Source organism: Scleropages formosus, chromosome 1, assembly GCF_900964775.1.
Source record: "Scleropages formosus chromosome 1, fSclFor1.1, whole genome shotgun sequence".
Lineage (NCBI taxonomy): Eukaryota > Metazoa > Chordata > Actinopteri > Osteoglossiformes > Osteoglossidae > Scleropages > Scleropages formosus.
In genome coordinates, this window is record NC_041806.1 from 22,714,833 (window position 1) to 22,786,921 (window position 72,089).

General features: G+C 43.2%; 1 protein-coding gene and 1 long non-coding RNA gene across 2 annotated transcripts; both read left to right on the forward strand.

Annotated features, from left to right (window-relative positions):
* Nucleotides 1-525: 525 nt before the first annotated feature.
* Nucleotides 526-30,484, forward strand: gucy1b2 (guanylate cyclase 1, soluble, beta 2). The gene is made up of 20 exons (XM_029251561.1): nucleotides 526-570; nucleotides 1,025-1,098; nucleotides 1,712-1,806; nucleotides 3,231-3,391; nucleotides 3,655-3,754; nucleotides 4,036-4,232; nucleotides 4,501-4,612; nucleotides 5,466-5,569; nucleotides 5,764-5,980; nucleotides 6,331-6,651; nucleotides 6,989-7,137; nucleotides 7,490-7,636; nucleotides 7,848-8,002; nucleotides 10,256-10,443; nucleotides 28,229-28,406; nucleotides 29,097-29,229; nucleotides 29,373-29,593; nucleotides 29,721-29,971; nucleotides 30,053-30,105; nucleotides 30,374-30,484. The coding sequence occupies exons 1-20, from the start codon at nucleotides 526-528 to the stop codon at nucleotides 30,482-30,484; spliced, it is 3,012 nt and encodes a 1,003-aa protein (XP_029107394.1).
* A 16,465-nt stretch (nucleotides 30,485-46,949) lies between these two features.
* Nucleotides 46,950-50,449, forward strand: LOC108933190 (uncharacterized). Its single transcript, XR_001966047.1, has 3 exons — nucleotides 46,950-47,034; nucleotides 49,969-50,069; nucleotides 50,339-50,449. It is a non-coding gene; the product is annotated as an uncharacterized LOC108933190 (long non-coding RNA).
* The last annotated feature ends 21,640 nt before the right edge of the window (nucleotides 50,450-72,089 follow it).

The following is a 72,089-nucleotide window of genomic DNA, read 5'->3' on the forward strand; positions in this document are numbered from 1 at the left end:
TCCAGCCGTATAGGGTGATTAATCGCTGTAAGTTGCTTACAAGAAAAAAAGTGTCCATTAAATGAATGAATGTGAATTCTTGCCTATTATTTTGCAATATTCACCACAAGGTGGCACGAGAACTCATTTCATGTCTCCTGGCAGTTACATTTGTCCTAGATGCTGAGGGTGTCAGTCAGAACTTCCTCCACACCACGACAGATCATAAAACATACTGACCCTCTGTGTGTTTTTGAATGGCAACTGCAGTTGATTTCAACGGTTTCTCCCAGACAGCGTGACTGAGGGCATTGGGTCTGGGCCTCGAGTCTCGATGAGGTCACATCCTCCAGGGACACTACATATCGCAATGTAAATTTCAAGCGTCAAATGGTATTAATCATTTTCCTTCGTTGGGATGAGTGAAGAACAGGCTGATGGGGTGGGAGAACCTCGTGTTGAGAGCTCTCGGTAGAGCGGATTGGGGAAACACACCTCGCAAAGCTTCTGTCCACAGGAGGAGAGATGAGAAGTTTCCTCCCCTGAATGGGGGAGGCTGGGCAGGTGGGCGTGGGCATGGGCGTGGAGCAGGTAAAGGGCACTGATCAGCTGGGGGCCAGTGCGCCATCACCGGTCCGGAGGGCAGTGTGAGAGAAACATACACATCTGCAAACATGGTAAGCATACCCCCCCCTTCTCCCTTCACACACGTTCAGAGTAGCATGGAAGCAACCATGTCAGGTTTTTTTTTTTTTTAAATTTTGAGTTACCAAGAATGATAAGTTCCTCTCTTTTCTAGTCTTACTGTGTTTAAGAAATAACTTGCAAATGCCGTGAGTGAAACTCAGAGGGATCTGAGGATTATTAAATAAGTACGGCGACCGTGTGTATATAACTCATTATCAGTTTTTTATTTTCATTCAATTCAATATAATTAAATTAGTGCTTATACTGTTTTCATGCATTTCTTAACGTAATCACACCTTGTTTTCTCTTCCTCTTTGGTTGTCGCGGTTTTGCACTATGTCCTGTTTTGCCTTTACAGTATGGATTCATAAATACATGCCTGAAGTCTCTTGTGATTGACAAGTTTGGTGAAGAGACATGGGACAAATTGAGGTAAGGGATGTTCTATGGACTCCCACAGTGTTTGTTATTCTAGTGCCATCCCAATTATAATTGACTGTATAATAAAAACATTTTGGTTTAAAATGAAAAATTCTGGCTCATAGAAGGATACCCATATTCCTTTGTGTTTAGAGCAATAGTGCAGTCATTTATTTTTCACTTTATATTTTAGTAAGCAAACACATACGTTTTGCCAGGCCCTGATTGTTAATGACAGTCATAATTAAGGCAAATGTAATTCTGGTTAATTCAGAAAAGTACGAAAAAAACAAAGTACGGAGCACATGACAGTATAGCGGTTCGAGCTGCCACCATCCACTTGAGGGACCCAGGCTTGAACCCTAACGCCTGTCGCAGTACCCTCGAGCAAGGTGCTTTACCATGAGTTGTTGTTTTTTTAAAAAAAAAAGGATACTAAGCTATATAAATGGGTTTCATTCTAAGTACCTCAGTGCTGTAAATTGCTTGGGAGAAAAGTGTTGATTAAATTCTAATAATGAAGCAATTTTGAAATGTTGCAAAGTCTCAAACGCGTCAAAAATGCCCTTTTAAAAACGATGAATGTTTGCAGCATAATTCCTATCGTAATTTCTCATCTCTTCAGGATGCTGGCAGGGGTACAGGACACATTCATGACCTATGAGATCTATGATGATACCCTCACTGTACGGCTAGTGCAGGAAGCCTGTAAAATGCTTGGTGAGTGGTGCCACAAGAGTCCAGCTCTACTCCGCTGTCAACAGCAAACTAGCAAAAGACAGACAGAACAATATGCCTCATGGTGAGGGAACAGAAATATACTGAGTCAAGCTGGGGGCAGAGCCCAGGTGTAGTATGGATGAGCCAGGGGCTGAGCTTGAATTGCTTCAGCAAACATGTTCAGCTTTGTGTGTGTGTGTGTGTGTATCTATAGATAAAACTGAGCACAAGCATCAGCTCAGCAAACAATTGATAGTGAATAATAATAATAATAATAATAATAATAATACTAAAAAAAAGAAGAAGAAGAAGAATTGTGGGGGTCAGCTACAGGTCCAAGGCCGTGACTTAGCAGCTCTGACAGTTCAGCTCTGGAGTCGAAAAAATTTCAAGTTACAAGCGAATATTTAGTGGTAAAGAAGGCATTGCTTTAAAACGGCACCTCTGCATACATTTTGTTTATGTGTGTGTGTTGTTTGTGGCCTGGAAGCAGCGGTGAAAACACTTGATCAAGACACAGGAGGGACTCTGAGGAAGCAGGTGCTAACAATGTCCCCAGCGATGTACCCAAATCCCCGTGACACCCCTTAAGGGAAACATTGCACTCACCCTTTGGCTACTGCCGACCCCTCCAGATGCCCAGTACCACCAGCGGGACATACACCTCGGGGACCTTCAACCTCTCCAGGGACCTGTTGCTCCATAACTGACCAATGTTTTAATTAATTTTGTAGCAGAACGTGTCCATCGGTCTATGCAATGTAGGTGCTGGACCACTCTCGGAAATTAGGTTAGGGCACCGGGGGGCCTGGTGGTTAGAGTTCCCACCTTGCATTTGAACGATCCACATTCAAACCCCTGCAAACACCCTGCAATTGTACCCTTGAACGTGGTACTCACCCTAAAAGCAGCTGAAGAACTCGGGGGGCAGCTGACTGCATATTTGTTACAGCTACTGCCTTCTGAGCCAAAGGTTGCAGGTTTGAGTCTCCAGTTGTAGCACCCTTGAGCAAGGTACTTACCCTAAATTGCTCTAGTAAAATTACCCAGCTGTATACATGGGTAAATAATTGTAACCTTACATTGTAAGTTGCCTTGGAGAAACACATCAGCTAAATCAATAAACGTAAAGCACTTCAGTAAATATTACCCTGCTATACAAATAGGTAAATGACTGCAAGTAGCTCAACGCTGAAGTTAAATTTGGAGAAAAGTGTCAGCTGAATAAATAAATGTTGATTGAAAAGTTGTATGAGTATGCATGTTTTTGTGCGTATTGTGTACACTTGTGAGAGCTGCTGTACAACATGTAATATTCATGTAGTTGCACACATGGGAAGTACTTCTGCAGCAAAGTTGGCATGGGGATATGGTGGAGACGGTATTCATGTGATTGTCCCGGCTCTACACCCACACTCATCCAGACGTGTCCTCTGAGGTGGTCCTCAAGCTGTTTGGCGAGTACTTCTTCAGCTTCTGTAAAATGTCCGGGTACGACACCATGTTGCGGACACTGGGGGGTAACTTGGTGGAGTTCATTGAGAACCTGGATGCCCTCCACAGCTACCTTGCCCTGTCCTACCAGGTAAGAAGTAAATACATTCATTTTCAGCTCCTTACGGATGGATGGATGGATGGATGGATCAGTCTCAGAACGAATAATGAAGCTTTAAATATAACTACCGTACATTTAAAAATTTAATTTGTGTACCACACATCCACAAGGCTTCAAAAGAAAAATATTCTTCAGAATATTTTTACCCCATCAAATATTGAATAATGACATTGAGTGTAGACGTACTGTGCGTAAAGCATTTCCAGTTTTGCTGCTACTAAAGTATTTTTTAGGAAATGAATGCACCTTCTTTTCGTGTGGAGAAGACAGAGGACGGGAAAATGTTACTACATTATTACTCTGACCGGAAGGGGCTCTGTCATATTGTACCAGGTGAGGAACCAGACATCAAGCCATTCGGTTCAACTCTGATGGAACCAGAACTAGTATGAGTACTACCGTAGTATCAGCTCTTGTGATCTCAGACACTGCGCAGTGTGTTGGGCTTATGGCATCACAACAATCTGTAATACCACTGTTCAAGAGAGGAGCAGACACTAGACTGGTATAGTGCTGCCAAAATAAATGTTTCATTTTTATTTTACAGCAGGAACTGCTGAGGAATTTCTCATATATTTCGTAGTTTCCATGGTGACATATTCTCCAATCTGCAGGCATTATAGAAGCAGTAGCCAAAGACTTCTTCAACAGCGAGGTGCACATGACCATTCTTGACCAGTCAGAGGAGGACGAGCGAATGGGGAAGAGGGAGCATGTGGTTTTCCTGGTTGTGGAGAAGACCAGTACCTTCAAGAAGAAAGCTCAACAGATGGGGGGCGCTAACTCTGCTGCTCAAGAGCAGGACAGAAAGGTTGGGAGTGGCCTGTTGACCACCGTGTAGCACATCAAATCACAGTATGGCCTATGCAATGCTCTTACATTACCAGGCAGAATGCGTTACCCCAGAGTATACATCTGAAGCTTTGGAGGTGTTTCTCTGAAGGATTCAGATGTTTTCCAGAAGCTCATTTCACACAGAGTGGAAAGGCTTGTTAATCAACCACAAAGCAGCCTAGTCAATCACTACTCTGCAGGGGAAAAGTCTTCAGAGAGTTTTCTTGATTTTCTGATTCTGCCAGCAACGGGATGAGACTTTCCTGAAAATGAAGACCCGGTATACCAACCTGCCGCTGTGTCCCAGGAAAAGGGCACCGTGGGAAATCGTGAGGAGCATCGTCAAATTTGGGAGAGGTCTGTCTGTTCAAAATACAGGTGGCTTTTGGAGACGGCATTGATCTGACAACTGCACCTAAAAAAGACTTGCCAGAGCACCACCAGTAGGTATCATAGTGACACAGCTGTTATGATGGCAAATTGAACTCAGTTCAGTTCATTTTTGTCAAGCGCTCTTCTCACACAGTTATACAGAGCACTGCACAAAGGATCAAAGACATAATACAAAGAAAAAGGAGCCTATACATTAAATGACTCCAATTACTATATTAGTTATTAAAGCTGAAATTGAATAACCTTTTTGTATACAGTATACTCTATCAAGTGGCTCACAAAGAGTGGGACTGCATCACCATGTAGCTCCTATGTCCTTGCACATAACAGAGGAGGAAGCATTTCATTACTTCGAAGGCCTCTGGCTTTGCAAGTCTACACTACTCTTGTCATGACAACACACTGTAAGTGGTCCTAGCTGCTACTGCTGGGGTAAATATCATTTATTTTGCAGAGCAGCTAATGGGGAAGGGCAATTTACATTTATTCAAGATACATGGGACAAGATGTTACACCCCATGCATATATTACAACTGCTGTACACAAGGACCCGGTCCAACCAACCTCACCATTAAGCCACAGAGATCAACATCCAACATTGCTAAGATACATCTCTATGACTCGAGATCAAGAAGCTTAACTTCCATCCCTAACCAACACAACCACATATCCACAGCTCTGCATACAAATGGTGAAAGTGATGTTCGGTCTTTGTCACTGCTTTCATCTTTCTGGGAAAATCCCCTCGCACCCTTTCCTTTGCTACTAAGAACGACCATTAAGAGAGAAATAGACCCATTCTCAATTTTTTCACCAGGGAGTCTGATAAATTCTTTCACCCCAAGCTACCCGCCGAAGCTGTGGATTGAGGAGCAGACGTTCTGCAACGCGTTCCCCTTCCACATCGTCTTTGACGAGAACGTAAGACGAGCACATATTGCTGTTGAACGTTGCACAGAGAGGAGCTCAGTTAGTCACAAACCTGTTGTCCCACATGTGAAGTGTGAGTTGTCGCTTAGAAATAAAAAGTATAAATAAAACCTTTCTATTGAATTTTTCATGGGTTCACACAGTATGTGTTAAAGGAATAATCCTTGGTTTACTGTGGTGCTCAGCTCAAGGTGAAGCAGACTGGGGTGAACATCCAGAAGTTTGTCCCTGGACTCCAGACTATGAACATCAGACTGGATGAGTACTTCAGCATCACTCACCCACAGGTTCCCTTCAGCATTGAGAGCATTCGAAAGTTTATCAACAGCCAGTTTGTCCTGAAGGCGCGGTGTGAGATGCTGCCGAAATCGGCCCAGCAGCAGTCCGTACTCAAGCTCCGAGGTATGTCCCTTCATCAGAACCGCACCTCTACATCTACGCCTAACCACAGATGTTCTGTGCTGTATGACTCAGCTCAGGTTCTTGGTGTTGCACTGTAGGCCCGTGTAACTGTGACAGCCGTCACCTGATGGGTGGTACTCAATCGCAGTGTGTCTGTTCCAACGTGTTGTGGAAAGTAACCATTCTCAGCAGTTAACTGTGTGAGCATCTTTAACTAATCAGGCACATTCCTTGTCCTCTAAAAGAGGCAAATGATCACGTTCAGTTAATCAGGCACCTAACCATCGTCAACCAACCAACCAACCGTTAGTCGGGTGAGCCTAACTGACATGACGAGGGTTTGATCTCAGGTCAGATGGTGTGGATGGCATCGCTGGGCTGCATGCTGTACCTGTGCTCGCCAAAGCTGCGCAGCTTGCAGGAGCTCGAGGAGCGAGGCCTGCACATCGCCGACATTGCGCAGCACGACACCACGCGTGACCTCATCCTGCTCAACCAGCAGCGGTTGGCTGAGATCGAGCTCTCCAACCAGCTGGAACGGAAGAAGGAGGAGCTGCGCATCCTCTCTCACCACCTGGAGGTGGAGAAGAAGAAGACCGAGACATTACTATATGCCATGCTGCCTCGCCACGTGGCCAACCTGCTCAAGGAGGGCAAGAAAGTGGAAGCCGGTATGTGCCCCTTGCAGGACCAAAATGACTCTGTTGTTGGTTCCTAATACCCAGTAGGGTGTGTGTACACATCTTACAGTATTACTCTATACTTATTCATAAATCAGTGCTTTTTAATAGCTAACAGGGGCTCATCAGCAGGGCCCAAACTGTACTTCGTAGCTGCAAGATTTTGCTCCTATTTCCCCTTTCCTGCGTGCTACCCATTTCCTTAAAATGTCTCCCTAATATGCTTACATATCACTATTAGGTCTATTATCATTATGTTGCAGCAAAATGTTAGTAGTCTACAATCAGTGAATAAGGCTGTTATGGACCCCCCCCCCCCCCCCTCCAGGAGAGTTTAAGGTGTGTACGATTCTGTTCAGCGACGTTGTGACCTTCACCAATATCTGCGCCGCATGTGAACCTATCCAGATAGTGAACATGCTCAACTCCATGTACTCCAAATTTGATCGGCTGACCAACATCCACGATGTGTACAAGGTGAGAGGGATAAAGAGCGAGGAGTGCAGATTTCAGAGTGGATTTCCTCCCCCTACATGGCCCATAGGAAGGGGCAGGACTTAACAGAGGAAAAAAGATGGAGCTAGGATGATAGCAACAAGCCCATGTGCAGTTTTACTGAAGAAAATGTGTTTTTACACATTCTCCTCACTGGTTCATGTCCTTAGATCTCAAAAATTACAAGAAAATGTAAACCAACATCAGATTTCCAAAGTCTGGGCTAACCTTGTGACTGAGTCTCACTGAAGGCTGAAAGATGGATTATGATTAAGGATTTAAAATGCTCTTCAGCCCAGTAAGGCACATCATCTTAAACATATTTCTGCTCCAGGTGGAAACCATTGGGGATGCCTACATGGTGGTGGGCGGGGTTCCTGTTCCAACTGAAACCCATGCAGAGCGCGTGGCAAACTTTGCCTTGGGCATGCGCATCGCTGCCAGAGAGGTGACTAATCCCATCACCGGAAAGCCAATCCAGGTAATACAGCTGGTTAAGAGTCCAGTCATGCATCGCAATGTTTGCCATTTACAAAGAAGGAGTGCCGTTTAAAGCAAAAACAAGCTCGTTCTTATAACAGTGCCAACTACCAGAACTTCATAAAATGTCAATGGAGACATTTAACTTTTAAATTGTTTAATAGCCTGAAGACAGAAATGTGGAGCAGCTATCACGCTGTTGTGTCTCCTAGATCCGGGTGGGTCTTCACACTGGTCCCATTTTGGCCGGGGTGGTTGGGGAGAAGATGCCGCGGTACTGCCTCTTTGGGGACACAGTCAACACTGCATCACGAATGGAGAGCCATGGCATCCCTGACCACATTCACCTCAGCCCCACCACACAGAGGTACCCTCAAGCACATTGCTAACACCTGCTCTTGTCACTACCTCAGCACTGATTTGAACTCTTCCATGCAATCATGGTTGCTTATTTCTGAATTAAGTACTCTGTGTACTCATCAGGGGCTCTGCAGGGAAGTGTTGAAGTCTTTGTGTTCTTTGAAATATTCTTTAAGGTGGATGAGTCAGAACTTCCAGGTGTGCTTAAAGCACAGGTATATCAGCACAGCATTCTGCCTCAAGTCCCCTTCTGGTTTACGATGTCCCGATATCAACAGTCGTGACCTTCAGGAGGAGGATAAGCTGTTACATCTGCAGGTGGCTTGATGTTCCTCGAAGTTTGAGAAGCACTGCCTCCTATGGGCAGGCTGACAAGCAAAACTTACCCTTACGTCGCTCAGATGAGGAGTTTAGCGCAACGTGGACATGGAAAGTGCTGCTATACAGGAACTGGAGCGATCCTGTGGTTGCTGGAACAGGCATCGCGCTAAAGACTAGAAGGAAGTGGAGAGCACTGGATGCAGCAGGGTATGCAGAGTCCCAGTTTCTTTTCACCTCGGTGGTGGGCACATTGGCTTCTGGAAGAACAGGTTCCATGAAGGCAATATGGCAAGTTCCAGGAGAAAGAGAGGTGCGAGCTCATACAGGAGCAGGTGCACGCAGTCATGAAGAACAGATGACTAGGATGGAAGGGATGCAACAGGGATCTTTGATGGTATAGGAACAAGCACTTGAATGTAGGACCTTGTGGGGTGAGTTTTGGAGAACAGAACTCCACTGTATTCTTGATCGAAGCAGTTTACAACATGCTGCCTAAAGCATCCAACTTGCGCAGCCATGAAAACTAACTCGGAGTCAGTTATGCCCATTATGTTTCAAAGAGAATCATTGGAACATGTAGTCAGAGCAATGAATGAGGGTCACTATCGCTGGCACCACAGTGAAAGAAGAGCACACAGTAGGACCTGTCAGTTGGTAAGGCAGGTGATAACATTTGTTGAGGAAGTTAAACAAGCAGAATGGGCATACAGTGCAGGTTCGGCGCTCCTGGTGACAGCAGTTGGTGGTTGACTTCAGTGGGTAACTAAAGTTTCCAGCTGCCCTCAGAGACACCTCTTAGGTCACACATTGTGTTGTTCTTGGAAGCTTCATCTTGTTGGAGCTTGAGTTCTTTAGAAGAGATAGAAGAGTCTAACAAAAGAAAGATGGCAAGGTATGAGGAACTTGTGGAGTAGTGCTACTGCAAAGACTGGGCTGGGGGCAAGATGTGTACTCATCAGGGACTCTGGACGGAAGTGTTGAAGGCCTACAATATGTTGGGTATCACAGGTAGCCAGAGCAAAAAACGCATGAGAGCTGTTACTGAGGCTGCGGAGAGGGTACCCAAAACACCCCATGACCCCAGTTTACATCACTTATAATCTTTCCTAGTGCCTCACAAGATGTGATATAAATTTGAGAAGAACTGGTTAGATTTTTTGAAAACTTTGATTCAATCGCTGTATTCATGTTGGCGAGTAGTTGCTTGTATGAAAAATGATTATGTAATATAGTGTCTGCATTTACAATGCCATAAAACCCATCTTCTGAGAGAGCATTTGCATCCCCACACAGACACACAAAAAAAGACTACAGATTCCCCATATACCACAATTATTTCAATATACAGGTTAATCGCAGAGACTTCAGTTCTCCACCACTACTGAACAGCTAGTGAACACTGTACTATCAGTGAAAATAAAAAAAGGTACATAATCATTGCAGATCTTCATCACCTCTTTTCTTGTGTATCAGCATGATTCTGTGTGTAGACACACAGGTGAGTGTGAGGGGCTGTGCAGCTTGAGTCTATTGTTTTATTAAGATCACACTAACACCTACAGGCTTTGACTGCGGTACTCAATCAGCAGAGATTACCTTCTACCCTTAATCCACAGTGTGGTTACTATAGGTGCTGCAAACACACAATCAATACACAACGCAAACACTCAGAGACCAGAAGTGAGCTCTAAACACTGTAGAGGTTACATTAACGTGGTTTCACACACCGTTCCGTTTGGATGTGCATTACGCCAATTTTGGTAGGTAAACACACATTTGCTTTGCTAAAAAGAGACATTTTGCAGAACAGATAACTGAAGGAAATGGAATTTTAAAAAAATGTGTAGGAAATGTAACACACATGACTTGGAAATTCATAAGTTGAGGAAGCAGTGCATGAATGTTTGCATGTTTTTATCAACTATCTTCCTAAATTTAGTGCACTTAAGGGCAAAAGCTTTGAAGTCATAGAAAGGGGAGAGATCCAAGTGAAGGGGAAAGGCATGATGACAACCTACTTCCTACTGAAGAACCTGCACCTCTCTGAGGAAGAAATAATGGGCAAGAAGACAGAGGAACTTTGCGTGTACAATGACAGCCAGCAGGAGACTCAAGAGTCCAGACCAGGTTTGAATGAACAAACAGGGTCTACTCCGCTGTTCTGTCTGGCCGGACATGTTACACATTCACGTGAAGCACCTGCCTCTCTGTCTTCGTCTTCCCGTTTGATGGACACAGGCTCAAAGAAATCCATCAGCCAGAGAAAGGAAGAAGGTTCGAGAAAGGAGAGAAGCCCAGCAGCAACGCCTTCCCTGGAGGATAATCTCACCGAGGAGGTCCTGCATTCAAGATTCTGCCAGCTGCTATAGGTTAAGCTTCAGTTCCACTTGTGAAAGCAGCTGGTTGGCAGTGGCTGTTGCGTTGCGTATACTGTCAGTAGTTGTCACTCACAGCTGGTGAAGATGGGTACATTATAGGTTTGGGCTTGTTTTAAAAATCCCAATATATTTCTGCAGTGTGTTTGTTTTTCCTCACATGCAAATGGACTTCAGTCTTATCTTTTACACTCACAATAATAAGCTCTACTTGACCGTCTCCCCTCTGCATGGCGAGATGTCACCTAAAAGAATGCTGGTGTCACAAAGATGGTGATGGGAAGTGTCAAGGTGTTGTAAGTTCACTCAGAGCGCTGATGTCAACCAGCTGACTCCCATTTTGTTGCAGAAAAAGAGTGGCTTCATATGCACCTTCTGACAGGGAGATCCTGTTGCTGGTGGACAGCTGGGCCCCGGGGACCTGCTCACAACGCTATCCTGAACACCCAGGTGGCCGGAGAGCATTTATATGGTAATCAGGCAATAAGAGCTGCTCATGTGCACCAACAGGCGTGTGTCACATGTCCACAGGTCAAGCAACAAAACCTTTTGGCAGTCAGTTGAAACACACCTTGGCTTCTTTAAGTACCTGCATGGATTTGAATATAAAAAACAAAGATTGGTGAATATGAAGCTAGAAGCAAAGATTATTCATTGGCCAGTCTTAGAAACCTGAAATGGGATATTTTCCACCGATTGTCTGCTGTTTTATTGTCTTATGTCAGCTTTTCCATTTTTATGCAAAGTTTCTGAGGTTTGCTTTTGAAAAAAAAGTTATTCAGTCTTCCATCAGTTGCACATTCAAAGGCATTCCGAATTTAAATAATAATCAACCATTTTTGTAATAAATACCTGAGCTCAAACTTTAGCCTATAAAGATGTTTACTTTAAAGATTCGTCAAGTCCTGTATTCATTTATGGCAAAAATAAAATTCTTTGTTTCTGGACCTTTTGTTTCTCAACCATTTGGATGCAACCTGCAGTGATTTCCACATCTGAAATGCACATTTAGTGCAGATACTTACACCGATGGTAATTTCCGTTGTGAGGTGACCAAATACATACCAGTTGATGCAGGTAGATGAGTTTTATGCATTAGCTAATCCAGCAGGCAAAGTAAAATGATATTTGGATAAATAAAAAGTTTAACGTTAGAAAAGCACTTTTTAGGGTATTTATATTATCTATTTATTTTACTTGGACATCATTAAAAAAAACTTAAGCATGCACATGTATATTTGACAATTGTGTTTAACAATGTTTTAGTTTTTGTAGCAATTGTGATTATATACTACTTACGCCTTGTGTTTTTTTTTCCTTTTGTCCTTACGATTTATGTCATAGGCTGCTGAGAGGATTCACAGAGTAAGAATTTCATTGTATGGTGTAATGAACTGTTTACTGTACACATGAAAAATTATTGAATCTTTCAACAGCATCTTTGTGAATAAATAAACGACAATCCTTTAAATCCAATTTGTAACTCTGTACTGAACTGGTAGGACGAACAAAATTACATTTCTTCGTAAAGAACATATTTTTCACAGCTGATCATTGCAAGTCTTCTTGAACAGAACAAAACCATATACACCTCGGTATAAATAACCTCATGGGAATTTGTTGAATGCAAAATCCGCAGGTACGTTCTGCGCTTGGAGGAAATAGTGCACTGCTGCCACCTACTGCTCAGTGTTTGTATGACACCCGGGACAAATAGCTGCACATTCATACGAAATTAAAACTAAATTAAAGCTCAAGAAAACTTGCGAACAGTTCCGGCGGTTAAACAACTTTGGTAGAGAATCGAAAGTCCCATGAACAGGTTTCCTGTGGTACTTAAACTTATTTATTTACTGTTCCTTAGTCTCTGTCATTATTTAACACGGAGACCAAGGGACACTGATTAATAAACTCTAATGTTAAGTTGATCCGATGAGGAAAAATCACGGCATGTTCTATTAAAGCTTACACCAGCTCTAGAACTGCGCGATTTTCCACTCGTTTTAAATCATGAATAACCTTACAAAGACCAAGAAAAGAATAAGTTTCCCAAGATTCTGAATTAAGTAATTCGAACTTTTGTATAGTATTCATTAAAATTCCATATAAAATGATACAATAAGCACGTGCTTTGTGCTGCAATTCTATTTTGAAATGCTTTTCTAACATGATAGATTATTTTAAAGTTCATTACATGCGAGAAATTGTCTTTTTTGGGCAGTTCAAGGCTGATTATCACTCCTGCCACCCTAACTTAACGAGAACATAAACCTTCACTAAGGCTTTTAATATTGTCTTTATCGGTGATGCATTAATAAGAAGCATACAGCCGTCTGGACTGAATTGCTACTTTCGAACAAGCAATTTGTACTCCAATAAACTCATAAATAAAACCTGTTATGCAGGGCGCACATTTTAATGCGTATCTTCGACTTCTTTTTGAATTGCGTTTGCTTCGCAAAATAATTATTAAAGCAACTTCAGGAGTATGGTATATGGACTCATAAAATCAATATTTAACTTCTTTCACTTTAAAATTTAATACTTTAAAAAGAACACAGAGACACGCGCGGTGATTAATTTCAGACTTTTTTTCCGTTCATCTTAATTATTATGTCTTATTTCATGAAGCAGCTGAGCATTACTGTAAAGTCAAACCGATTGCCTGATAACTGACATCTAAAAGTTTTTAATAAACTTTGTTTATACACCCAATCTGTTTTTAGAGTGATTGTATACTATATATACTATAAAAAATATATGCACGATATATAGTGTAACATGACACGGGTGTTCCAAAAGCCCACCTTAAAGATCGATTAAATTCTTAATTTACGCGGAAAGGACTAATTGTAGTCCCTCTGAACTTTGAACCTATTTAGTAGTTATGTTAGTAAACTTCCACAGTAGCTGCTGCACTCGAAAGGCACGTCGTGTGTGCTGGTTTCTGAGAAATTTACTATGTCGTCACACACGCGATGAGTAAAAACGGTGTGCACTCGCCGTCCACGCGCTACATTTGAAGTAAATGCGTTCGGCCGCTTTCTAGGACTGAGAACACTTGTTTCCGTGGCTGATCTTTCGGCGCTCCTTTCCAGAGTAACTGCCGCAGGTGCGTCGGTGCGATTCCGCGGGGAAGAAGAAGGAATGGCGCTCGGTGTGTTCGGCGAATCAGCGCTACCGAGCGCTCGACCTCCCCCTCCTCCCGCCGTTGCGCGCGCAAATCGTCCGCGAGCCGCGGCGCTTTCCCCCTGAGCAGCGCTTGTGTGTGTGTAGCTGCGCGTGCCGTTTTTACGTTTATTTTTTAACCGGGTCCCCCCCAAATGGACCGTTCCGTGTCGTCATTTTATTTAAACTTTGACCGTTTCAGAGCCTCGGTGGTTTCAAAAAGTGACCGTTAACTGGTGGAAAAGTTGCGCAATCAAACGCGAGTAAAGCAGTAATGTTTCAGGCTTTAATTTTAGTACGCTATAAGGAGCTTTCCTATCAGTTTCTGAGTAACTGAGTTAAAAGACGTGACACTATACGAGGGTAAGCCTTTTTAAAAAAAAAAAAAAAAAAAACAGGTTACTGCTAGTACCTTCTGACTTACCCTCCTATTTTCATGATATAATAACAACATCTTGCATATTTAGTTTTCCAGATACTGGACAGATTTAGCAAAATAGAAAAATCTGTCCCATTAGGAAGACACACTGTGATAAATATGAATAAATGTAACGAAGCTGAGGGGGTGTGGTGGCGCAGTGGGTTGGTCCTGGTCCTGCTCTTCGGTGGGTGTGGGGTTCGAGTCCCGCTTGGGGTGCCTTGTGACGGACTGGCGTCCCGTCCTGGGTGTGTCCCCTCCCTCTCTGGCCTTACGCCCTGTGTTACCGGGTTGGCTCCGGTTCCCTGCAACCCCGTATGGGACAAGCGGTTCTGAAAATGTGTGTGTGACGAAGCTGCCGATTTTGTAACTCCATGGATTTATCGTCAAAATACGGAAAGCTGACTGTCAAAAGTGTGGGATAAAAAGGTAATGTCACATTGCATCGCTACGCAATCCGACTTCGCCATCAGAACGAACATCGTTTCTGGAAAATTCACCCGGCTGCGAATCATGTCGGCGAATTATTATTGCCCCTTGAGTTTGGGCTCGTGACGCTCGTCACGTTTCTGTTTCGCTGCTCGCGCTTGCACGTCCCGTCCGTTACATTCGCACGCGACTGCGGGTTCACTTCACGAGCCGGTGACGGGAAGCCGAAGCCCCGGTCCGGTGTAGCAGCAGTGAGCTGCAGAAATGCTCGCGGTCGTACCGAGTGCGTTTACTCGTGAACGCTGAGGCGACGCCGTCGGTGTGTCGTGCCTCCTCGTGGCCGCTCCGTTACCCACGTGACCTGAGGGGCCCCAGGTTCCACGGTCAACGGCGCGGTAGTCGACGGTTGAGCTGCAGCTCTTGTATTTTCGACACTTTTTTTCAACTTGTATATGTTTTGACTTCTCCGCAAGAACTAAAAACATTAATGCGTGGACCTGCATGTAAATTGTACACGATCCAGATATTTAAAATCCGATCAAATGGTGTCTCAGATTGAGACAGTACTACTATACCTGAACAGGTTTCAGATTTAATCGCGGTTTACCTCATATTCTTTCGTTACACTTTGACTTTTGATATCTAAGGAAACAAATGGTTCTTGAAGGTTTTTACGTGTCTGGACCTGTATGACCAGGTTAACTTTTAGTTGTATTTAACAAAAAGTGATGAAACTCAGGTTTATTACATTTTTTTAGGCATTATTGCCTGTTGGTGTAAATTGATTTTCTGGAGGTCCTTGGTTTAGTTGGGCCTGTCAGTTGCACTTTAGTAAATTTACTGTAAAATATAGAAAAGGCAGCATAAAACTTTGTAGTTATTATTGTTAAATGAAATCTACACATCGCTGGTGTTTTAGAAAATATGCATTACTGTACATTACAGAGGCGTAATTATGACCGCAGTGTTTAATTGCTAATCCACGCGCCAACATTATATTCGGTTTAGGTGACGTATATAGCCTCGTGACCACGAGTATCGGAGGTCGCAAGTTCAGGCTTCAGGTCAAGTTACACATTATCTTTCATTTACGTCTAAAATCTGTTAAAAAGTTAATATTTACGAAATATGCGATAAGGGGCGTTTGCAATAGACAAATTGTCCCGTTTCTTTTTTTTTTCTTTTAAAACGGCTACCATGGTTGTTCCAGCGCGTTGTGTTCATCCGTCCTTTTTAGAGACTGATTTCGAGTTTTAATTTGGGTATCAGTCGAAGAATGGGTTCTGCTGCGCGCGGAGGTCGCTGGGGGGCGCCAAAGAGCTGCGTATGTTTGGTGGTAGCGCTCCGTGTTCGAATTGAATAGAAAAGTGGCGGGAAAAGGCAGCCAACTATTCAAAGTATTGTGGGAGTTGGTGAACAACACAAATAGTCGTTTGTTTCCTCTGTTACCATAGTTTTTCTCCCTGGGAAAATGAAATGATGCAATATGCTATGATAAATATAATCAGTGGTTTCAACTTCTCAGGTACTGTGGGGCCAAAGACACAGTATTAGCAGTTGCAGTCAGTGGAGTGTATATAAATTTTGTGGAGGGCAAATTATGCTCACTTGTACACTTTTCATCCCCTTTCAGTCTTTGGTACACCTCTAATAAAATCTGTCAGAGACATCATGTGAGTGAAAGAGGGAGGGTGTTCCACTGATGTATGGATGAGTGACCCATTGTAAGTAGTGTATCTAACAGTGTAAATGACCTTGGTGAATAAGGTGTGTGGGCTGATAACACTACATAGAGTTCATTGGAAGTCACTTTGGAGAAAAGCATCAGCTAAATAAATATAAATGTAAACATTGTCAATATCATGGGCTTACTGAGTTGTGTACTAAGTCATTGGAATGTTTCAGTGTATTTTTTTGGGGCCGGTGGGTATAACTGAAAGATCTGTTTTCATTTATCATTTACCTTAGAGCCACGTTAATGTGAAATTCACTGTGGTTTTGGGATCTGTAGTCCACCTAAACTGCAGTAATGTGTAATCTGTTAGTATTTAAGTGTAGGTCGGAGATTATCTGGCTGTGGTTTTTGTCAGTCCTGGTCAAACTATTTGCATGTCTACATATGATATGGGCCAGACATGATGTAATTCTGACATTTTTTTGTAATTCCCATGGGGGGTTGTAAGTGCCAGATAAGTGACCAATGAGCCTTTAGAGACTCATGAATGGCCAGTAGTCTTGGAGGAAATGTCTAGTGGGGGGTTCATGTTGAGGTATCTCTACAATTAAAGGAAAAGTGTAAAGCTTTTTTTCACAGAGAGAAAAAAACATGTCATACATTTAAATTTACATTTATTCTTTTAGCAGATGCTCTTTTCCAAAGCAACCTTCAGTTCAAAATAAAATATCTTTTGCAGCAGAGAAATAGCTTAAAATACTGACACAACTATCAAAGGACAGTTTGTCTGATATTGCCATTTTTGGTTGGTAAATATTATTCAAGTAGCTGCCTATAAAACTAGGAGTCAGATAGGAGAAGCAAAGGTGATCATGACAGATGGTGTGATGCAAATTTATGTACACCACCTACAACTCAACCTCTCCAAAACTGAGATCCTACACCTCCCAGCTGGCCTGTCTTCCTGTCATGATATCTCGATAAAACTGGACAACTCGCTGATTTTTTTTTTTTTTTTCTTCTTTTTCCCCTCCTCCCTACCTTCTCGGCTAAGAGTCTAGTAGTGATGATTGACTCAAGTCTGTCTTTCTCTCAGCACATCAAAGCCACAACCTGGACCTGCAGACACTTCCTACATAACATAGGCGGGATTCGTCCTTACCTCACAACAGACTCTGCCCAACTACTTGTTCAGGCCATGTTGACATCCCGTCTGGACTGCTGCGACTATCTCCTGTCTGGCCTTCCTGCTGCTGTCATCAAACCTCTACGGCTGATACAGAACGCTGTTGCTCAAGTTGTTTGATTTGCCGAAGCGTTCCCATGTATCTCCTCTACTCGTTTCTCTGCACTGGCTTCTGGGTCAAATTTAAGACCCTGGTTATGGTCTACAAATGCATATATAGAACTGCTCCCAGCTATCTACAGGACATGAACATCCCCTATACCTCATCCAGGCTGCTTCACTCTTCCACGTATGCCGCTTGCTAATTCCATGCATGAAAGGTAAGGTGCGGAGGTTCTTGGTTCTGGTTCCGTTGTGGTGGAATAACCTCCCCCCCTCACTCAGAACTGCTGAGTCTCTGTCCTCATTTGAAAAGGGTCTTAAAACTCGCCTCTTCCAGACTCACTTCACCCATGATCTCTTAAGTTCATGTAAGGTGTAAATATTCATGCACTATAACTTTAAGATCTTGCCCAGATAAACCTTGACAAAGCTAGTCCTGTAATGTAATGTAAATGTTTATATATATCTTAAAAAAAAAAAAACTAGGAAGGTGATTTGGAATTGTAGATGCTTGGATAAAGTTTTATGCAACTACTCATGTGATGAACATTGATTTATATGTTGGAAAGAAACTAACGACTTAAGAATCATGCATCTGCATCTAAGTCTCTCTTTCTGCTAATGTAATGAACACATTGTATTTTCTATCAGATGTACGTCACCTTGAAGAAAAGCGTCTGCTAAATAAATAAATGCAAATGCAGTTGTTAGATTAAGAGAGAAAGAGATATTTTGAGACCTTTCTTGAATGCTTGAAAGGTTTCAGAAATTCTAAGAGAGAGAGAGAACTCTTTCCTCCAAAACTGCGAACCGAAAAACTTTTCATTTCAGACTTCTTGTAAGGAAGATTACCAAGCAGCCAGCAGTAGAAGACTGCATCCTCTCTTTCTGGGGTGTAGGATCTGATCAGATGTCATAGGTATCGGAATGCTTGTCCTTTGGTCTTGTAGGCCATAACCAGAGAGTTAAAATTTATATGGGCAGTTACAGGAAGCCACAGGGGAGGAGGTTTGGAGAGTCAAACACAATTTGTAGTGTAACATTCTGAATTAACTAGAGAGGCTTGATGGCAGAGACTGGAACATCAGTAAGGAGGGAGTTTCAGTAGTGCAGGAGGGATAGCACAATGGCCTAGACCAGGAGCTACGTAGAGTGTTGCGAGACATGGCCAGATCCTGCAAATGTTATAGAGGAGGTATGTGCAGGATCAGTTTTTGGCTTTAATGTTCAATGATCCAACCAGAATGACTAATAAATAAGAAAAAAAAAAATAATCACCCAGGCAACTGAGCTGAATCGCACACGTTTAGATGCAAATCTCGTCAGTTTTGATACTTTTTTTGTTGAACCCCATTCTGACTCATGCTATCCTTTCTATTTGAGAGTAACATCTGGCTGGATGAAGTATGCGTCATCTAGTCTTAGCACTGTGGCTGTTACAGAAGGCAGGGTCTCTGTTAGAAAAGCTGATTGATACACAACTGGTAACGTTCATAGGTGTGCACAACTTTTGAACATCCTGTGCTTGCATTATTCAGTCGGATGAGTTGCTGTCCAAAGTCACGGTTTCCACAAATTATGAATTGTACATGCTGTGAATGCCTCCTGATGAATATTTTGCTCTTTGATGTGCTCAGTGCCCTAATTTGACTAATGTGGCCACTGCAGGGCAATCAGTCTTATATCTCCTCAAAGAACACTTAATTTTAGCCAGTGTGATACCTAGAATACCTTAGTCTTACTTAATGGCGATCCTGGCTGAAGATGATGTCATTGCTAAAGGGGGTAGTGGGAAATTCTGCTAAAAGAATTCTGGCTGGGATCATGTTTTAGGTGAGTAATGGAATCTTAGTGAGTCTGCTGTTGGTCACCTCCCCCCCCATGTTCACTTGAATGACTGAACCTGCCTATCCTGGTGTCCTTGAATGACCTAGGACAGTGCCAGACGTCTCATCCCACAGGCAATTGTTTCATTGTGTCTCACTTCCTGTGACCCATAAGTCGGGTCCCATTCTCAAGCACAGGAGTCCATGGCCCTCCCCGGGACTCGGTCCCGTTCCAGATGTCGGACTCCATGAGCGAGAAGGAGGTCATGTGATGACACGATGGCGTGGGCGGACTGGAACCAGTATGAGTGTGATAAATAAGACCTGCCCAACAGAACTGGGAGATTTCCTGTGGGAGTGAGGGGACAGAAGCAAGCCAGACTTTATCTGCATTTTCTCACAATGCCTTGGTGTGATGTATTCATCATTAGGAAATTTGTAGGTGTCTTAGTCTCTTAAGGTTGCAGTACACAGTCGTTCTGTGGTAGGACAGCCACTTAGATTCATAGCTTTGAATTGTTTTTGTTGTTGTTGTTATAATTCAAATTGCGTAGCTAGCACTTTTATCCCAAGCTACTTAAAGTATTTTACTCTTTTACATTGTAGTGACAGAGTACTTGAGTTCACCAGACTGTGGTGAACTCAAGTGCAGAGTTTAATTGTAGTGTTAACAGTGAGGCCATAAACAAAAGGCAAAATAGCACAGGGAACGTGGCAGTTGCAGGACAGACAACAGTGAGACTGACTTTAGTCAATGACTGAAATAAGTTGCTACAAAAATCTGCAAGGTGTGTGTGGAGGACGTGTGTTCTTGGGGATACACCTCGCAGGGTTCATTACATCTACAGCTGGATATTTTAACTGGAGGAATTTTGGGTAAGAACCCTGGTCAAGGGAACTGTAGCAGTAGCAAAAAAAAAAAAAGGCTTGAACCTGCAACCAGAAAATAAGATCACCTAAAAGTTTCACATATGCGATGGTAAATTTGTGAGATAGGATAGTTCAAATTTATTAAATTTATCTTTGAACTGTGTAAACCAGGGGTGTTCAACATGTGGCCCGAGGGCTACATGCAGCCCACAAGAGCATTTGTAAAATTATTAATATACACTATACCCACCATAAATACTATACATTCTGTTGAATGACTTAATAGTTACATCTACACACAAACTTGAACACACACCGCACCTAAGAAAAATACAGAAAAATTCAATAAAATAATTTATATCGCTATATCGCTAACTGTGAATTTTACATGAATGGCCCTTGGCCAAAAAAGGTTGGTCACACTTTTGCTCTCCCTGTTAGAGGAGACAACAGGTCTGATGTAGTGGCTTCAGTTTTTAATGCATCGATGTAAATTTCCAGTCCAGGTGGGCTTAATTGTACTCTTGGGCTCTGTTGGATTTGCACATTTGTGTTAAGTTGTAAGATTCTGGGTTGTGTTGGTTTGTGTTACAGTTCCCCTGCTACACCTTATTGGGTCTGTGACTGCTGAAGTGGAGAATTAAAAAGCTGTGAAGAAATCATGTCTGTTTACCTGTTATACCACATGTAAGTATAACAGTGTAAGGAACAGTTTTTAGTTTCGAGCACTTTGTTTGTCTGCTAATTGCTGCTGTTTGGTGTCTTCCTACATCTGCGGTTGTTATTCTTTCTTCATTGCTTTTCTCCATCATTGTTATTCACAGTGGTGACACAGACTGAGTAACAGCCAACATACTCCGTGTGTGTGTGTGTCTGTGGGTGTGGGTGTGTGCTTTGGTCAAAGAGGACTCGACGGGTCAAAGTGACTGCTGATCTGCTGTCAGTAAGTGGGTTTGAAGAAGTGCAGGTGTGCATTAAGTTTCATACACCTCAGACATTGATTCACATTTTTTTTTTTTTTTTTTAAAGTCCTCCCTTGTGGAGGATTTAACAAGGAGGGAGCCAGCAACTATAGCTCTGTGTTTTTTTAGCGTTAGCGCAATGTCAGATCACTGTCCAGCAGCCCGTCCCGGTACGGTATGCTGCTCTCAGAGGCACGAGCTCAGACGCCAAACACCACACCTGCGGTGGGGGGTGCTTCCCGTTGATTCTGGCATGCCGTGGGACAACAGGCGAATCTGGGCTTGAACCAACGTCACTCAAATGGCTGTGTGTAGTTTGGGTCCCACCATAGCTTTCAGGGAAATGTCCTGGGAGTTGGGCCTGTGAACTGCAGACATGAAGAAGTGTGAGCAAGAGGGAGGAGGTGGTAGGAGCACAGGGAGTTCTCAATGTAAGTGCTGCTTGGACATTCATGGAATTCACTGCTTCCAACTGCTTGTCCCAGCCGTGTTAAAACCGTCACTACACCACAGGGCCTGAGAGTCATAAAGGGTGTGGTTTCGCACCACACAGCAAAACCACAGGGCTGTCCAAAACAACAGCACCCTGACATGTGAGCAGCCTTTTCAGTGTTTCCCTGAATGTGCCGTAAAAGCGGAGGGCTCAGGCAGCTCCCCTGCTTGGACACGCCGTGAGGGTGACATCATGCTTCAGATGTTGCGGTCACCTTGTGGTCACTGTAGTGGCACGCACAAAGCAAGCAGTGGTGGCCATTCAGGAACAGTCTTCCCACTCCTAAACTGATGGGCTGCACCAGTTCTTCGTAATCCCACACAGTTTAAGGGGAAACACTCGGTCTCCTTGTCCATTTAAGGGCCAGAAAGCAGAGATTCTAATTAACCCACTTTAAACGGATTTGTGTGTTTTCTGCATCATGTTTGCATCCATTTTCTTAAGATGGATGACTGTGATGGAGCACAACATCTGCACCTGCAGTGGGCTGGGAAATTGGGGAATGAGTCAGATATCTGGTACAGCTTCACAGCAGTGAGCTATAGAGAATCTTGGGTAATTCAGTCCAGCACTTCTTCTGAATGTCAGTAATGATGGATCAGAAGGGGACCTGCAAAAGTGTTTTAGTTATTTATGCGTGTGTGTTTCTGCTGAAGTCCAGTGCCCTGTACCTTCTAATCTCTTCGGTGGAATTGTCCTTGGATCTTTTTCTCACTATTGTTTTATTTAGCACATGTCCCTTCCCATTATGTAAATAAGATGCAATTGTAGGGATCCCTTACTAGATTGTGGCTCACTGAAACAACTGCTGGAAGTAGAATTTATTGATTCTGACTGCACGGCCACATTACATATGAAAGAATTTTTTTCATTCAGTAACGAAATATCTACAGCCCTTCCAGTTTAACAATTTGTTGTCCATTAAATAATAAAGAAAACAAATTGGGACCCAGTCATCCAAGTAGTATTCCTCTCTAGGAAGACGTTCTGTCTTTTTTTCTGTTTTCTTCCTCTGCTGAGCACCAGGGGACAAAATCTTTTGAAAGTTCTGGCGATTTTACTCCTCTGCTGCTGGGAGTGTGAGTTATTGCTGCTGATGTGCAGCAGTTTTTCCTGGGAAAGAGGGGGCATGTGGATCACTGGGAAATCCAGAAGGACCAGCATCCCCTGTATAACTGGGGCCGGGCTGCTGAGGCTGTAATCAAGGGTTGCTTAGCCCCCTTCATCCCCCAACCCTTGTCTCAAGCCAGTTAGTTCACACTATCTCTGGGGAGAAATTACAACATGAAAAAGAAAATACACAGTTTTAAAGCTCTGTGTTTTCAATTTGCTTCCACATGGTTCAAATTAACTATGTATTTATTGAGGTCGGTAAGTGGGCAAATTACCCAGGGGGAGAAATGGACAGACTTGTGGAGGGTTGGTGGGAGAATGAAAGGCCCAAGAGAAGTTCTCCGTTGGTTCTATGCTACTGAGAAATACAGGATGGTGTGTTTATGTGTTAAACACAACCGTTTATAAATTTGTGAACCAAATGCTGAATTTTTTGGGCCAGCTGGTGGCATAGTGATTACAGCTGCTGCATTTGTACTCAAAGGTTGCGGGTTCCAATCCCATTTCCAGCTGTAGAACCCTTAAGCAAGGTACTCGCTCTAAATTGCTCTGATGTACTTACCCTAAATTGATCAAGTAAAATTATCCAGCTGTATAAATGGGTAAATAAGTGTAAGTAGCATAACATTGTATATCACTTTGCAGAAAAGTATCAAATAAATGAATAAGTGTAAATTTGAATCAGTGTGCTTGTTTAATACAAATATTGGATCAGAGGTGGTCAGAAATAAAGGCAAATATCTGTTTTTCAGAGGTGAATTAATCTCGAAATGTCTTTAGAGATAAATAACTATTTTCCTTTTCTATGCTTTTTCTTCTTGTTGCATATGCTACCAGAAGCCCAGTTTTTAAGTTTCCCATTTTAATCATGTCACCGAAAATTGGAAGTGTTGAGCACAGACATACGCTTCTCAGGACATGCATGCTGTGAGCTGCCCATTTCTTTTTTCTTTACTAATTCAACCAGTGTAACACACTTGGAAGAGAGTGCTCTTCACCTGATTGTGCCTAGAGGCCTTTAAACAGCCAGTCACCTGAATTTACCCTTTGTAACTTTTTGTAAGTAGTGTATCTAGCAGTGTAAGTCACCTTGGTGAATAATGTGTGTGGGCTGATAACACTACATAGAGTTCATTGGAAGTGGCTGTAGAGAAAAGCATCAGCTAAATAAATAAATGTAAATTTGTCACTGTGAGCAACAGAAACGGCAAACTTTGTTTTCCTAATGCCTTGTTTAAATTTCTCACGAAACGTGAATAATAATGTACAGTATTTCTAAATCATAGTCCAGCACATCTGTCATCCAAAGGGTTGTAACTTTAGTCTTATGGTATGGTGGCATGTCCCAGAAACCATATAATGTATTTTACCTCAATTTTATCATAATAAACCCTGTGTGCTAAGCTGTTATTTGTGCAAGGTTTGCATGTGGTGTGTTTGGTTCCTAATTTTGTATTACATTGGAAAGTTATTTAGAATGTGTTAAGTCTAATGGGTTCACAACAGTAATACTGTGTAAGCCTTGTGAAATGTTCTTACATTTGGCACTTTATATTGAGATTTCTGGTAGCCTTAGCTTTTTTCCCTTGTTTTTCCTGCCATTTGTGTTCTTTCTGCTCAGTTACTTCCTTTATAAACACCTGTGTTTTTGTTATAGGTGTGAAGTATTAGTAAAAGAAAATTTCCAATTGAAAATGTAAATGAATGTAAGGCACATCTAATGTAATTTATGCAATATACATTTTATACAATATACAGTTTATCACTAAAATGCTTACATAAGTTCTCAGTTTACTGCCATACTGCAAGTGTCATTCTTCTGACATAGAATGCAACAGCGAGGGGATCCATCATGGTGTTTACAGATTTTAAGGAGTTCCAATGCACTCCTGTTTTCTCTATGTTTATCCATTAAGCTGTATTCATGGCTTTGAAGAATACTCTACAGTAAAATGATGTAGACAACTTGACTGCAAACACACAAGTTCCTAAGTTCAAGGGGCTGGAGAGAACATGTTCCCACGATATTTGGGCATACAGGCTAATTTTGGGAGTTTTCACTACAACAGGAAGGGGGCGGTTGAGGGGGGCCATCCAGGGTGCACACGGAAAGCAGGGGGGCTGGCCTGTTAGCATCAATTTGTACACTAATCGTTGAAATAATTCAGATGAGTAAGGTCAGCTGGGACCAATAAGGGCAACTGAAATGTATTCCAGGAGCCCAAGCTGGAGACAGAAACAAGAGCAGGTTCTCACATGGAGGCTGCAGTAATCCATCCTGTCCGTAGCTGGAAGGTTCTGTGCTTTCACTGCATGTTAACCATGGTCGGTCCAGTGGACATCGCAGATCAGCTGATCTCACAGGAAGATTTATTAGCTGGATCAGTATCTTAGTTTCCACAGTATCAGCCTTAGCCTACAGTCGTACTAATAACTGAGAGGAGTTCAGATTCTTGAGACTGTTTAATAAATGCTTTTGGTGAAAAATGTTACTTTATGGAAAAATCTTGTACAATGGTAAAATATGAGGCCTTTTTACAAGAGAGAAGATTTTTAGAAATTTTTCTGGATTTAGGGGTAGCGGGTGGCATAGTAATTAAAACTCTTGGCCTCTGGTTGAAGGACCTAGGTTGGAATCCTACCTCCTCCTGCTACAGCACACCTGATGAAGGTGCTTACTCTGAATTGCTCTAGTAAAAACTACCCAGATAGATAAATGGGTAAAGCATTGCAAGTAGCTTTATATTGCAAGTTGCTCTGGAGAAAAGTGGCATCTAAATGTAAGTTTAATTTGAAATTGAAGTTCTGCAGTTCATCGCAATGGCTGGATGGAATGTGCTAAGAAAAAACCTCAACAATCAGAACATTTCTACGTTATAAAACTGCATTGATGCCATTATGTTTTGGGACTTGGGATTTCTGGGAAAAAAGTCTATATGCACAGCTGTAACGATTGTGTCGAGGTTTCAGTACAATATTTGTGAAGTGCCACTTTTGCTTCTGTCAGAACCTGGCGTGAATGTGACTTATTGCGCTCCTGAGACGGAGAACTTTGCTGAGTCTGAAAACAGACGAGCGAAAGTCTGGAATCCTAGGATTACATCATTATCCATGATGTCATCCTATGGGGTGACTTTGGCACATGTGACCAGGAGAATGAAGTCACGCTCAGTTTTTACTTTTAACACGTTGCAGATAATTAACATTGGATCTCAAGGTCACTGGTTTGAAACCGATCGTTTTTACATCATTTTCTGTTTGTACCTAATGTTCTTTGTTTCTTTTGTCAGAAGCCCCATCTAATGATGTTTCAGATAAGAACAGCCAAATTTAACCTTATTGCTTATTACTGTTTTACAGTTAGAGGTAGTGATTTAAAGAAATAAATCTTAAATCTGGAAGCAGGAAAACCAGTGAGAAAATGCACAGTGCTGGATTTTATGGTAAAAACACATTTATTTCCATTAACTGGCAGTGAGTGAGCTGGTCTCATAAACCTAGATACAGTACCTTCAACAATTGCCTCCTAGGAATTACACCTTACTGTAAGCTCATCCTTCCATTCATCTCCAGTATGAATGAAACAGAATGAGTGTGTGTCTTCAAGAAGGGCAGTATAGAACATAAAAACACTCAGCCCTCCTATAAAGGCTTCCGTGCAACGGAAACCTCTCCAATGACTTACGAAAATATATATCTTTTTTTATACATTTTTTATACTGTGAGCTTATTATTAAGTATAATAGCATTATTGTGCTGTTAGGTTGTTATTTTGTGTCCACAACTGGTATATGTTCATTACTGAAATGTCTGTCACTCAGCATGGCACACGGACAGTTTGCTTCTTCCATAACAAAGCCAACTTCTGTATATACTTCTTACTTCCCTTCTCATTATACTCGAGTAACAACCAATCACGGCTCTTGATTTGATAAATATAATATTGCCATTGAAATTCAATTCAATCAGAGATTCCATTAAGTTATTAATTAATATTACTGTTCCATAGCAGCTTGCAATGTTAATGATTTACCCATTTATACAGCAAGGTCATTTTCACTGGAACAGTCAAGGGTAAGTAGCTTAATCAAGAGTGCTACAGCAGAAGGTGGGATCTGAACCTGGGTTCTTTGAGTCCTAATCGAAATTAATTATAAGTATAACTTTTAGCTCATTTCTGTAAATCATATGAACAGTTTCTATGATGTGAATACATTAGGGTACAGAAAGCCTTAAATCTGCAATCAGATAAAGGTCATCTAGCATCAAAAATTTGTTAGTGATAGTACACTGCAAAACGCCTCTAACAGCATAGTGTCAGCATGTTTTGCTGAGTAAAAGACACAAGCACCAAGTGAACTTCTTATCTGTGTCACGCCCCCAACCGTGTGCTCAACCACCATACTTGCACCAAATCACAGATGCTGGGCATAAAGACACTGCCCGGACAACCTCAGCCCGTGGAACCTTGTTTGAGCAAACCGCAACTCCGTGTGATACCTCAGTGATCTCCCTTGTGCTCCTCCTCGCTCCTTCCTCTTTTGTCCTTGGACCCGACTCCCCTGGTTCCTCGACTCCTTGTTCCCGTCCTCTCGACTCCGGCTCCCGAATGCTTCCTCAGACAATGAACGCCATCGACCGACCCTCACCTGTCCCCAACTATTCTCTTGCCTAGCCCTCAATAATGAAGCACCTGCACTTGAGTCCCATTCGTTGGCTCTTTCTTGGACCATGACAGAAGGTTCTGCCTCACCCACGGATTCAGAATGCAGACGAGAGGAGGCACGGTTTCCAAGAGAGGCTGTGCTTTTACTGAGTTGCGCCCGGACACTTCAGCACCATCTGCCCAGTTCGACCCCCCAGCGGAGCATGTCAGGAGGCTCAGGTTAGTACACCTCGTTGGCCCGGAACCCAATTAACTGTACCGGTCGTCATAACTGGGGAGGGGAACTGGATTAGTACTCACACACTGGTGGATTCTGATGCGGCGGGCTGTTTATGGATGCCGGATTTGCACATGCTAACAGCATCCCTGAGCAGGACTGTGACAAAACGTTGCAAGTCAGCAAGTTGCATGGGCAGCTGCTGGGGACCAGGATAGTGGGATTGGGCACAGGGGTCCTGCACTTAACGGTTAGCATGTGTCATCACAAGCAGGTGGCATTTTTTTAATCCGGTCTCCTGATACTCCAGTCATTTTGGGCTTCGCATGGCTCGTTCAGGATGACCTGGTGTTTCGCTGGAGCACCAGGGACCTGATATCCTGGGGTACGCAATGTGCACGGTCCTGCCTAGTCCTTCCCTGCCAAGCTACCTCAGTCGAGAGCCCCAAAGGGGCCCCCATGGCCGTGATTCCCACAGAATATCAAGACCTCAGCGAGATCTTCAGTAAAACCCAAGCCGCTGCGCTTCTCCCTCACCCTCCCTGGGATTGTGCAATTGATCTCCTGCCTGGCATCACACCACCACGAGGGTGGGTTTACCCTCTGTCCCTTCTGGAACAAAGGGTCATACGGCAATACATTTCAGAGGCGCTGAGCGCAGGTATCATCCGATCCTCCACGTCAACGGCTTCTGTGGGTTTTTTTCATAGGGAAAAACGAGGGGAGGTTGCACCCGTGCATAGATTCCGGGGGACTGAACGCTATCACAAAGTGATACCCCCATCCTTTTCCTGCGATCATCGCTGCCCTCGAATGGGTGCATGGGGCCACGGTGTTCATTAAGCTTGATCTCCGATGCGCGTACAACTTGATCCGGAGCTGGCCTGGACCCCTGAGCTCAGCACACCTTTGAGGGACTTAAGAGGAAGTTCACATCAGCCCCCATCCTCCAACACCTGGATCCCAGTCTACTTTTTGGAGTAGAGGTTGATCTGTCAGTAGTGGGGGTCGGGGCTGTGCTATTGCAGAAACAGGGCAACCTTCCTAAAGTCCATCCGTGTGCCTACTTTTCACGCAAGCTGTCTCCGGCCGAGAAGAATCACGACATTGGGAAACGGAAGTTGCTGTCCATTAAGTTGGCCGTGGAAGAGTAGCGGCGGTGGCTGGAGGGGGTTGCAGACCCCTTGCTAGTGTTGACAGACCACCGCCACCTGAAGTATCTTCAGTCGGTGTGCCGACTCAATCCTTGCCAAGAGAAGTGGGCTTTGTTTTTTTACCAGGTTCCAGTTCACCGTGTCGTACCGGCCAGGTTCACGGAATACCAAAGCCGATACCCTGTCGCACCTCCACGACAGCAACCCAGCTTCCAAGCATCCCATGCCCATCCTACCCATGAACTGCATCGTGGCTTCAGTGAGATGGTAGTTCTTCCAGGACCTCCAAGCAGCTCAGGCAGCCGACCCCGGACCCGCCAACAAACCCGTGGGCAAGGAATACGTGCCCGTGGGCATGTGGCCATCAGTGTTCCAATGGCCTCATGATTCTCCATTGGCAAGGCACCCTGGCATCTGCTGGATACTCTCCCTCCAACAGGGGAGGTTCTGGTGGATGTCAATGCGGGAGAACGCCCAGGAAAATGTCGAGGCCTGTGCCATCTGTGCCCAGATCAGGACCCCGACCCAAAAGCCTGCAGGACTGCTAGAACCCCTGCCTGTGCCCTTGCGCCTCTGATCCCATGTGGCCGTGGACTTTCTGGTCGATCTGCCCTCATCAGGAGGTAAGACCACAATCCTCACCCTGACTGATCATTTCCCCAAGGTCTGTCGATTGATCCCCTTGCCCAGGCTGCCCACAGCACTGGAGATGGCTGAAGTTATATTCCAATAGGTGTTCTACTTCTTCAGCCTAGAGGACATCATATCAGACCTGGGCCCCCAGTTCACCTCGCGAGTATGGAAAGCCTTCTCGGGTAGGTTGGGAGTGTCCGTGAGCCTCACCTCTGGGTACTGCCCCCAAGCCAACGGCCAGATGGAGCGACTGCAGCAGGACATCGGCCAGTACCTCCACAGCTACTGTGCGCAGAAATGGCACCAGTGTGTTCAGTTTCTCCCATGGGCTGAATATGTCCACAACGCTCTGACCCATACGTCCACAGGTATGTCACCTTTCCAATGCATGTTAGGTTATCAGCCTACCCTGTTTCTGTGGTGACCCGGTCCTAGCAATGTCCCCGCAGTGGACGACTGGTACAAGGAAAGCAGCGAGACCTGGCAAACCGTCAGGGTCCAGGTCCAGCAAAGCTCGCAGCGATAAATGCCAAGCCAACCGTCATTGGCATCACCTCTCCTTCCTGCCAGGGCAGATAGTCTGGCTGTCCACTTGGGACCTAAAGCTTCACCTCTCCTCCAGGAAGCTCAGCCCGCGTTACATCGGGCCATTCAAGATTTTCCGGTGGGTGACTCCTGTGACCTAAAAACTCCAGTTGCCCTCGAATATGTGTGTCCACCCTACGTTCCATGTCTCCTTGATTAAGCCTTGCGCAACGTTCCTCCTCCAGGCAGCTAGTGGTGATGCACCACCTCCTCCGGTGCAGGTAGACGGAGGGCCCGCCTACTCCATAAAGCTTTACTGGACACTCGACAGCGGCACGGGGGCCTACAGTATCTAGTCACGTGGGAGGGGTACGGGCTGGAGGAGCGATGTTGGGTAGTCGCTCATGACATTTTGGATCCTGCACTAATCACGAAATTTCATAGCGACCACCCGGAGCAGCTGGCGCTGCGTCCCTTAGGGCGTCCGCCCGACTGGAGCCACCCGTGGGGGGGTACTGTCATGCCCCCCAGCCTTGTCCCCAACCACCGCACCTGCACCAAATCACGGGGGTATAAAGACACTGCCCAGACAACCTCAACCCGCAGAACCTCGTTTGAGCAAACCGCAACTTCGTGCAATACCTCAGTGATCTCCCTTGTCCCCCTCCTCGGTCCCTCCTCCCTTGCCCTTCGTTCCTTGACTCTAGCTCCCAAACGCTTCCTCAGACAACTAACACCAATCGACCAACTCTCACCTGTCCCTGACTATTCTTCCGTCTTGCCTTCAATAATGAAGCACCTGCATTTGAGTCCCATCATACCTTGGCCCCCACTCCCTATGCATCAAGTCTGAGGTGCTTGTGACCTACTGTTTGTCAGTAGTAAGAGTTGTCTTGTTTGTTCCATTGTTGCTTAGCCTTCCAAAATAGTGCCAGATGCTGGGGGATCATGCAGGAGGGATCATGAAGCTGCCGCTTTGTGTTCTGGGAGGTTTTGGGTTGTTCTGATCAAGCAAGTTGGAATAATAAATTGGAGATGACTAAAAACTGGGATGAGAATCAAGGAAGAAATGTGAAAAAAAGAGTGACATGAGAATGTCCCAGCACACATAGAACGCAGTTCGGCTTCCAGCAGAAAGTCGGGCCTGTGTTCTGAAATGCAAGGTCTCGGCAGTTGCTGACAGGAAGGTGTTTGAAACACGCGACTTACCATCTGTTAAGTACGGCCTTCTTGTGGCCAAACCACTTGCTAGGTGTGATGTCATCAGCATGAGCTTTGTGTCCATGGGTAATACACAGAAATATCACCAGGGCCTGCTTGGGCTTGCCTGCAGCTCGTGTCTGACATCCAGCTCCAGCTGGTCGAACCCTTCCCTTGCTCTTTGTAGCATGACGACATAGGGGTACAAGTTGGTGGTTTGTTTTGTATGCTGCCGCTCTTTGTTGCTACAGTGTTATTCTATCAGCCCGAGTCTCAGGCCTCTATTTATGGCCTTTTGAATCTGGGAAAAGGTTCATGAGGTCCGACATTAGGATTGTGTATGCCGCTGCATATTGCCTGCAACAAACAGGTAAACAAGCAAAAGCTATAAAATAAGCATTAAGTAAACCTTGAAAAAAGAGGTTTTATGAGAAAGAAATGGACAGAATCATGTACTATTATTTGAATGGAATTTGTAACATTTGTCTAAGAATGGCAACCATACTTATGTAATTTTTTTAAGCTGCAATGAGTCGAATATTTAATCTTTTTTAAACTGAAGATGTGCCATTACCTGCTAAACCCAATATGTGTTGTCAGATGAGCCACAGATTTTCACGTGAGGATAACAGGGTGCCTGAATAGGAAAGATACTACGGCATGAGACAGGGCTGCAAAGTGTTTTTTGTGAGAAAGCACCCCAAATATTGCAACTAAAGGATCTGATTGTTTTCTTTGTCATGCATATAAAAGAATTTGTCAATATTAGCCAACCAAAGTGAGGCCAACTTAGGGCCTCTCCAAAATATATATATTAAAGAAAGCAAATGAAGCACAGTCACATTTGGAGCAGGTTGAGTTCACTCCCAGAAATAGTGTGGTGAGCCTGCTCCTTCACTCATGTCTGTTAATTGAGTTACTTTAAAGTAATCCATGCGTAATGCATACGGAGGATGAGTTTATCCTTTTAATCACAAATTTCCATACCATCCAAGAGTTTGCCTCCAAAACTCTTGTACCATAGCATCTTAAAGTGATCAGTGAAAGGTGAGGCAGTATCCTGCACTTACTGTACGGCCACATGCACTTAAATACAAATGTCCTCATCTATAAGTGTAAAACTGAAACGCAATTTAAAATAAAATATTGAATTTGCAGATACTTATAAGAACATTCTACAGTCACATTTTACAAGTGGTGAGGCACTTGTAAGAAATGAGAATGTTGTCTTTTATAAAGCCACAACTTTCCTGAGCCAGTACTGAAATGTAGCGTCAGTCAGCGGGGCTGAGAAAATGGGTTTTTTTGATGGGATGAAGGGCTTTTTTGCAAAACGAGTTTTAAATTGAGACCATATCATATGCAAGCCATGTACAAGGAATTACTTGTTCTTGCTCTTTTAATCAGATCATTTAAACTTGTTCAGTCTTTAGGGTCTGCTGCTTCCTTGGGAAGTCATAGCGATGTTCCCTGAGCTATCCGAAGACAAGACCTAATAGAGCCTGTCAACTCCTGGGACTGCCATTTACATGTTTTGCGTTACTGTACCCTGGGAATTGAGCCATTCTTGTTCTTTTCGTTTCTAGTGATCACTAGTGCACAGCAGCATGTGACAGGTCACCCACCCCTGGTTACACCATAGCCTCTGAGTTACATTCCCTTGAATGTCTGTCAGGGATCCATCTGTTTGCACCAGGGATGGGATAGTGGTTTGGCCCGTTGAACTGGAATCACTGAAAGTTTGTGGGTTTGAATCCGGAAAGCAGCTCTTGAGCAACATTTTTTTGTCCTCATAGCTTAAAAATAAATTGAATAAAGAATACACTACTGCTTAGGGAAAACCGAATAGTTTGGAAAGAAGTGCACGTTTTTGCCCATGTAAGACATCTGTGTTCCGAGAGCTGAAAAGTCACAAAGTCCACCAACCTGAGGTTCCATTTTCCAAAACACAAGGGGCTACGCATTTTGTGGCTACGTTTTGGGCCATGATTTTGCGTTTCACAGAGACAAAGATCCCAGCTCAATGTGAATTTGAAACATTAAAATGTACTTAGTGGGATTTTTCTCCCCACTACGGATTCTGTCTGCCCTTGAAAACATTTCCCAAGGACCACCCCAAGTAAGACCACCAGAGTACTCTGTGTGATGGAGTCTTTAAAGAAATGTGTACCTGCTGCACCTGCTTTCTTATGCTAAGGCTGGTATTTTCTTAATTTGGAGTGCAGAATGGTAGAGAATTAGTGAACGCAAAGCTGCTCTCTCTCGGCATCTTGCAAAGCACAGCAGTGAATGAAATGAATACATTCTGATTAGCTCAGATGATTGAGTCCAGTTGGGTTTGCTTCAAGAAACATTGAATGGAAGCAACTTTTTTTCCTCTCTCAATCTCTCTGTTTTCTGAGCACGCGTGGTGATGTCATCCTGGTCTTGCCGTAATACATGCTGACAAAAGCACCAAACATACTAGCAGACAGCAATACAGTTAAGAAGCCTCCCTCTTTATTAGTGTTGTCTGCCAGAAGTGGAATATCAGAAAAGAGCAAGTGAGAGCAAGTTTTCTGGTGCTTTTCTGTAGTGTGTGCAGGATATAATACATACCGATCAATATCAGTTGCTGAATGTGTGAGAATGCATGTTCCAGGTGGGTTTCCATCATGGCAAAAGAGATTGTCGCAGAATCCTAGGTGGACCAAAAATCAAGAAGCGTTCCACTGATGTGGACAATCTTCTGTTGTTCTGACAAATACGTACAAATGTGCTTGATGACTCTAGGAGCAACAAGTTCTCACTGGTACATTCCCCCGCATGAGTAGACTAGAAAGAAGCTGCTACCCCCTGGTTTCCTTGGAGGACATGAAATATCTGCGTGTTAGACAAACACGCAGGTCAGTCTGCTTGTCAAATCCGTTGAGTACCATGCAAAGGGCACATTGGACGAGAGGTCGACACCCATCACCTCCACATTGTCATTGCTGATATTGCTAAGCCTGGCACCACTTCACTAAACCACTATGCTACACATTGTTCAGTCTGAAGTCAGAGGTTGATTCCAGTGGTGGTCCCCCAGTATGGGCGGTGAATCATTGTAGGGTTCGGGAAAACATTCCAGATGGGGGGTATCATGGCAGCTGTGAGACAAAGTTGAGGGAACGATCACGTGAGCAGCCGTGAAGCATCTTTCACACACTTGATGTTGGTTCATTGAGAAGAAACATGAACAGGAGTGTTGGGTGTTTGTAACAAAGCATCACTTAGAAAACCAGTTGACTACTATTGATGTTTGAATTTGTGGTAGGCCTTGTGTGTGTTGTCTCTGTGTTTGTGTGTTTGTGTTTGGGGGTGTTCTGAATGACACGCAGATCTGTGAGAGTTAATTGGCAGCACATGATGCAATGCTGTGGCAAGTACTTTTCTGTTTAATAGTGACACACTCTCTGTTGTCTTTAATTTGAATAAATGTCAAACTATTGTTTGTCTTTCCACCCCACAGAGAAGTATGGTGGCCCGTTGGGGTCAGTTCAGCTCTTACACCCTTTTGTTTTATTGATGTGGAATTCATTTCGGTGTAATCTCAAAGGACGCTCTAAGTTTTTCTTAATGACTTTAATAACAAGGTTGTTAACCAGTCTATAAATTTTACCGCAGTAAGTTTTGATTTTTCCCATGATTATTTTTTCTTTAGATTTTTTTTTTGGTTCAGAAGAAACTTCTTGGAGTGAAATGGAGTGGAAGGAGGCCACATTTTTGAAATTAACTGACTAAAACATGCACATTGTTGCCTGTGCTGTTTACACACCAGTAGTCTTTGTTTTAAACGGTACTTGTCTACGCAATTTTTCTTTTGGCTCGCATGTTCAAAGAGAAGAGTGTGACTTTATTCCGGAAGAGGGTGGATGTGACATCAACGCTTGTTGCTCCCAGGTTTAGAAACGTGTTGGTCCGTCAGGGCACCAAGTCCATTGTCCTTACAGCAGGGCATTCCAGAACACAACAAAACACTTTGCTTTGATATTTGTTTGCCTAATAACAGTGTTGAGCTCACAGGTCTCTAATTTTGCCCTGCCGCAAGTTTCACAATCCGCTGACTGACATTTGGATTAGCTGCTTGGCAGATGTAATTGCCGTTGTTGCGACGGTCGGAGGGGGAGAGCGAAACGTCTGTGTAACAGAAGACGGGGACAATGTTATTGAGAAACAATAATTAGCGTACTAGCTCCAGAGCGCAAGACAGTTCAATGGTAGGGAACATCTTTGAAGATTTGCCCCACTAAAAGGCCCCATAAATAAGAGGAGCTCCACGTCTCAGAACCTTTTGAATGAGGGCCAGGACTCGTACAGCCAGTCATTATATATTTCAACACTATGAGCGCTCATCCTTTTTCCCCGCTAATGAAGACAACGTGAGGCACATGAAAGCGGAGGGGACATGGTCCCGAAGGGGCTGCCAGCACAGGCCCATAGACCAGGGGTTTGTTAGTGGGGACTACCTCTCTCTCGACACGCCCTTGGCACATCCATCCCTGGGACACTCAAGCATTTCCATACCAAGTATGTGTGCTTCAGGAGGTTCACATCCTGAACACAGCGTAGATGTCCATCTACAGGCAATGATGAAAGTGCAGCAAAACGAATTGACTATCCACACCAGTGTACCTGTTCAGTTAAACATACTGTTTTCATCATAATAAAACATGTTTTATGCATGTGTTTATGTATGTTTGGCAGTATATCTAAATTTACCCATAAAATGTACATTGTTCTCTTAATTAAATACCAAAATATTATTCACTCATTCATTTATTTAGCCTATTCTTTTCTCCAACATGACTTTAGGAAATGTTAGCTTTGTATAACAAACTACTTACAATTAAGCAGCAATTCTAACAGCAGCATAATTTATCTGTCATTTTAAGAGGCCACAGAAGGGTTATAGTTGGTGTGAAGTTAATACTTTTCAATGTTGACTTGATTTCTGCCCTTTTTATTGTATAATTACCCTGTTTCACCCTGAAAAGTGTTTAAAACAAATATTTATTTAGGTTCAGAAACAGTGTGGTCTGTGGGATTAAGATAGAGTATTAAAGAATACCAGTGCATTGAGACATCAAGGATGAGGGAAGATTCTGTTTGCGTCATACTTCCAAAGCTGTGACAAGTGAGTTGTTTACAGCCTTTTTTTGTCCTTGTTTTTTCCCCTTGTTTCTTGTAATTTTGCACACAAGGCTAAGCGATGCAAGTGGAACTCTGTGAGTAATGCCACCACAGGTTATACTTAATACTGCCCTGCTTCTCTGAGGGCAAAGGGTCCTGTATTGTGGTACACTGCCGCAAGTGGCACTTCCAGCTCACGTGGCAAGTTAAATTCCAGAAAACAAATGTTTTATTAGAAGTCAGAGGTTGATTCAAACATTTACGGGAAAGTGAAGGCGGGGGGGGGGAGGGGGGGACGATAGTGTGAGCAACCTGAAATCCTCTCCTGAAATCTTTTCCAACCGTTTCCAAGCAGAATTTGAACACTTTCTTCCCAACTGGTCTGTTTATATTTCCGGAGTTCTCTGCTCAGCATTCCTTTTTTAAAATTTTCCTTGCCCGTATTTGGAATACAAAAGAAGGGAATCCCAGATGACTTGTGCAGTTCCAGTGTGGGATGCATTCTTGCTCAATGGAACAAGCAGCCTCATTCACAAAGTGAGAATACGGTTCGACAGTTTATTTCTGTGAATTTTTTGCATTTAACTATTTCTAAGAATTCACTTACATTCAAACTGGAAATATCCACGTGCTTTACACAGTTGTGCTTTTGTAGTTAAATGTAATGGAATATAGAATATAGAAGAAAATTGAACCAGTATAATTTCTTTTGTTTTTTTTTTTATATTATTTGTTTTATGTTATGGGGTTACATTTTATTACTTGTATTTCCATTAGATCATGATCAGTTGCATCCTACTGTTTACCTGGTGTCAGTGTGACCTCCTGCCATGGTCAGTGTGAAGATGCAGCCTACCGCAAGCAGACCACAGACATTGGCCCTGGTCTTGCTAGGCTGTGCTCTCCATGCCAAAGGTTGAACATGAGCTTAAGTGTGCTGGCAAGTTCCCACTGGTGCAGAGAGGACACATTACATACACGGACAGAAATGCCTCCTTGGACCTCAGAAAGAGGGGGACTCCAACTAATTTGGAGATGCAGACAACAGAATTAAGCTCCCCTTGTTTGTTGGTCATTTTTGTCCCTCTTGTTCTCTCGCTGGTATCACCATAATCGGGTTTCTCTGTCTGCTAGAACTTGTTTTTATCTCCTCCGCACTTTTAATGTTGTTCTGTAGATCACTTTCGGTCTTATTTGTTGCAGACTAACTCCATTTAACCCCTGGATGAGAATTTCAGCATGAAGCCATTCGGGATTCATTCACCACAGATGTCAGGATCCCATATGCGTAAAGCTTGCACATTGTCAGGTATGAGATAAGATGCCGATTTCCTACGTGTGAATAATTTCTTCAAAAGCATGTTACACTAAGCAGGGAAATTTTGTGAGTCATATCAAGTAACTTAAGGCTGATAGAAATACAGAACCTAGTTTTGTGATTCCACTTGACAAGGGCTTTCTTGGATCCTTTACTGTTTAGCTAAGTTCTGTAGGTTGCAGTTTGATTCTGGTTCTACTTGACCCCCTCATTTGATTAAAACATTTTTTGTGCTCGAACAGCTTTAAAATCATTGCCTTTGAGTTGTCATTTTCATCTGTACCCATAACAGTTTAGTCCACCTATATGAGAGTTCAGAAATTGTCACATGATATGAACTTGGGACAGCTGGTAGTGTGGTGGTTAGAGCTACTGCCTTTAGACCCAAGGTCTAAGGTTTAATTCTCACCTGCAGCTGTAGTACCCTTGTGCAAGGTACTTAGCCGGAATTGCTCCAGTAAAAAAAAAATCACCCAGCTATATATATATTGAAAAATAATTGTAAGTAAATTACTGTTGTAAGTTGCTTTGGAGAAACGCTTCAGATAATGTAATGCAACTTTGTTGACTAGTACTTTAACTGTAATGTTAACTCTGCATGTGCTGCCTCTCCCTTCTTGTCAAGGAGTCATTATAGGAAACTGACAGAGCCTTTTGGATACTGGCCTGGGGCCACAGTGCAGCGTACTTCCAGTGGTTTATTGAAGCCACATGCTTCTCACAGGAGGGGTTGAGTGTTGGGGTTGGGTGGGGGGAGGGTTACACTTCTTATTTGAAAATTTGTGTCATACAGATTCGGAAGGAAAAGTGTTCGCAATCAGCCCTCTTTTGACCCTGCATCCAGCAGTGGTGTCCTAATGTGTTTGTTTCACAGTATGGTTCATAGAGAAAATGGGAATCCCATTGAATCAAATTCACAGCTCCCTCAAGCAGAGAAGTCAAAAAAAAAAAAAAAAACAGCTGGGACAGAGCTGGAAAAGTACATTTACCTGATGTAGAAAAGAGTGAAAATGGTCACTTTTTCTTTATAAAACAGTATAATTTTGGAATGAGTCAGGCGATCACTGATTCAGAGCCTGTTCTTGTGCCTCAACACCTATTTTCCACACTTGATAGTGTTACCTGTTAGGTACCCTTGCAATGAAGACAAACAAGCAGCCATAAAGTTAGACAAAATGAAGCTGGAAGACAGTGGTTATTTCTTCTTTGATTGCTTCTCCCAGAACTCTCTATGCTTCGAGTCTTCGTACCAGGCTGATCTAGAAGGAAGGAGGCCGGAAGCTTCCATAGAACTGTCGTCTGGCCTTTGCATAGCTATGGCAGGTACCTACAAAGTGTTGGGTTAGGAGCCGTTGAACTGTCATTACTGTCATTGTTATAGTCAAATCATTGTCTGATGAAGATTTGGATACTGAAGTGAAACATTGGCCAGGCCTTAAAAAATACTACGAAACATGGACGTTAACTAAACGCAATATAGATAAATAAACTGAAGACTGCGTTACAAAATCTTAATGCTCTTCGATATCTTTCAGAGTTGGCTGTTCTGCTCTTAATTGTTTAAAGTAACTCAAGCAATTTGGACTTAAAACAAGAAAAGCTGCAGATTTGATTTTTTTTTTTTTTTTTTTCTGAGTAAAAAACGGACAATGAAAAAAAACATTCTTTGGCCACAACCATTGGAGAGAGCAGAGCGGTGAAAACCGACCCAATCCATATCTGTCCCACTGAAGCTTCTGTCGTTTCAGTGGCACGCATCGTGCAGTAGACAGGCGCCCTTTGTTCCCCCTTCAGCCAACAGGAGAAAAATGAGCCTCAACACAAGTTCTCTTTTTAAAGATAGAAAAGCTTCTATTGAACATTCAGTCTCGTGCCTTTCTGTCAGTCTGCATGTCCCATTGTCATGTCTGTCTTTCATGCTGAAACTTGAGCAGACTTCATTAAATTCAACGGTCAAAAATTGTTTGGGAGAAACAAAACTGTAAATGTGCATTGCTGCGCTGTGGTACGACGTCTGTGCCGCGCGGAGCGTGTCTTTCGCAGACCAGTCCTTGTAGCGGTGATCTGTGTGTGGGCCAGCATTACACTGGTTCCGAGAAAAGTGATTTTTTTTCAAGAATGTTATTTAGTCTGCTCTGAGCTCACTAGCCATATGTCAACATTTTCAGACAAACACGGAGACGCTTCCAACAGGAGAACGTAACTAAGGTTTGTTATACACCTTGTCCCCCTTTTTTGATGCTGCGTGCAGATGTAATGAACCACTGGCTTCTCAAAGAGGAGTTCTGCCACCGACAAGTCACACATTTATGCGTTAGTGATTTCATGAGGGCCACCCCTTAATTGATCTTAAGTGTATTCATTTAGCAGATGCTTTTCTCCAAAGCAACTTACAATTATTTATCTATTAATACAGCTGGGCAATTTTTTAATTGGAGAAATTCAGGGTAAGTGCCTTGCTCAAGAATACTACAGCTGGCAGTGAGACTGGAACCTGCGACCTTTGAGTCCAAAGGGAGCAAATCTAACCACTATTCTACCAGCTGCCCCTGCAGTTCTGGTAACCAAGGCAATAGGAAAGATGGGTGACACTGAAGACTCATGAGAAATAAACATACTACCCAAAATGCTGGTACAGGATCACTTCTGTGCAACAGCCTGCCCAAATTCCAAATTAACACCTGTTAAAGTTGCAGGAATTTGTTTGAATGCTACAGTATTGCATTCATGGAAAACAGAAAAGAGACAACAGAGCTTAAAACAGTATTTAAAAGGCATGGTCATTGGTAGTGGCATAAGTTTTATGTGCTCTGAATTCTTTGATTGTTGCTTTATTGGTACTGCGATTCAAGATGACAGAGCCGTGTTTAACAATGATTTCTATTTCTTTGTTTCTGATGGCTCATTATTTCTGGAGCGGCTGCAAACGTAGGCCCTGTTGCAGAAATGAAACTTGCAGCCCTTTGATTACCCTGCAGCCCGAGAGGCAGACTGAGTGTGGGTTGGAGCTCCAGGTTTCAAGTGTCAGCATTTCCAAACCCCGCCACCCTAAAACACGAGCACGGCTCCCCTGCGATTTCACGGTGGCATGGCTTCAAAGCCCTCTCTATGGTTTGGGCGCCCCTCCCTTCCCCTCCTTGTTAAGAAAACGAGCTAATTAGTGGTTTGTTAATGGGCCGTGCTAGTGCTGCCTCTGGGAGAGCCAAAGTGAGTGACACGCCCGTAGTGTTTACCAAATGCGGTGCAAACAGCTGATGCTGAGCCCTGCCCCCCTGTGGCCTGAACACAGTTACTTGGGTAGGATGTATGGCCTCATACTCACTGTGCTGCGCTGGGCCACTTGCGCTCTCAGCCAGCAGAGGTGCTGCTGGGAGATGACGCCGGATTCTTGACGCCTCCCTCATCGTCCTTCCAGAGATCCAAATCGACAAGCCGAGGCCGTCCGCTCGGGTTCTGACACAACACTGCGGCACTGACCTCGTGCCAAGCCGTTCTGCACTTCGAATTGCCAGGTGGTGAAGAGAACCGAGCCATTCATCTGGAGAATGGCAGAAGAGCCGCCGGTGCTCTACCCAGTTCTCTTCACTGGAATTCAGCTGCTGGAAGGATCATTGTTGTTGCAGATTAATAACAATTGCGATTATTTACGTGGATACTTTTTATTAGTTTACAGTGTGATTTGTTCTTGCACCCTGCTCTTTTTCCAAGTATCTGTTAATTGACTATGACTGAGCAACGAATATATATGCAATAGCAATTCCTAAACAGAAGATAATAGCATTACGAGGTGACTGGAAAGGTAATGAGGCTCCTGTGGAACAGGCTCACTTCCTCTTCAGGGGACAGTCCCACACATAACAAGGACAGCAGACGCAGGAGATATAGGGTTGGGTCTGGTAGAGTACTCTGTAGCTCCACTTTCCCATGTCCCTCACGTACCATCTTCCGTCTGTCACAAAACCCACTCCTCCCGCTCGGCGTCGGCCTGTTGCAACCTGGAGCGCATAACTGTCGGCCCAGTGACCAGGGCTTGATCCTGAGACTAAATTTAGAGCTCATCCCTCAGGAGGTGCTGGTGGCTGGGGAAAGGCCCAACAGGACCCTGGCGTGGGCCGCGGGACAGACGCGTGGACCGGCACGACCAGAGTCCCTATCCTTGCGTGCTATTTATAGCACGTAGATACGCTGTCGCACTAACTCCGATAACGGTCCCAACACACGGCAAATCTGGTTCCGCTGCTGTCGCTGAGCACCCTGAAAAGCTCCGAGCCACAGCGTGTCCGGCGCAAAGAACAACGTAACGGAGCCGACCGCTAAACAAGACACTCCGACAATGGATTATTGCTTTGCCGCTTGTCTGGACGAAAAAAAAGTGGACTTTGATGAAACACACAAAAAAGTTTTCAATTTCGCATAATATTCTTGTTGATTGTGCGAGAAGCGGGAGGCGGATAAGATCCTCCATCTTCTCAGGGTTAATCTTTCGTAAGCAGGCCGCAGCATCACAGTTAAAGCTACAGAGCAAAAGGTTTGTTTATTGTTTGGCCTTTGTGGTGTAATGGTGGCAGCAGAGGACTGCAATTAAACTCCCCCCCACATGGCTCCTTCCTTCCCTCCCCTCCTTAAAATAGAAGCAGGAGTGGACCTGCTGGGGAGGCGGACAGTGGACCGAGCTTGTGTTCTGGCCCGTGTTTGTAAAGCAGCACCTTTTCCCCGAGGGTGCGGAGGAAGAGGAGTGGGGAGCTGGCGAGGGGAGGGTAGCGGGGAGGGGGGGGAGTTGGTTAGTGATGACACTAGACGATGAAGTCATCCTGTGTGACATCATCTTCTGGGTAGCAGCCAGAAAATTTGGTGCACTCACGGTCTTTTCAGAGAACGGGAGAAATATGAAAGCTGCCGTTCATGTCACCGAACCGTTACAGCAAGATGTGTGTGCTTGTGTATGTGTGTATAAGGGACTGTGATGTAGTGCAAGCCATGTAATCCCTTCTTCAGATATGTAACATGGAACAGAAGGTCCACCCCCTCTTGTCATGCTTTAGATTTTCTTTCTCCTGCGCAGCAAACAAACACGAGAGACACGGCTTGCACAGACAGCACTGGGCAACCTGCACTCCTACACATGGGGTGCTTATGCTTGCAGGTCATGGGGTCTTTGCTCATGGAGCTGCAGCACATACTGTCTGCTGCCTGAACTGTAAATGTGAGTGTAAATCTCTCCATGCTGGCCCTCCACAGAAAGGCTGCGGAAGACTTTTTCATGAAATCGGTTTGCAGCGAGTTGTAGGACCATCGTGTGGCTTGAGCTGGCTCGATTCCCATCTCGATCCCTGTGCCGCGGGTCGTCCCCTCCAATCTTTTTGTGCAGATGCGGAGTGCAAGGAAGGAAACGTCACAATGAGAGAGAGTTCTCATACTGGGACTCGCATTGAGAGTTATACGTTTCATTGAAGTGTCTGTCATTAAACCTTTGATTTCTTTGACAGATACGGTGCAGAAATAACTCCCAAAAATGAAGCAGAAACATTCCTGGCAATGTTGGTACTTCATTCTTCGCCGGGTGATTCCTTTGTTCTCGGGAGCAGACCCGAGAACAGCCACCTGTGCTGCTTCTGAAATCAACGGTCGACCTGAAGGTGCAAAGCTTTCCCAGAGAAAAATTCGTTGCGATGGCCCCATAAATAAAATACTATTTCTTATAGATTCCATGTGAGCACATATTTCTGAATAATCAATATGTAACCAAAACAAGCGCAGTGACTCACAAGTACACACAACGGCAAAAGCAACGAATAAAATGTGAGTCATGTTTGCAGGAAAAAAAAACATTTCGTTAATGTGATATGTTAGTGAAACATGTACAGGTTATTTGGATATGCCACTGGTATATGCAGGGCTTTCCTCCGAATGCTGCCATGATGTTGTTAGCCAGCCGCTCGAGCTCTTGTTCCCTTCCCTGCTGGATCCACCATGACAATGGTCTCTGTGGAGACGAGCCTCGGAGCCGGCTGCCCGGCCCCGCTCTCAAAACGACTCTCTGTTCCCTTTTTTTCTAGCCATTTAACTTGGCTGGACCTTGTGGACAATATTTAAATGAAACGCTCTATTCTGACCATTGTGGGACTGCTGTCAGTAACTATTTTTGTGATTCTGTCAAAGGGCATACACAGAGTCCAAAACTATGTTTGGAGCAGGAAGTGAGAGTTGCAAACCACCTCAGCAGGAAGCACAACACTCAATGCTTACTTTCCAGACCTATTCAAAGATTTCTGCTCACTTTGCATTTAAAACCTCATTTGCTTCACACCCAAACTGTCAACAGAAGCATCTGTCCAGATATTCCTTGTTGAACTGACCGGCCCTCCAGATGATTTTCTTTTTGTGTTTATTCTTTTGGCAAATAGTGGAAAGCAGGGTTTCTACTGCCTGTTCGGGACTATACGTGAGTAGCAGTGGCTGCAATTTGCTGTTGTAGCCTAGTCTTAAATACGTAAGAAATTTAAGCAAATAGATACGTATATTCGGGTCTTATGTCTTTATTTCCGCAGTGGAAAGCTTCTATAATAATGGGTTTATTTCAGCTGTCAGCTGGTTGTAGCATTTGTACTTTCTGTCTCTTTCAAATCAAACCCTTTGAAGCCATGCAGACTGTCATTAACAATGAATTTTTTTGGTAATTTTCAGTACCTTTTCTGTTGGAGACAAACTTAACAGCCACGGGGTGGGTAGTTGAACAATAGTCACTGCTGTTAATGTCTTGGTGTTTTGTAATCCCATAGTAGCAAGTTACACTACACTCAGCGCATTTGTCAGCATAGTGCTCTCGGTGAAGATCTCCGAGTCCCTTGTATAAATGAGTAAGAGACCCAAGGGTTATGGCTTTCCATGAAGTCTGGTTGAATACAGAAGCATAAATCTGATTCCAGTCCAGGCCGACTCGGTTGAGACAAGGGGCAACCATTCACCCATAATGCCTGGACATGGTTCAAGGGGTTTCTTTCATATTCACACACTGCACAATATCACTACAATTTCTCTCTCTCTTCCTCTCTGTTGCCCTCCCTTCTTTGCCATTCAGGGCTAAGTCTTGGCAGCCTCCAGAGCTCTGACTTTAATCCTTACCCCTGGTTCTGGTCCAGAAAAAGTCCAGCAGGGAGGCCTGTGCCTGGATCCATGGAGACCTCCTCATGTCCTGTGCCTCCCTCTGGAGTTTGTAAACATTACTCTGTCTTCAAGTACATCTTCAGTTTATCCCTTCATCTGGGTGTTATTTGTTTAGTGGAAGTTGTTTTTGGTTTCTCATTGGGCCACTGTAGAAATACTTCCTATGTGATCCTGAAATCACTGAGGTACGTCAGCACTCTCTTATCGTTGGGTCATGGCACTCGAGGATGCTGGAGCTCTGTATTGCTGCATTCGTTGTTGAAGTTCCCGTCCCCGACCCCAACAGTGACGTACGCTATAAAGCAAGGCCGCACTGAAATGTTAGTGCTGGTCTTCCTAGTTCCTTCCTTGTGCCAGAGTACCCCGTGTTAGGAATTACCCAGTCTCTATGAGAAATCACATTATTCTGTGTTTCCACCTGGCTGTGCTGTAGACTGCTGTGATTGAGGACCGGTCTGTTAGTAAGGCATATCTGTTAAGCGCCTCTGAATTGGGATCTCCGAAAAGGGGCAGAGAGTGAGGTGCATCTCTGAGTTTCTCCATATGAGCTCTCTGTGAAAAACAGATTATCATGTGCCATGGGTCTGTGGCCTTCTCTGTACTGAACTGTCTACGATTAGAACTAGTGAGGTCTGTCTGTGAGTTTTTCGGCACTGTTCTCCCTGTGAAACGGGCTGGTGAGACCTTGCAAAGGATTGGGGGGAAGGGGGAAGAGATCAGAGGTTGTGTAATTACCTGAGGCAGAAGATGACGTAGTGCCTAGAGCTGATGCCCTGCACTTAAACGACCCACTTTCAAACCCAACCTCTTCATGTAGTACTCTTGAATGAGGTACATATACCAATACAGCAAAAGAAAATTACCCGACAGTATGAATAGGTAAATCATTCTAAGTGGATTAACACTGTATCACTTTTGAGAAAAAGTATTAGATAAGTAAGTAAATTTATGTGAATTAGGCCAAATGATAATAAACAGTGATTAGCTTCTGTTTGGCTCTTTCATACTGTTATATTTAAGATATAGACATAGCATTGAGTTCCTCCTTCTGTTTGTTGCCTCAGCGGTTTAAATGCACAGTTCCTTTTCAAATATCGGAAAGATATCAGTTTTGTAACCAATTACATATTAGCTACCAAGAAAGTGGTCATACTGATATCTCACATCAGGTGGAAGGATATTTTTACACACTTTATTCAGTGCATGACTGTTCCATAAAGTGATAAGAACAACTAAAAAGGTAATGGTTTTAGGTATACGATGTCATAATACCATTATGAGCTATAATAAACAGCAAATATTTAGGAACCTGGAAATGTACATAAAAAAGTTTGCTTTGGTTATTGAGTGATTTAAGTACACTATAACTAAGACTTATCAGTTGGACTCATACAATGTAATCTCTTGTAAGAAAGGTTCTTTTTCATTGCAACTTACACATTTGCATCACTACATAATACATTTTCTTTTTTTTTTTGCAGATAAGATCACAATGTCTCCTATATTTTGGTATGGAAACGCCCCGTCAGCCTTCACTACAACATGATTAAAGACACAAACAAGTATTTTCGGTTAATCGTAGAGCTATTGATTCGTCAGTTGTTTATCATAGGTAATCACGGGTTATGCCGTATCAATGTCGGACACCTGCCACACAGAGAGTATGCACCTTGTCAGATCAAAGTGTTTCTGGTGCATCACCTGAGGTTAAATAACAGTGTGTGGTCTGAATCATGAATGGAAACAAAACTGTCCATTCCCCCACAGCCTGAGCAATATTCCACTAATGTCAATGTGTAGGTCTTCCATCCTTCCACGAAGGCTATTTTGAGCTGCATGCACGACCCTATCCTCTCCGTTACCATGTGCAGTTTTGATATTGCAGAGCGACCTCCCACGTGAGTCAGGTCTTAGTCACCGGCCTCCCTCATTTGGCCAACTCTGGGCTCTCTCGCCCGAGCGTGAGCTTCTCCCACTTGCTGGCGGACTGCAATGCCTCCTAGAGCTGAGGGAAGACAGATACCAGTGCAGACGATATGAGCCTCCGGTGCTTTGCAAAGACCTCAAGGACTGGTGAGTGTGCCTGAAGTTGTACTTTCAGAGAGCACACACATCTGTGTGTGGCGGGGGGGTATCTGTCAGGTCTGTGTCATATCTGTTTATGGATCACTGTGTGGGTTTGTGTGTTTTTCTGTGTAACAGATGCAGTGAGACCTCAAAGACTGTTGGCTGTTGCTAGGGTAGCGTTTTATCTATCACGCTATTGGTTTACTGGAGAATATGAACACAATTTAGATCTTAATGACCAAAACCATTTATTTATTTCATTGTTACTCTTAAGAGGAAGCTGTAGGGGAGAGATTTCTACCTACTTTGTCGTGTGGGAAGCCTGGCCCTGAGAATACTCTGTGAAATGAGCTCTAAACGCTGCCGATTCAGGGTCAATCAGGGTCTTCTCATCAGGAGTTTGCGCGGCTCTGCTGGTCACACACCCCCCCAAACTACAGACCAGTGTTGGGTGAGGGGCTGAAAATAAAAAAGCATTGCAATGTTTCACATTTAACGGTCTAGAGCTGCTTACTGAGGCTGTCGGCCATTGTATTTTGAAATGATTACCTTAAATATTAGATGTATACGCTTAGCCGACATTTTCCTCCAAAATAACTTGCTGTGTTTTATACATTTGTACAGCTTGGAAATGTCTCCTGGAGCAGTTGAGCATAAGTGGGAGGTGATTCGAACCTTGGTCCTTTCGATGCAAAAAGGGCACCCCACCTGCTGCTCCTGTTTTTCCAAACTTGTGAAATTTTGTTTATTTAAAGGATGTCTAAAATTTAAAGAAAAAAAAGTTCTGCAGCAGAATCTATGCCAATGCTAACAAAGTGAGTTCAGCCGCAGTTAAAACATGGTACACAGGTGTTCAGTACGTCTCAATTGTTTTTTTATTTAAATGAGATTAAACGCAGCGCTTCTAAATTTATATACATATGTAAACCCTGTTTGATGTATAGGGTTTAAGTTTCCAGTTTCTCCACAACACAGGACCGCGTCCCAGCAGCTCGAGCCGCGAGCTCGAGCCGCCCAGCCACACGTCATAGCGTAGCGCGGGACGGACGGACGGACGGACAGCGCGAGCGAAGGGGCGTCACGGAAGCGCGCGATTCAGAGATTCGGCGCAGTTCTGCGGCCGTAGTGCTGGAGACGAAAGTGCGCGCGCGGATAATTCCGTCAGCAAATTGAATAAAATGGAAACAGACCGGACGGAAAAATTATCGTCTCTCGCGACGCGGTGCTAGTTTATTACTGCAGTGTTTCTGGAATCTTATAAACTTTGAATTAAAATTATCGTCGCTTATTTTTCTTCCGGTCCGCACACTGACTGAGGAAAATCTCATTGTACACGATATATGCATAAGCAGTAAACTCTGATTTTTTTTTTTTTCTTAAAAAAAGCATTTTGGGTAATTTTGTAATATATTTTTTCATCATGATATTAGGCGGCACGGTGGCACAGCGAGTAGCGCTGCTGTCTCACAACGCTGTGGTGGTCGTGGGTTCGATCCCCGTTCAGTCTGTGGGGTTTGCATGTTCTCCCCGTTTCTGTGTGGGTTTCCTCTGGGTGCTCTGGTTTCCTCCCACAGTCTAAAGACATGCTGTCCAGATTCACCCATAGTGTGTGAGTGACACAGAGAGAGAGTGTGTTCCACTGATTGATTGATGGATGGATGAGTGACCCATTGTAAGCAGTATATCTAGCAGTGTAAGTCACCTTGGTGAATAAGGTGTGTGGGCTGGTAATACTACATAGTATCCATTGTAAGTTGCTTTGGAGAAAAGCATCTGCTAAATAAATAAATGTAGAAATGCCTGAAGGGATATTTTGCTGATTCAGTGAAACAGTAATTTTTTTTTAGCAGTCTCCTACACAGAACTGCCTACATCATGTCCTTCAAAGCGACATATAATATCTTCTGCATAACAGTGTACAACACCAGAACGTATATTAGTAAAAATGAACGATACAGAGTCCATTCTGCTGATCTCTACAGGAAACCACTCAATGAGTCAAATTTTGGTTTTGGTGGTTTTCACAGTTCGTGCTGTCCCTTTCTGCCATATTTTTCGGTGGCATTAGCACAAAGTTGTTTTTCCGATCACAAAACCCCAACGCAGTAGTCATTACGATACTTTAGGGTCCGTTATGTACCCAACCCCCATCACTATAATAGAATTCGGTGAGTCATGACCTTTGCTTATGCCTGCTTCCTTCTGGGTACGTTTTTTGCCAGTAGTCTTTGCTGTTACTTTGCGTGTTACAGGACAGTGTGCTCTAAGCAGTCTTTATTGTTCTCAGAAGCTTCTTGCTCCATATTGCTTCTCGTTTCACTCTATTCTGCACGAAGCATCACTCCCCACCCCCCTCAAGACCCCCAGGGCCAGATTTCAGAGACATGACCACCGCCCCTCGCTGCTCTTCCTTATGCTCATGGTTGGCGCATCATCAGGTTCCCGCACTGCTGATAGTCCTCTCTAGTTGTTGTGGCCACTGTTCTCCCTGATCTTCACAGAGGCACACAGAATTACCCTATAACGCACCGTACGGGCTGACGGTTTACACCGGATTCGTTCATTACGTAGGCGTGTGCACTTAGAACAGAGGACAAGAGGGGAATCGTAAGAATAGGTTGCGCAAGACATACTGCAGGGATGGAGGGTGAAGCATGGCAATCAGGCATTCCCTTCAGTACTGGCAATGCCTGGTTGTGCGACCCGTCTGAAAGAGAAGCATGCTGGGAAGCTCAAAGGAGCTACGCGCAGGCCCCAAATGTCTCCTCTCCCCAGGCACATGGCTCACACAGCTCCTCTACTGTCCCTTCAGCAGGTGGAGGACAGACCCTTAAAACATGAGTAACACTTTATTCGCATTAACAAGGGATGTAAAAACTCAAGACTGTTTCAGGCCCTGAGCTGCTGTAAAGGAGCTGACATGGAATGCTCTTGGTTTAGAAATTTGGAATGCTGCACAAAATGAAGAAGATGAAGAAAAGAAGGTCAGAAGAGACTGAAATGGATTTCGGTGAAGATGTTTTACCTGCGATCTTACACAGGTAAACTGGAAAATTAGGCGGATGGATGCATTTATAATTGTCGTCCCCTCCTTTTGCTTTTTTCACCTTCTGGTTCGTTGACAAACTCCTAGCTCGTCTCGCTGGTACATTTTCATGAAATTTCACCAAAGGAAAAAAGGCTCAAGGACAAGTAGGTCAACCAGCGTGACTAATGATCATTTCTCCAGGAATCAGTGACAACCATTTCAAACTTGAGCAATGTTCCAACTGGCCAATCACAATCTCCCACTGACCTACTTCTTTTTCAGGAAACAGGTGGCCACTGGACAGCAACTGCTGGCGTCCTTCTTTTTAAAGAAAGGCAAGCATAATGAATTCAAGCATGGATATCACAGTGGATATTTATTAATGTTTAAACAGCCTGGGTGGCAAAAGAGTTAGTTTTGTGTGCAGCATTGGTCCAAGATGTTGTCATGTTCACAGACTGTGTCGCCTGCTCTCTTTTTTTTTTTATACCCATGCTCCATTTCTACCTTGTGTGAGTGTTCCCAAACCTTGGGTGGGGCACAAGAACCTCTGGGTGGGACTGTAATTTCAAGTTGATGCTGGCCTTTAAAGCCATACAGAGAATGTGTTCCCAGGAGCAGAAGGGGGCTGTGTAATCGAAGAGGGTAGCAACTCTTTATAAATAGGCAAGAAGCAAGCTCGGGCTGATGTCTCAGAAATGCAGATAGCTCTTCCACTTGATAGGACATGAAGAAAGATATAGATAGACTCTAAGTGATAGACAAGAGGAACACAACACAACTTAGTCCTCTATTTATTAAACTGGCTTTACTTCAATGTCCCAGTGATGACTGTATCTCACATTCCTCAGAACACCTAGAAGGTCCTCAAGTGAGTATCTGTACACAAGCATGTAACATTTCCATCTTAAATAAAAATGAGTCTTCATGCTATTGTTCTAGGGAATGTATGTAGTTTCTATTTTTAAGTTATAATAATGAAAAAAAGTCATTATTATTACTTTTGATATACTGAGTAGCAATTATTGGTGTGAAAATATTTTCCTGTTTTTGCCAAAAATTATTTCCTTCTTTTTGACTAAATCAGTAAAACACCCATTCTGGACTTTATAAATCCTCAGTAGACAAAATACTCCATTAGGTGTAAAACATGTCAGAAGTCACTGAGAGAAATGTTAATCCACTGCTAATTACATTTTAATTTTTCCAAAACAAGGAGATAACTCAGACTTTTGATATATTAATGCGAATGCTCATTGGTCTTGCTAAATATGTAATGTATTTTTTTTGTTACAGACCAAACAGAAGTGATGTTTACAGAGCTTATAAATAACTTCTGGTATTTTAAAGGTTAACCAACAATGTCACAGAGATCAAGTGAGTCATATACAAATTCCACCCACACAGCGTAACCTTTCAGTAGTATGTTAAATTCTACAGTTACTTTTTGTATCAGCATTTTGTTTTGAAATTAATTTTATAAATGGTCACCCCCAAAATTATGTCTATTATTAATGCTGATATAGTTGGAAAAGAAATTAAATACAAAGTAAAACAGCATCTACAAAATACATATGTATATATCTATACATAACCTGGATATTATGTTATTTCACACTTAATTCTATTCCTAGAGAAATCATAATTTTTTCCAGTTGTATTTCCAATTAGATATTAATTTTTTGAAAAAACTGTACGTAGTAAATGCTGCCTTCCCTTCCATGACTTTTTATATATGAATAAAGGCTTTGATAGTTTGCCTTTCGCACCATGATACAAATAACTGCTAAGTGAGTAAATGTAAATAAATGTATGAATTTACTCTAATTTTCAGAAATGTGCCAAGATATGACTGTAAACTATCATTGAAAATTCTCTATTATATTTAGGAACTCCAGATCTCGAAATCCCTGTGCAGTCCTGGCAGGTCAGATGGGTCTGGTATACCTACGTTATAAAAGACAGGCCCTCAAACAGATCTCCACTTTTCTTTGAAGAAGTGACTGTAATACTTGAAGTCACCCTAGCATTGCTTATCCAACCACATGCAGATGCCTGGAAGATATTGTCTGACTCTAAAAGGTTAAGTGAGATAACGTGTTAACCTGCTGGAAGCAAGAAAGTGAGTTTCTGGACTGATATCGGAGCCCCGTGGTGTAGCATACAGCCTTACGGGAGAATGACCTTTAAAAGGAAAAGTTACCAGATTAGACAGATTATTTTGAAAGCTTTGCATTTTAACTGTGCGTGCTGCCTACACAGATGCAAATAAGCAGATGCAGTCAAGAAAACTAACCACAGAGGATGAAACACAAAGCGCTCGCTTGACTCAAGCAGCACATCAGAAAACTCTGAAACAAAATTGACTGCATCTCAGAGGAGAAAAAAGCAAAAGACTTTCTTTAATTGGATTAAATGAGCACATAAGGGTTCCTCGGTTTCTATTTCCCGTAAGTTGTTTAAAATTTGCCCCATGAACGAATCTAACTAAGAGGGCAATAACTGAGCTGACTGGTTATTATAACTAGGGGTACTGTGAAGATACATTGTGCCCTTTACCACACAAAGTATACTGTTGTGTTTCATATTGCATGTGGTATAAAGGTGAAAGCCACTTTGAAGGAATAATGTGAAAAAGTATGTAAAAGGGCTCCCTTTAGCACACTAGGTGAATTTTGAATGTACTTGCGATGGAAATATTTGCACGTTTACGGAGATAAGCATGTCTAAAACAGCGATTACCATATACCCTTCTCAGATTTGATCAGAATGCCTTTACATTGATGCTAAACACCAGGGATTATTGTTTATTTACCTTTTTTAAAATACAGGCCATACAAATTTCATACTGGCATCACCGAAATACTTTTGTCAAGTATCAGATATTTTTGATTTGTCCGTTGGTTCTGGCCTATAGTTGGCATGTTAACATGTATGTGCATCATAATTTCAGGTTTGCACTTTATCATAATTCTTGAAAGACATTAGACAGATAAACACTTTTACTTGTGTTCTTTTTTTTTTTTTTTTTTTACATCATCACTGCTTCTGTCCAAAAATGGCTAAACATGTTTGTGATGTTTCTGTTTTCATAGCGCATCTCTAGAAAATTCTCTACACTACACCAATCAGACTGAAACCACTGACTTTGAGAAAGGCTTTTGTGAATGAATGTATTATGATTTAGTCTTTTCCCTACAAGCAGGCACTTGGCTGTCGGAATACAACGTTTTACGGCGTGCATCGAAACACACGATCGATCACGAGCCAATCACGTGAGTGATCCCTCGGGAAGTAGAAGCGATCATAAGAGTAATTTAGCCAATCACATTCAGAGGATCCCGCACGCCTCAGGGTTTTGGATGTTAATCGCCACTCTCTGCCACCAGGGTAAGAGAACCAGCACAGGCCTTCACTTCTTGAGAGGAATTCTTCAACTGTCCACTGTCACTGTTAGCAATGACGGAGGCGGGAGTGCCACACTAAATTCGGGTGGTATTACCGCACCGCTGAATGTGGTCCGTGCAAAAAAAAAAAAAAGAAAACAAAAACGAAAAAACGAGGCCTTCGCCAAGGGTGCCCGTCGCGAGACATTGCAGCGCGCCCCTGTTCCCGCCACAAGGAGAGCAGGTTATGGCCTGACGTGAGAACAGCCAGAGAACAGAAATAAAAAAATATATATATGCAAGCTTTCAGTCACAGGTGGTACGTGTGCAAAATTTGCAACTTTCGTAGTACAACCGTAGGCAGATTACGATAGTGAAATTCTGCAGTAGGTACCGTTACCTACGTGTTTGCAAATGTAACCAACCATATCCAGGCTTCGTCAGACAGTGGGTTGTCCGACTTGTGGAAAATTTTTCATCTTTATCAAATTCATTTAAAGAAAGCGAGACTCAAAACCGAGTTTCGAAATGAGTAACTCCTTTATTGCTATTGTAATTTTCAGTCATATAACAAGTAGAGTTCTTAAAACGACATAGGAAATACTGTGTTTTTTTTTTGTGTTTACATTGCGTTAGCCAAGTGAGAAGATACTTTCGCAAACTTCTGCCTTGGCTTGAACAGTTTGGTGGTGAAAGGTGCACATTTTCCTAGCGACCAAACGACAGTGTGTGCGACGCTGGTTCTGTGAAATACTGCAGAAGCGATGCGTCCACAAAGCGTGCATAAACCTTAATATAAATAAGCGATCTGTGAGAGCGAGGCGCTGCACGTGCCAGGAGTTCACTTTCTCGCAGCGCGTAACCCCGAAATCGCCGCGGAAATTCCATTCTCACCCAGTTATGAATTATGATGAAGAGGAAACCTCGTGTCAAATTGGTGTTATCATTTTGCGTACATTGAATTGCGTAATTAAATTGTGAGCTGTTGGAAGTTGAATTGTTCTAAGTAGGATTCTGCTGCGCTCTGAACGAAGATTGCGTTCCCTCGTTTGCCTAAATTGTACACACATTATTTGTCATTGTTCGATTTTAGGTGCTATGCCACATGGGACGCTGCTCGATCTGTACATATTTTTTCATACTTAACACATTATTATGATTGAATATATAATTTAACTCATTAGATTTCACAGAATTGGAAAGTAACACGGTGTGTTCAGTTGCTGAGAACACAGTCAGCGTGTTACATAGAAATAAAGGATCGATTATGTATCATTTGTTTAAAATAATAGATGCGATTCTTTTTATAGTCTCTGATTTTAAAAAACGGGTGTTTCTTTGCATACATCCGCAAAATAACCAGTGTTTCTTTTGAAATGCCAGACGGAAATACAGTGGCTTCTTTTTCGTTTCACTAGGAATAATAAATGAGGGAAAACTTCGGTTTTATTAACCATTCTTCGTTTTATTAATCTTTCTCAGTTTCGATGTTCTGCATTTCACTCTGCTGTGGTGGCTAAGGTAAAATATCTGCTATAACTGGTTAAACGTCCGTTCAATTAAATGTTTTAGTATGTTGAATACAAAAACGAAAAGATGTCAATAATGTTTTTCCCATCTTGGGAACGAGTAAAATGTGCTCTATTTGTGGGATTTAAACAAAGTAAAATTCAATATTGCTTGTAGTCAGAGTTCAGTCAAGTTGCATGTATACAGCGAAGCAGCATTGTTGCGGTTTATAAAACGCGATGTTTTCATTTGATTCCACCTTTTTCTTTTCGGTTTCATTCACTTCTAAAAGCAAATGTTCAAACTGTTCGACGTATATTCGACAACAGTATTACATAAATATGGGCTGTGGATGTTTCTCTCTTGCAAACTACTATTAATACCAGACACAAACTGCAGCCCACATGGTTTAGAGATGACAGCGCTCTCTTTTTGGTTGAGGAATTATGAAAATAATAGTTGTTAAAACTAAGCACTAGATGAATGGTCAGGTGGTTAGATAAAGGTCTGGCATTAAAGTTCACTGAGGAAGTGTGGCAGACTGTTTACGGGGATTAAAAGTTTCGACTTGCTCTTCAAAGTGGTTTCAAAGAACAACAGTCACGAAGCCACGAAAGTCAGGTAATAACAAAAATAATGAAAAAAGTACATATGACTATGCTTATGATGTCAGCGAACAAACAACTGAAGCTCAATTTCAGTAATTTTACAGAACTTTAAGCAACTTTGTTTCAGAAGGGAAAACATTGTAAAACTAAAAAAGTTTAAAATTACTTGGGCATTTCTGCAGTGTGACTCGATCCATTTCAAAATATATTTATAGTCTTTATAAACGTCCTTCTGGTTTTGTTATTTCTTCATTATTATATTACTTCTGGGTCTTGTTTTGTTGTTTTTAGTCAGCCGCTGATAGCGGAAAACATGACATTGTGGAATAAGGAGACTGATTTAGAGCTTCACATCTTCGCCTCATTTCGATGAATTCCGGCATAACAAGTAGATTACGTGTAGAGGTGCGATTAAGCGTTTTATACACGTTCCAGTGTTAATTAAAAGGAATCCTTCTTGGGTCTTAAACGTGTACTGAAAGTTCCACTTCCAACCTCAATCAAAAGCGCTGAACAGGGACATTGATGACAAATCAATGCAAATAAGAACCAGAAAGCAGAATCACCCTAAATATTCCACTGTGAAGCAGAGGTTACACAGCTGGTGCGGACAGACAGTGAAACGTATGAGACTTTTCAAAAGTCAAAAAACAACTATCTGGCCCATCTTTAAACAATATTCCGACACTTTAAAGAGTTGATCATTGACCACGGTGCGCGAGGGCGTTATCAGTACCCGACCACGTGTCTTTGACATGACATGGACGTGTTTAGCAGTGAGAAAATGTGGCCGTTTCCGTTCGTTTCAACAACTCTTTTTGTCCGATTCGCTTTGGTTGTGCCAGAGGAGAAACTGTGTTTCTGGAAAATACCGAACTCACCACAGCTGTGTAAACTGTGAAGTTCAGTGGCAGTGTTTTCTCTCTTCTAGGCATTGCCAATTTCTTAAACTAACTTCCTAAATGCTTTGCTGCTTAAAAATGTAACTTATTAAAAGCAGTGTAACCTTAAAGCTGTAGCCTATCGTTTAACACCTTGTAAAGATTTCGCGCAGTTTGCCGTCCAAAAGCTGTGCATTTTTTTGAAGGTTTATAACGGGACAAACGAGGTACACAATTAAAAATATAGATTTTGAGCTTTTTTTTTCAAGCAATTCGGCTGTTTTTGTTTAAAGGACTTGCAGTGTCTGTGCACTACTCAGATGGCACAGGTGGCTGAGTTTTGCTGACAGGCCTTTTCCTAACAAACCAGGCTTGGAGGAACCATTTAAAAAGCTAAGAAATGTATACACGATGCTAACGTTAATATAGAAACAGTCAACTTATAAAATTTTGTTTTATCAAAGGTCTTACATCAGTTGCGCTCTAAGATCATTGCTGTAAAGGCTGTAGATTTTACACTCGTAACACAGCGTGTTACATTTTTTGCACACTCAGCATAAGAGCGTCGGCTAATTAAATAAGAAAATCTGCATATAAAATGTTGATTTATGCTTTGGAGTAAACGACATAAAAGTTGTAGGCCATGTGTTCGTGTGATGGAAATAGGTATGAAATATCTCAATAGTTGTTTAACAAAAAACATTGACTTTCTCAGTCGGCCACAGTGTATGAAAGTGTTGGGCTGCGTTCCAGACAACTCTTTTTGCTGTTCTCGTCCAAAATTGGACGGCCCATTATGACTTTTTATAAAGCATTTATAAAACATATATGATCACCTAATGTTTGGTTACACCTTTTAACCAACTGCAGTCCCCCTCATTTTCACAAGTTGTACACTTATTTTGGTCCATGGACCACATTTTGTCTTCAGATGAAGGAAACCATATTTATGAAAGACACGACACAACTCGAGGGTTATCTACTGCTTAGCCAAGTGGTACAGTTAGTAGACATTAATATTTAAACGATGAGTCACAGAACTGATGTGAAACTGTCATTTCAACATTTCCTCATTTTATTAACGGGCCTATTTACTGTATGTGGGTAACATTAATGAATACTCGCTGATTTATGACGTAGGTTCATATATAACAGATAAATGCCTTGCTGTGTGTACAGCATATAATATATATATATATATAGATGTGCATACGAGCAGTAACGCCTCTGTGGAATAAGAGGCGACACTGTTTGAAACAAGAGAAAACAGGTAACAGTTTGGGACTGAGGTAGAAGACTGTTTAAAGTTTTGTTTTAGCCTTGTATACAATATACTAATGTTTAAATATGCAAATCATTAGAGATCTGTTAGCCCTAAGTTAATGTGTATCGTTATTCGGTGGATCGTAGATAAAATTAAATCATGCATAGTCGTTAACTGTATCAGAGTTCTGCCGATGCTAATATAAAGTGCAGATAATCAATTTTTGTTAGGTTACGTTTGGTGACAGTCTTTAAAAGTTGTGGAAATATGAAACCAATAACTGAGAATATACACTGACGCTAATAGAAAAGTGCACATAAGGTCGGTGGACTGTTTACTGAAGGTTTCAGTTTTAAACATGTTTATATGTTGGAAAGAATGATGTTTAGCTGGCATCATAAAATATTAACATACTCTTCACCAAACGTCTCTGTCAGGGATATTTTAGGTCGGCTACTTTAAAAGCTCGTTTTCGACAGATACGATCGCAGCTCCGTTTGAGGACACTTTGATGGTGAAGCGGTGAAGCAGGCAGCGCCCTTAGGCCCTTCTCTCGGACGAGCGGCAGCACCAGGCCCCCTTGGGACTGGCGCCTGGGTCCTTTCTCAGCCACACGAGACCCTCCGAGCACTTCTAAAGTCTGTAATTGTAAGTAATTAAGAAACGATCTGGGAAACAGCAAGGAAGAGTCAAGCTGAGAACGAGCAAGAGCTCTCGAAACAGTTTCATTTTTGCCCAAAATTACAGATTTCCTAATTAAAATTTGTGCAAACAATAGGTAGTAGTCCGTTTTGTGAATATGGTACATAAGTCGTCTTTTTTTTTTTTTTTTTTTTTTGTATATTGTCCATAACTGGAATTCTCCGGTATATCCGCTCGGTGACAGCAAGTCAGTAAACTTTCTGATGCAACTACTCCGTAACCGCGACAAAAGGATGCTTCACCTCTCCTTACCATTACGCGCTGTCGGTCATTTAAATGCAGCGCGAGGAAGCTCGTTCCACTCGATATTCAGGGATCGAGACGTGGGTCGCTCGTGTCTGCGCCTAACAGGATTTCCCCACCTGGCCAACGTTTCCGCGCACGAAATCAACTCCAGAACTCGCTCTCCATACGCTGATCAGGCAGCTAATCGCAGCGCTTGCATGGGAGACGCTCGACACCTCCGTTCCTGCCCAGTCCACACGCGCATCTATCCTCCCGCGCTCGCGTCTTGCCTCGCGGCGCGTGCTCCCGCGTACCCGAAGCGGAGTGCCGCGGCGCGAAGGCACGGTGGATACTCCTGAGCACGTGATCCAATGTGATCCGGCGATTTTGACAGGGCGGAGGGTTTAGTTTTGTGTACATAAGGTCGTGTGCTCGGATTCTTTTTTGTCGAAGTGCCACCGCTCCGCCTCTTTTCGCAACATTGACGCAATGTATAAATACTCGAACAAAAGGACAACTTCCTTGAAGCTTGGAGAAACTGCGCTTTTAAGAGAAGCGCGAGTCTTTATTGTAGGGTAGGTGGGAATCTCGAACTGGAATACAAAAATTTTGCCATTTAAGAGGCGGCTCGAGATGCACCTTCGGGTGGCCACCGCTTTCCAGCTTTCGGAGACACATAAGTAAGTGCGATTAACCATTCTTTCGCCTTTTTGCCTTCTCTCGCATTCTGTCTCCGTGAATGTCAGTTTGATTGTAGGGAAGCGGCTGCTCGCGAAGCCATTGTTTATTGCAAGTAATACGTCTAGACAAAAATTTCATTGCAGTTATAACATCTGAAAATCAAAGTTGTTGAACAACATTCTTCGCGCAATGAAAAGCACGAGGCTCATTGATCAAAAAATTTCTGTAGCTTTAAAAGGGGTAAACAACCAGCCCACTGTACATACAGTTGTAGCGGATGGAAAACAAGATGACGTAATTAAATGGATTTGTAGTAAGGTGAATAGGAATGTAATTTACGAGCGGTTTTCGCGCGAGTAAATCAGGTGCTTTTGTTTTTAAGCAGTAGCCGGCGTTTAGCAGCTGCCGCCTGTTCGAACAATAAAGAATGAGGTAAAAATCCACAATGAAAGGGTGGGTTTCATTGAAACACCGCTGTGTGTGCAGTCTCTGTCGGGGATTAGCTTCTAAATTCAGGATCGCGTTGAAACAGCCAGCGGAGCCGAGGCGCTGGTGTGTACCGGGTTTGTACGATAATCGATATCGTATTAGATTAGCCATCGTGTCCTCTCGGCTTCAACTGCAGCCTAATAATAAGTTCCCAAAAATGAACCACTTAGCGCCGTGGTGCACCTTTAATCGCAATTGTTCTTACACACTACTTCCGACGAGCGAGAGCGTCTGTCTAATAGGCGTTCTCGCGCAGACATTTTCACCAGCCTGTTTGAACAAAGAACTACAGATACTTAAGCCTGGTGGAGCGCGACAGTAGAGAGCAGGCGGACTGTTTACAATAATAACAGCCCTGTGGTGACGTCACGTAACAGACAGCTGCGTCGACCAGCGGAGAAACTTGTGAAGCATCGGCAACACGCTAAATTTGGAAAGTGGTTACATCATCGAAGTGCGGGGCGCAGGGGGCGGGACTTCCGCTTGAGTCAGAGCGCCGAAAACATGCCGCCAAAGAGCGACTCTTTCTGCTCCTTCGCTCGCAGGTAGTGGAGACGCCGCGGAGAAGTGGCTGCTTTGTTTCACACCGAAACACTGTCTGGGGGCTTAAAATTTCCCCTTTGAGCTGGATGGTATTTTTCCCGCTCATGGGTGCACGCAGGCTTGTTTAAACTATAGAACCTGACTACGATTTAAAAAAAGAAAAAAAAGACATTTTCTGTAACATCACAGCAAGAAATTCGAGTTTCTTTCAAATCCAGAGACTGTACCTCAGCTTTTCCAGGAGTTCTGCAAACATCATACTTTAGCGTTGCTTATTTCTCCCTTCAGTGTTAAAGTTCTGTACCGAATTATGAATGGTTCTTAAATTACCTCCTTTTATTTCAACATTTAGCTAAATGACGCATTTAAAATATATTTCACCAGCCTGCAAAGGTCGTAAGGTTTCAGTTACTAATTTGGTTTAAAGAGCGCGCTCCCTTACAATGCAAAGTTATTGTCATAGATTGCATTAGGCAGCCACCATAGTATGAACAAAGTAAGGCCTTTGTGTGAAAATGTATGTTAAATATGAGCTTTGCAGTGATTAAAGGAAATAATGCAATCAGCAGCCTAAATTGATTTTTTTTTTGTATTTAATAGGGGATATTTAGAGCATCTTAACAACTTAAACAGGCCTTGAGTCCCAGCTCTGTTGCTGCTAAGGAATTAAATGAGGTCGGTAGTGGTATCAGAGGCATATGCTCTTATAAATGACCTGGAAATGAATAAAAAGTGTGAATACAGATTATCTGTATACATTTATTAACACACTCTCAGAATTGTCCTGTAGTCCAAGTGTCAGCTTTTCAAAGTGTAGTGGTGGATTTTCAGACTCTTTTTGACATGAGGAGTTTTTTGAGGTGTGCATGGAAAGTTTGTTTTGCTAAATCTCTTGTCTAAATTTAAAACCTTCTGATTCTGACAAAATTTGTAATTCTTGAAAAAGCTCCCCGTGTTTCCTAAATTCCTGCACAAGGGCTACGGGACGTTTTTGAATTTTTTTTTTTTTTTTTTTTTTTTTAGGTTTTGTGTTTGACCTGTAGTGCTTTCATGATTTGTTATGGCGGCGTTTATATTTAAATTGTAAGCAGTATTGTCAGAATCTCAGCAAACGCTGCGTAACGAATATGAATGTGTAAGTCGGGTTTCAGTTATATTATCAGTTCAAGGCAGCAGAACAAATGGACTTTGGGGCCAGGCAGTAACAGAAAGGCTATAATTTAGTATAAACTCGGACATAGCCGGTTTGCTGCAGGGGTCCACCAAAGACTTTGGGTGTCCCCTAAATCCTCATCAGCAACAAATGATCGAGGTGGTGGTCTGATGACTGTGTATGGACTGGACTTCCAGGTTCTGGAGGTGGAAGCTGAATGATCCAGACAACATTGCTGGTCACCATTAGACAGACAGTTATCAGGAGTTTCGCAATAAAGCCAAATGTCACACAACGGTGCGCTTCCACGGACCCTGCCGCGGCGTTCGGACCGTCGATCAAGCGAGCGCTCGGCAGCTCCGCACTGACATGATGTTCTCACTGGTTCCGTGAATGAAACCAGTCAGCTAGTGGCAGGGTGTTCAGGCGGCGTGGCCGCGCTCAGCGTGTGCACCGCAACGAGTGTCGTGTAGGAGTTCACATGCATCCCGGGCTGAAGAGGCGCGTCTGTTGGCGTGGCGCGCGCGCGCGCGCATCCACACGCTCCCTGTCCACGTGCGTCGGCGGGCAGAACGCCCGACTCACCGACTCGCTCACGTGATCATTTATTTCTCTCTAGAATGTATCTGTGTGTATGTGTGTGTGTGTGTGTGTGTTTTGCGAGGGGTTAATCCAGTACTCGAATTTGATAACGGTTCGACCTTTTCCAGTCTGAGTTAATTTGCACCCGGGCACCTTTACAGTTTATTTCCCTGCGTGCGCTGTTGTGTAAATAATAAAGTCTTCTTGTCTAAAGAGGGCCAGCTCAGCTCCTCCTTTGACCGCCCGACTATGGAAAAGGGTGCTGTATTTATGTTTCTTTAACTTTTTCGTTGGATGCATTCCACAAGCGATCCCCATGGGGGAACTGCCCTAGAGCAGTCGGACCTGCAGGGCCTCTTGGGTTCTTGCCATCAGAATTGGGGAGGACGTCCCCACATCTTTAGCAGGGGTATCAGAGTGCGATTGTGTTCACTTCTTTTTGCTTAGGAGGTCAAAGGTCACTGTTGTGTTTTCAGGGTGAATTGCTGGCAACTATTGGCTGTTGATAGATGTGTTGTCACTGAAGTGTGCTGCCTTTGGCCACAATAGGAGATGCAGCCTTCCACCCCCCCACCCCCCAGTGTTGCCCCAGCCCCCCTCTTGCTTTTTATGGTACGGTTAAGGGGTGCAGCTGCTACAGATGTCTTTGACAAGGAGAACAAGAGAGAGGAGGGGATTCCCCCAGTGAATCAATGGGTTGAGAGGACCCAGGGACCCCCCCCCCCCCCCCCAAAAAAAAAGCCTTCAAATGCTCTGAGATTGTGGGGTATCGAAGCATTGTTTCAAAAGTGACTGGGGTACAGCAACAGCCTCAAAGCCATGCAGTTTTTCTCTTGCTGGTTATATGTAGTTATGCACATTGTCTACTGCAACTTTTCATCTCTTATTATTACAGAGTTTTACATTTTTAATTTGCAATAATAGCAAGTAGCAGTCAAGTCTTGAATTGATCGCAAGACCCTATAGCAGATTAGACTGTGGTCACTATAGGGTCAAGATGAGTGGGTTAAACGGGGTTATCCAAAAAAGAATTTACAATTACCATTTGTGTTTTTGTGTTTAGTAGTTTAAATAATATTATGATGCAATCAACACATTTCCACAGCCATATTGATTAGGCAGACATCAGAAAAAGTGTACTCAAAAAATGAGGATGAAGTAATGTAAACAAATGTTTACATGGGGGGCACGGTGGCACAGCGAGTGGCGCTGCTGTCCTGCAGCACCTGGGTGGTGTGACAGAATGTGGGTTCGATCCTCGCTCAGTCTGTGTGGAGTTTGCATGTTCTCCCCGTGTCTGCGTGGGTTTCCTCCGGGTGCTTCGGTTTCCTCCCACAGTCCAAAGACATGCTGTTCAGGTTCCCCCATAATGTGTGAGTGTCACAGTGTGAGTGTGTTTCACTGATGCATGGATGAGTAACCCCTTGTAAGCAGTGTATCTAGCAGTGCAGTCATCTTGGTGAATAAGGTGTGTGGGCTAGTAACACTACGTAGTGTCCATTGTAAGTCGCTTTGGATAAAAGTGTCTGCTAAGTGAATTAATGTAAATGTTTGTAAATAAAACAAGACAAAAACTTTCTACTAGAATCTAAGATATAATTTTGCAACATGGAATCACCTGTTTTTTAATTAAAATTTATATGGGGAGTAAATACATCTGAAATGCATTTTTGTTACTATGGGTGACCTGTGCTGTACCAGGAGGCCACAGAATTGCTGTCAAAACCATTCAGATGTAGGTTATGCCATCAGAAAAGTATCACTTAGTCCAAATGAAATTTGACCCACAAAAGTCTCTTAAACAACCCTGTCTAGAAATCATGACAGTAGGATTCTGCATGTCCTGAGCACATAATACAAAGTTAGCATGTGAATTTTAGTCTGTATTAACTTGCAGTGGATTTAATATATTCATGGAAAACCGATGAAAAACGCAACATTTTGTTTGTACAGATTTCTTTTTTGGCTCTACCACCTGCGTTTGCTATTAGACTCATCCCTTCATTTGAACCGTGAGTTGAGGAGCAACTCCAGAATGCCACCCTCCAGCCCTGGTATGTTAAGGGAAGCAGAGTCTTTGTGTTTTGCATGGGACAGGGGGTTCTCAAAGCAACTGAATTCAACATCAAGTCCAAATCATCTGCATGTAATTAAATTATATTTAACTAAATCACCATGTGCTAACAAAAATTTTGTTTGTGAGGTAGAACATTTTATTGTGTCAAGGGGTGTTCTGTGCATACACATTGGAGATCACTGAGGACCAAAGTCTGAGATTTCATTTTTTAATTATTTTACAATTTAATTTGGTCATTGGGATCTCTTTATATAACAGGTTAATTTTACAGAGCTGTACACATGAATAATTTGCTTTGCTGTATGTGGCACATGTAACGGTCTCATTTTAAAACTAAAACTTTTAAAATAATTCCCTTTTTAAAATGCAGCATAGAGTACACAGTTTACACCCTACTGTGTTTTACACGATATACAGTGTAAAATAACTGTAAAGGCCAAGCCATCAAATATGCAACAAAGTTAAATTCTCAGTTGATTCATGGCATTTTTAGTGTAGAAAAGATTTGTGCAAAAACATTTTAAATGCAGTTTGCTGATGTTTGCCTCCACTGAACCTTTCAGTCTATCCCAAGGGAAACTGTAGCCTGGGTGCTCTATTTTTCTAAACTAAACAACAAGATAGTTGTCGAGCCAAATTTTCTATTCAAACTAGCCTTATTTTACAAAGGAAGTTGTTCAACCCCCCAAACATCACTCATCACTATCTGCCTCCATATCTACTTTCAAACAGAAAATCGTGTGGTCAAAACCAATACATTTTAACCTGAAAACACCACTTACATCCTCTGATTGCTGTATTCTTTATATAGTGTCATATGGAAGGGGTCAAATCTGTACGGTTTTTTTCTGTTACAAAGGAATTATGCAATCTTATCATATTGTTCATTGAACTGCAGTTGATAACAGTTTTAGGGGCAGTCAACACATGCCACTAAAACAGATTTTAAAGCATTTTTCCTAGAGAAGCTTGTAGGAACTGAGTGTCATAATTTGCTGTAGCAAGCTTGTCTCACCTTACTTGAGTACTTGTCTCACATGAACTGAGTAACTGATTCTCAGAGCTGCGGTTTTAGTGCACTGTATATAATTGGCCATCAGTCTATGCTGAGCTTGCTCAAGGTGTGTCATGTTCCATCTGATAAAGGTAGCTAACTCCAGTCCTGTGTCCTGACATGACACCAGCAGAAGCCAGGGCTTGTGTGCAGGCTTGTTGACGTGTGTATCCCTTGAGAAAGAACGGGCCATGTCATGCTACACTGTTCCCTGTAATAAGCAAGTGGAGTTTACCATAGCCGCTAAACGATGCTGCAACGAATCCTCCGGCGCCTGTATACCCAAGCAGACCATGGTTCATTGTAGTAAAACTGCCACTACATTTACATTTATTTATTTGGCAGACGCTTTTCTCCAAAGCGACTTCCAGTGATCTCTATGTAGTGTTATCAGCCCACGCACCTTATTCACCAAGGTGAGTTACACTGCTAGATTTTTTTTTCCCCATACTTTATTTCATACTATAAGAATAAGACTTAAAACCCTCCAATATTCTACATCACAAAACACAAACACAAAATCACATCCAAACATTTCATTATAAAGACATTTCTCAACATAAACAGGACAGAGCTTATTCATTCATCTAAACATCCTCTCATTTTACATTACCTCCGTTAAGAATACTGTGCCAGCTGGGATTTCAAGTTTTTACATTTACATTTATTTGTTTAGCAGATGCTTTTCTCCAAAGCAACGTGTAATGAACTCTGTGTAGTGTTATCGGCCCACACACCTTATTCACCAAGGTCATTTACACTGTTAGATACACTACTTACAATGGGTCACTCATCCATACATCAGTGGAACACACTCTCTCTGTCACTCACACGCTACAGGTGAACCTGAACAGCATGTTTTTGGACTGTGGGAGGAAACCCACTAACGCTACAAAAAGAGGTGGAGAACTCCCTGAACATTCCCTGAATGTGCAGGCCTTATTTTGCTGTTTTGTTATGAATGTTCAAATCAAAGGGTCTCTTGTTGTTCAGTTGCAGAGTTTTTTTTTTTTTTCTTGGAACTGCAAGGCACCAGATGTCAAAACCAAATCATAAGGCCGCTGCAACTGATTCGACAAAATGTGCAGAGTGGTGGGGGATGCCTGTTACTTCTATGTTTTGAGCACTTCCTTAGTAGGACAAGATTTAAAAAAAAATCTAATTTCTGTTAATGTAACACGTGTAGAGACTGTTCAGATACACCCAGCTATATTTCGGTGGTAAATTATCTGGGACCTGAATCAGTGACCCTTGAGTGTTGTCCTCGAACCATAACGTGCAGATGACTGGTCCTGCAACTTTTTCGTCCTACCGTTGTCTGTGGAAACATTTCCTTGAGTTGTTTTTTTTTTTTTTTCTTTTTTTTTTTTTCCTGGAGTGTCGCTTTACAATCGCTCTTCTCCATTACTCTCACCAGAGCTTAACCGTAGCCTGTGTTGGAAGTGGAAAAACTCAGGCATAGCAGTGAACTTTACTTGTGACACCACTGCGGACAGGTTTCGACAGCACGCTTCTTCAGTTCTTTCGTGTCAAGCGGAGCATCGTTTTTACCATCAGTTTATTACCGTCAGTTATTGATCTGCCGGAGACACCGCGGCGTCGCTGTGAACGTGCGCCGGTACTTTTGCGCATCGCAGGGAAACGCACGAAAACGAGCTTTTATTTGTGTTGTTGTTGCCGCCCGACTAAAATCGAGGAGTAACAGTACCAGTAACGCCACTTAAGCAGTACGCGCTGCACTTGTGCAGATGTAAAAACGGCGAGAAGTGACCCGGAATGCGGGTTCTCGCCCCGCCGTGAACGCGCGCGCGCGCGGATGCGCTTTTCTTTTCGCCTCCACCTCCACCTCTACTCCGGCAAGTCGGGGAGCCCTACGGTGTGTTGAGACACGACACCGCCATCTGGCACCCGTCCCTTACATGCAGGAGTAGAATATAAACAGCGCACGTTGGCCCATTAAACATAACCGGCGCGAGAGAGGATGATTTGAAAAAAGAAAAAAAAAAAAAAAAAAAAAAACAGACAGAGGGGACGAGTTTTGTGTTGTCAGTCGCAGAGGTGAAATTCCAGCTCCGTTATGCGGTGCAGTAACCGCTACTGTGTTCCTGCCTTCGGAGCGGGTGAAAGAAAATGTTTCAAACGTGGCGCGTCGTTTCCGTCCTCATTTCTGTTGGGCTCTGGAAAGCCGTTCAAATAAAAGCCCAGCACTGGCAGCAGTGTGGCGCTTGGACCGGTGCAAATGTGGTCGCTTTCTTCCCATTATTTTCCCAATCAGCCCACGTAGCAGCGGCGGGCTGCCGAAGCGCCTGTGCAGAGCCGCACAATGTACTTCAACTTCGCCGGACTCCCCAACATTGGACCCGATAAAAAAAGCTCCGGCGCTGACACTTCGCACCGCCGCACTTCTTCATTATAGGCGCCAACGCAAAGCCCGTCAGCCACGTGTTGGGTGCAGGCGTTGCATTTCGTGAGTTTTACGTTAAAAAAAATGTATTTTGAGAGGATACCAGCGGTGTGCGCGCGCGCGCCCGCGCGCGTGTGTGGATACAGTCGCAAAAATGTCCGCATGTGTGTGGTATCGTAGCGTCAGCGCCACACCGAAACCGTTTACCGAGCCCACATTGCAAAGCGAGGTAGGTTCACATTTCCAAATGAAATAACCGTCGTATGTACATGTAACGCGCTGATTCCGGGCCACACTGATATGCGTTTCTTATTTAGAACAGCATAGCTCTCTAGTCCACACCCCTTATCCCGGGTAAAAAATCGGGTTAATACCAGTTTGCTTCGTCAGGAAGACTTCATATAGGTACTGTGCTCTTTTGCTGTTCCTGATCGGCTTGAAAGATGGTGTTTTTATCACAGAGGTTTCGGAAATGTGGGAAAAGAACTAAAGTGGCGCTGATGTTGTGAGTGACACGCGCGATCTTCGGTGTCACGGGATTTGTTTATTCTGCGTTTTTAATCATTTGGGAGAAACGCTTACATTATCATTTGGTAGTCAAAGCGTTAACTTTATTTCTCGGTTCCCCAGCGAAGAGGACTGTGCGTGGGTCGCGAGCCCATCTGAGAGCGCATTTCTCTCCTCCAATCAGCGAGCGGGGCCTTATTCCCGGCATGCCCATGCAGGGAGGGGGGGGCGGCTCTAACGAATTTGAATGAAGAGAGTCGCTTTCGGCGCCATTTTCGAGTGAAGAGCGATTACATCAACAGCGGCGGCAGCGAGGGAAGCGGGGCAGCAGCGCGGCGGTGTGCAGGCGTATACATAGGGGAGGCACCGCCGACAAAGCGCCGTTTTGTGTTTTATGTCTCAAGAAACGCCGAACATATTTTTAAAAATGCGAATATTAAAGCTTGGTTCGTCGGACGGCGATGGCACTGAAGGACACGGACTAAATGATGATTAAGCAGGCGAGAGGAACGTTAGAAAGAAGAAAGGATTTCTCACAGATTTGGCAGCAATCTGGAAATCTAGTATTTTTTTTTTGAAAAATCTGAAAAAAATGACCGGACTTCTATAAAATTTATGAAAAATCTTTAAAAATTATTTAGAAGTATGCTTTATGCGATGCGCGATTTTAAGCCTTGGATTTTGCTCCGTTCGACCATTTTTTTAACGTTAAATTTGAGCGGGAGCGAGGATGCGAGCGGCGGGGGCGAGCCCAGCCTGAGACTCGCGCACAGACAGAGAGACAGTAGTGCAGCAGATTCACTGTATCTGTGACCAACCGTCCTCTTTCGCTCGCCTTACTCATTTCAGACGAACTGAATTCGCAGTATAATTTTATTTTTTCTTATTTTTTTTTAATTTTACAAACGTGTGTGAGCTTTCAGCGCGGTGCTTCATTTTCATTTGTGTCATTTAAAAAAAAATGACCAACTAGTTCTGTAGTAGGTAGGTGACTGTCAAACGGATTGTACAGTTTAGAAACGAGACACCAATGACCTCGTGCACAAGGAAGGTAAGTTCTGTAGTCACCTTTTTCCGTATTCTTTCTTAATGTTCTGCAAATCATGTCAACGATGATTTTACGCGTCCCTTTTATTAATTTGTCAATCAATCGATCGTATGGTGCCAGAGAGTGACCTGACTCAGGCAGCGATATCCACAATCCAGTCGTCGATGAACTAATACGTATGTTACCTGAATGATTCGTTCGACCAATTGACGACAACCTAGTAGTATATAGTAACACTTCACTTTTTTTCCTGTACGGGGAGTGAGGTTTAGAGAAAACGTCTGTTTGGGATTTTTTGGTGGTTGGTTTTGGTTTAGTTAGCGGTTACACCGGGGATGAATGTCTTCCTGTACTTCTACCAGTAATATGTCAGTCATGTGTAGCATGTGTGCTCCAATGCAGTCCGAAAAAGTACGAAACACACACTTCACTTGCCGAGTGACTTGACTTTTTTTTTTATTATTTTTTATTTTTTTAACCGAGCAACCTCAGTGTTTACCTCGCCGGCGTTTCCTCCCACACAAGTGTGCGTAACTCCTAGTGTACAAAATACCGCTCCATAGTTTGTCCGTTTAAAGAAAAAAATCCCCCCCCCCCCCCTTTGTCAAAGTTCACCGCCAAAATGGTATATAAATTTGCCGTATGTGTGAGAGCGAGTGAGTGCGCGTGCGCGCTTACATTGCTGGCACTGACCTCAAGTTTATTTGGTGAACGCTGGTGTGACCTTACTGCGGTAAACTGGCCGAGTGCTGTGGGCGTTCAGTCCGCCGTCTTACCGCTGGCGAAGAGCTCTTCGCACGGGGAATCGCACGCAGCTGAGCTGCTGAGGTGCGAGATGGATGGAGACCCTTTTGTTAGAAGTTGCTTGTATAGGCGGTCCGGGTGCAGCGTCGAGGCAGAGCCGCGCTCTGCGCGCGCGGGGACCTCGAGCTTGTCACGAGACACATGGTGACTCCAGGAGGTACAAGCTGCTCTCCTCTGCATCCTCTTCCTTCACGGAGAAGTAACAGGTACAGACTCCTTGCTCTGCGGCCTCCCTTCAGGAGCTCATGTTCTCTCCATCTCCTCTTCTTGCCCCAGCCCATGGAGTCCTCCCGGTGGTGCCCTCTTCCTGCACTGGGGCACCTGGGCCACAGCGAGTCACCTCTTGTGGGCAGGCAGCTCTGAAGGGAAGCGGTTATTCCTGGAGCTGCTGTCACCAAATGCTGGGCGGTGCTTTTTCAAACCAGCGCCTTGTCTGTCTGGGGTAAACTGAATGGTGTCCGGCAACCAGGCGGCCCAGAGCCCCCTGCGCGTGCACTTGGGTATCGTTCGTAGTAGTGCACTTTCGTGCCTTGCAGTGTTGTGAAGCTGACCGTCACAGCCAGCAAATGGATCAGACCACGTTCGTGCAGTCTTAACTAACGGGAGGTTTTGGATGTTTGTCATTTTTATCTGCGAAGAATGTCCCAATTTTGTGCTCACTAGAAGTGACTTGGAGCAGACCCTCCTGTCCTATTTTAAATTAATAATTTTTCAGATTCATGCTGTAAACCTATTTTAAACGTGCATTGGATTAGTGCCTAAAGTGTGTCCGTGAATGTTCATTTGTTGAAAAATCCAGGTTTTACTTGGTTATAGCCCAAATTATAAATTGTGGAAACATCTGCTTGTGGCATCAGACATTTTTTTGTGAGCTGATGTTTTTTTTTTTTTGTTTTGTTTTTTTAGTAAATCATTCTACTTAGGAATAAGTAAAACAGACAGTATTATATGTTCATCAAAATCTGAGATGTAACATTTTAATTGGTAAGCTGGCCTAGTCTTCTTGGCCATACATTTCACAATCATATTTGAAAGCTGCTGTGTCTTCTGTTAGATGAGAAATTTGGTTATGAAAGTATTTAAGTGAATCATATTTTGGTGGTTTTATGCCCCTGCAAATCTGCTAAACCAACCTAAAAGGGAAAGTCCCTTTCTGAAACACTGATCTTGTGAAAACTGAGCTGTCCTCCTTTGGTGGTCATGAGAAAGACCTGTCTAGGAAATGAATAACACTGGGTTTCAGTGGCAGTATTGTCAAGTGATATAAAACTATTTTTCTGCTTCTCTGGTCTCAAGTCATTGATACTTGCGAGTTATCTTGGACTTGCTCGTCATAGGATACCACACTGAAAATTAATAGCAACGTTTTAATGGGGTACTTGATTTGTTTTGTGGAAATCAAACTGTACTTTTTTCTAAAGTATATTAAATTGGATTTTGCATGTGACAATGTGGATCCAAGTCTGAGTTTAATTATTGAAGGCAAACTATTTTTGCATGAGCCATAATAATCACACAAGTTTGACTGGTGTCTTCAATAAAATAAACTTTTTTTTTTTTTTTTTTACAGAGGCAATCTATATATTATGTATATAGATGTGTTTTACATTAAGACTGAAGCCGAACAGTATACCAAAGCTGTCCTATAAGCCTGTTTGAGTAAAAATACTTCATGTTGTGTGACATTTGGTGAACTACAGGAAGTGTGTGGTGTTTGTCCAGTCCAGAACACAAAGGAGACCAGGGATAGTGGGGCAGTACTTGCAGTTTTCAGTGTTGGAGTCACTATTGGAAGAACAAGACGCTGAAGCAGGAAATCAAAGTATGCTGTCTGGTTAAGATGTGGTACGTCAGGTTTTTTTTTTTTTTTTTTTTTTCTCCCTGAGACATAATTTGCACTTAAATTTTGACAGGTTATAGGAAATCTTCTATTTCCTATCAGTATCAGTGTCTGCATAACGTCACTGGTGGTTCTGGGCCCTGCAACTAATATATTTAAACTTTTTGTTTGTAACTGAAGAAGGAGCAGCAGTCCATCTTAAGTTGTTATAGTTTTGAAGATTATTCTCATTATTTTAACTGCAAGTATTTTCTCATAGCTGAATGATAATTCTCT

Bases quoted from the DNA above. Each gene is read 5' to 3' on its own strand.
- gucy1b2 (XM_029251561.1), top strand. From the start codon at position 526: ATGGGGGAGGCTGGGCAGGTGGGCGTGGGCATGGGCGTGGAGCAG. The intron at 571-1,024 runs GTAAAGGGCACT...TTGCCTTTACAG, and splicing joins TGGGCATGGGCGTGGAGCAG to TATGGATTCATAAATACATG. The intron at 6,652-6,988 runs GTATGTGCCCCT...CCCCCCCTCCAG, and splicing joins GGGCAAGAAAGTGGAAGCCG to GAGAGTTTAAGGTGTGTACG.